Consider the following 72,089-nt stretch of genomic DNA (forward strand, 5'->3'; position numbering starts at 1 on the left):
ATATCTCATACCACTGCACACTGATCTGGTACTGGTACTCCCTGTATATAGCTCCACGTTGTTCTGGTACTGGTACTTCCTGTATATAGCTCCACATTGATCTTGTACTGGTACTTCCTGTATATAGCTCCATTCTTGTGTATTTTATTTAATTCCTCTTATATTACTATTTGTATTTATTTTTTGAATGATTTTTTTTTACTCTGCTTCATTGGGAAGTGCTCGTAAGCAAGCATTTCACAGTAAAGTGGCCTCACCAATCAGAGCGCTGATGTTACACCAGTTGTATTCGGCACATGTGACAAATAAGATTTGATTTGGGTGAATGGAAAGCGAATCAGCTAATTGGGCAAATTTGTTACCACTCAAGACCGTTTTGCGTGGCTCATTAGGCTGCACGATGAGTCGATTGTTGACAACTAGCATTTTAGCTAGTGTTTTTTAGACTGCATATGTCAAGGTGTAGGTAGGGCATTCAAGGAGTTGGTATGATGGGAATCATTGATGTCATCAGCTTCTCCCCTTGCTTGAGGAACAATAGAGGAGCAATAGAGAAGAAAAGAGGAAAGGCACACCCCTCCCATGACATACCTGGACCACCTATTGATATGTGCCTTTTGTTAAGTAAATGAGGTGAAAAGGATAATGGGATGCCACTTTAAGCTGACCCATGGTGCACTGGGCTATGGCCAATCTAATGCCTGAGATAAGCCTTTTTTATATGGAGGCAGGGCTAGCTCGAGCCTTTTGGGGGCCCAAAGCGAGATGTTAGAGGGCCCCCTACCTCATGGCAAAACATTTTAGTGGACCCCCTCTTGATGGTGGAGATTTTTGTTTTAAATAGTTAATTTCCTGCAATTCCGCAATTCAAATGTTGCAATTTTATAAAAATGATTTATTAAACTATACTAATTTTGCCATGGGCAGAGATTTTTTTGTGTTGCAGGTTTACACCTAATTTCCTGCAATTCTACCCATTTATCCATGGGGTGGAGAGACATTTTTTCAGTTTTAAATTTAATTTCCTACAATTCTACATATTTTGCCATGACTTATGCCATGTTTATATCACATCTGAGTGAGAATGAGTAACAAAATCAATTGGGAACCATTGGAGGTCAGGGCCCCTGGGCACGTGCTCGGTCGGTATTTGCGCATGATCACCACAAGTTTAGATAGCTGGCTAGACTAACTACAAATCAAGAAATTGACATGGCTAATTGTCAGCTAATTGAAAGACTGACAAAACAAGAGAAAAACTGCTGACGCACAACCAGATTTGGTCCCACCTGATCTCACCTGTTTTCAATTATTGGGCTTGTTCGACATTGCAGGTGACTGCCGACTGACAGGTCTACAAATCACCTTGCACCATAAATAACTATTCCTTATTAATTGTAGATCAGTCAGCCACCATATACCCACAATGCATCATGGATTTGATGCTGTCGAACATGGCCATTGAGGACATGTATTTCCATTGTTAGAGCGGTCACTCTGCTATCTTGTCAATATAATAGATTATCTATGGTCTAACCAAACAGAGTGCTGATGTTACACCCATCACTGCTGATCCACCCACTGTTTTTGCAACGCCCACTTTCAGACACTTCTAGAAGAGTGAATTTAGAGCAGCCAAATTATTAAAGACGACGTTACACATGCCGTAGCACGAGCGTAGCCGGTTTGTCTTCTACCAAAACCATTGGGCGCGTTCGAGCGGATCACTTTTTTGTCAAGACGTTGACCAACGTTGGTTACAGCCTTTCAAAGTGTGCTGTATTATGGGTATCCAAATTGTCCGACTTGTGACTACATGTTGACTGCGTGACCTTTACAACAAATCAAAGTTTATTTGTCACGTGTGCTGAATACAACAGGTGTAGACTTTACAGTGAAATGATTACTTACAGGCTTTAACCAACAGTGCAAAAAAGGTATTAGGTGGACAATAGCCATGTGATCAACAACCACGTGATCAAAGGTCATGAACTTTTGACTGCAGTCGATTGGACATTCCTGCAGTTGCTCTTCACCAACTGCAACTTGAAGTCATGACCATAGAGATGGAAAGAGGCCTCATCGTTGTATCCGTGCCATTATGGCATCTGTGATAGCATGGGCAGCACCATTGAGGCTATCTCCATTTTGAAGAAGTTTGGCTAATCCCTCCTGATGACCCGGTTGGACATGACTCCAACAGTTGGAAGTTGATTACATTAAAATGGTGGAAGCCCTCAATGGCGATGCCCATGCCAATATGGCCTTTTGGCCACTAGAGGCCTCTATTATTCTCTATGGTCGGAACCAAAGCATTGTGGGAGACAACCTTCTGTTCTTTTGGAAGTGAAAGGCACTACATGTTCATAAATGGTTGATGTCCCACCTATCATTGGTTATTATCAATGCATGTGTACTATATTTATCCTTATATCCTTACAATCTAATTACATTCTGTATACATCTAGCTCTTCTTTGGACACTGTAACAAACCTCCAAACGAGCTTCAATGCCATACAACTCTTATTCCGTGGCCTCCAACTGCTCTTAAATGCTAGTAAAACTAAATACATGCTCTTCAACCGATCGCTGCCCGCACCCGCCTGCTCGACTAGCATCACTACTCTGGACGGTTCTGACTTAGAATATGTGGACAACTACAAATACCTAGGTGTCTGGTTAGACACTAAAGTCTCCTTCCAGACTCACATTAAGCAACTCCAATCCAAAATTAAATCAAGAATTGGCTTCCTATTTCACAACAAAGCCTCCTTCACTCATGCTGCCAAACATACCCTTGTAAAACTGACTATCCTACTGATCCTTGACTCGGCGATGTCATTTACAAAATAGCCTCCAACACTCTACTCAGCAAATTGGATGAAGTCTATCACAGTGCCATCCGTTTTGTCACCAAAGCCCCATATACTACCCACCACTGCGACCTGTATGCTCTCGTTGGCTGACCCTCGCTACATATTAGTCGCCAAATCCACTGGCTCCAGGTCATCTATAAGTCTTTGCTAGGTAAAGCCCCGCCTTATCTCAGCTCACTGGTCACCATAGCAACACCCACCCGTAGCACGCGCTCCAGCAGGTATATTTCATTGGTCATCCCCAAAGTCAACATTTTCTTTGGCCGCCTTTCCTTCCAGTTCTTTGCTGCCAATGACTGTGTTGGGGTAGGTTCCTTGTTCCTTGTCAATCATTGGCTTATTGGTGAAATTAGCGATCAGCTGTTAGAGCAGCTAACCGATCACTGCACCTGTACACAGCCCATCTGTAAATAGCCCACCCAACTCCCTCATCCCCATATTGTTATTTATGTTTGCTCTTTTGCACCTCAGTATCTCTACTTGCACATCATAATCTGCACGTCTATCACTCCAGTGTTAATGCTAAATTTTAATTATTTCGCCACTATGGCATATTTATTGCTTTACCTCCCTAATCTTACTACATTTGCACACACTGTATATAGATTTTTATATTGTGTTATTGACTCTACGTCTGTTTATTTCATGTGTAACTCTGTGTTGTTTTTATCGCACTGCTTTGCTTTATCTTGGCCAGGTRGCAGTTGTAAATGAGAACTTGTTTTCAACTGACCTACCTGGTTAAATAACGGTGAAATAAAATAAAATAGGCCTACATGTGGTGACACAGTAGGCTACAACCCCACAGGTTGAAACTCCTGGACAGCAGTTGTGGGTATCCTAATTGTCCATTCCATTTTGTCCTGTCTTGATTTTAGGATATATTGTTTGTTAAAAAAAACTATTTGATTGGGCGCCATTTAAGTTACGCCATTTGATCAAAAACCAGCATGATGTAAAACGTGTCGGGCTCATTATATTGTCATACATTTTATCTCAAGCCTACAGAAGGCTACAGAAAAGGCCACATTACTATTTCTACCATATGCTATATCCAGGGGTGAAATAAGAATGTATTTCTTCCCGGTACGGGACCAAGCGTGTTCACCGGCATTTGTTATGGTCCTAATCATAGAATTATATATACATTCCCTATTAATTCAATAGGATCTATGTAGGCCTAGGTTTACAGATTTAAAAAATATATGACCTTTTATTGTTGCATAAACACAACCAGTCAAGAAGTTTTCATCTGATTATCAAACAATCACTTCCAGGGGCTCCTTCATAGGCTACCTGCACATTTCCAGCCTCAGAACAGTGGTGAATGGAAAGAGACACAAAACACCAAAAAGTGTAATGACAAATTTGGCTATCGTTATTAGGGCATACTTTATGCGTCCACTGGCGCGTTTTGGTGTCCGCCACTCATCTCTACCTTGGCAAAATGTCACAGTTCGTATAACCACATCGCATTTGAGTGTAGGCTACACCACCCGTTTTCAAGTCCATTAGCTCATTTTCATGTCTCTGCCATGCGGTAACCGGTAATGATAAAAAGTGATGTAATGGCCTAAAGTTTTCTTGACATGTTGCTTCAATTATTGTGAATGGCTCATGTTTTACCCTAGCTATATCTGCTACATGTTAGATTTTTTTGGGACGGAACGTTGGTGGAGCGACGCAGCGATTCATCGCTCCAACAGAACCCTGGAGAGGAGCGCTGCTGCGCTGGGAATGTACAAGCGAAATATTTTGCTCACCTACCTTTGACAAAGTGCGCACTGCTTATCACAGGGCGGCATCAGCGATCACATATATTGAACAAAAATATAAACGCAACATACAACAATTTCCAAGATGTTACTGCGTTACAGTTCATATAAGGAATTCAGTCAATTGAAATCAATGTATCTATGGATTTCACATGACTGGGAATACAGAAATGCATCTGTTGGTCAGATAACTTTTAAAGAAAATGGGCCTCACAATGGGCCTCAGGATCTCTTCACAGTATCTCTGCATTCAAATTGCCATCGATGAAATGCAATTGTGTTCGTTGTCTGTAGTTTATGCCTGCACATACCATAACCCCACTGCAACCATAGGGAAGCAAACCGCTCACCCACATGACGCCATTCACGTGGTCTGCAATTGTGATGCCAGTTGGAGTACTGCTAAATTCTCTAAAATGACTTTGGAGGCAACTTATGGTAGAGAAATTAACATTCAATTATCTGGCAACAGCTCTGGTGGACATTCCTGCAGTCAGCATGCCAATTGCAGGCTCTCTCAAAACTTGAGACATTTGTGGCATTGTGTTGTGACAAAACTGCACATTTTAGAGTTGCCTTTTATACCCAGCAGAAGGTGCACCTGTGTAATGAACATGCTGAATCAGCTTCTTGATATACCACACCTGTCAGGTGGATGGATTATCTTGGCAAAAGAGAAACGCTCACTAACAGGGATGTAAACAAAATTGTGCACAAAATTCAAGAGAAATAAGCTTTTTGTGCACATGGAACATTTCTGGGATCTTTTATTTAAATTCATGAAACCAATACTTTACAAGTTGCGTTTATATTTTTGTTGTGTAAAAAGCACATATGTTCACTGGTTGAGATAAATTGTTATTGTTTTTGGGCAGAATTTTGTGAGGTTTTGTGTGTTGTTGGAGATGTGTCTTGGTCAGTTCAGCTCAGCAAATTCTTCCCTCATCAATCTGCAGGTTGCATGAGTCTCTGGCCCTGAGGGTGGGGGATCTTGAGTAGTAGATCTGTGCCAGCACAGAGGGATAGGTCAATGAGTGACATACTTCAGTAAGGTTGGCTTCTTAGCAATGCTTATCATTGATCAACTTATCAACTGTACCTCACAGAAAATATATGTTGTGGTGGCAGCTGCAGAGAAGTACTTGGGTGTATGAGATTTGACTTCAGAAGAGTTACAGGGTGTGTTGAGTAGTAGTGTCTGGTCTTTCCAGGCCGTTGGCATGGTGCAGGAGCCGATAGGGTTAAAGTAGTGGAGTGGGGTAGTGTTTTTTTAACGAGTGTAGGGTTAGTTGGAATGGTTTACCCCACCCCCATTTTGTATCACAAAGTATAATGGAGTTATACTATAGTCCAGTTGGCGGCGATAATGCAACATATTGGAAGCCAACCGCCGTTAAACCCCACCGAAGAAAAATAAGAAACTGCTTAGCGATTTCGACGCATGCCTCGGAGCTCGATATCAAACGCAACATCACTAATCAAATGTAGCGAAAAGCTTAAATTGCTAGCAGCAAAATAAGACAACCCTGTTGTGTATAGAATAGCACAAAATACTTCGTTGGTTTTACCCGCAACCCTTCTGGTGCGATACAAAACACACAGAGAAAATGGCGGAACTTCAGAAGGAGGCAGGACTGCCCGAAACCATTCGGGAGAACCGAGATGAAGAGGAGCCGGCTAATTCAAAGGTATCATAATGGCTCTGAGACTCCGATTTTCACTTTGAAAGAACAGAGTTGCTGGATCAGACTTTTTTCTGGATCTTTAGTCCGGTAATGGCTAGAAGGAATCCAACTTTTGTAAAATGAACGTCAGATTTGACTTTTCGTAGTAGGTTAGGATAATTAACGTAACAGATTAGGGTTAGCTAAAATGCCAAAAATTATACTTTTGATGTTCATTTGACTAGTCCCTTTAGTCCGGAAAATAACAGATCKGAAGCTTCTGCGCATGTTGTATCACTTTCTACGCAGGTGTATATTTTCTATGCACAGTTAACAGGCTACTCAGGCGAATGGTGCTCGTTTAATAAAGTTAGATCAAAGCTGAACGTCTGCAAGATTACATAATGATCACAGTATTCTACAGAACCGAATATAATAGGATAGAACAAAGTTACTGGTCTTACATTAACATTACACTATGCTATTATTTGGTTGTGTTATGTAGAATTCCTGATTTATAATGTGATCTTGCAGACATTGATTGAGCTTTGATCTAACTTTTATTAACGGAGTACCATTCGCTTGAGTAGCCTGTTGTCTATGGGTGAAGGAGAATAATACACATGCGCAGACGAGCGGATATAGTGATTTGGAGGCCCCAGTCAGAGGCCAGTCTAAAGAAATGCGTATTGTATTCCCCTAGAGTCTAAGGTTCCAGGGCTGGATTTCTACTAAGCTAACATATGGAATTGTTTTACGATGGTCATACCAAGGATCATTTAGCAATTTGATTTAGAATTTTAGGACCCCAGTAGGTATAAAAAAAAGTATTTGACAAAACATTGATTTTGGCCTTACTGCTACTAGACCATAGAAATGCATTGAATAACAGATTCATACATGTAAAAACAGATATTAAAAAATGTAATCAAAAGGAAGTATGTTTTGGTGTCTGTCCTATATCTGAGAGATATAAGAAAAGAGAGATATAAAAAAATTCCATTAGAATTGCCTGTATACCTTTTTACATGGAAATGCCCTATTCTCTTCCATTCAACTTTTGGCCCGGTACTGGGTTACCTTCAGACGAGTCCTGTGACAACGTTGGGACGCTACAGAAGCTTTCGTGAAAATACAGATTTTTCAGGATGTCTCTTGGTCTGACAAACTCCGCTGTATCTCGGCGTCCTTCCACCGCAGATGCGGAAGGCTGACATCGGCAGATTTGGTGGATTGAGATGCAGCCCATGTTAAAAATAGGTATCTTTAGCTTATGCCCAGCTCATGAGGCCCCTTGATGACATGAGGCCTGGGGAAATTGCCTCTTCTGCCTGATGGTAAGTCTGCCAGTGTGTACAGAATGTGATCTGCACATGTGCAGAAGCTTCTGCAAGCTCCGGATCTGTTCCTTTTCAGACTAAAGATCCCGAAAAAGTCGGATCCGCAGCCACAGCCTTAAAAGTATGCCAAACAAAAGCCATTGATTGCAAAGTTAAACAAACCATACAACTCCATGCACATCACAATGATTACTTTCAACAATTTCCACAGAAAATTTGACAAAAACACATTTACTCAAAGACAGTGCAGATGTAAAGTTTCAAAACAGAATGACGGTAAAATTGTACTTTTTCCAAAAACTCTAAAATATCTTCTCCGAATTAAGATCAAAAAATTTCTGCAGAAAGAATTGGTTGTTGGCTATGATATTACGCCTCGAGTTTCATTTATTTTATTTTAGTTATTGAATTACAGTAAGTAATTAACATCCGGTAACATAATGATGGTAACAGAATGACATCATGGGTCCCTGATCTGTACTATACAGAAATCCATAATTATGAATGTCATTTTCTTCATGTTGATGTATCCTGAATAGACACAAAGGTAGAAAAATGTAATATCTTCCTTTGTATGTTTGGGTATTATGCCTATTCTACAGACTGGCTATTATTCTAATGAGGTCGCCAAACAAGACCACATTTCGTTTGTCCGGACCTAACCTAATATGTACCAATCACAGACGTCTGTTTCACAAGTTTGGACATCACTGTACAGCACAGTAGAGTACACTTCAGTACATCATAAACATACAGTACAGTGTCGGTCGTTCCTCAGTGGGTGAAAGGGCTGGTTACAGTAAATGGAAAGAGGGGGCTTATGGGTAGGTGTCAGTAAGAGCCAGGAGAGGTGACATTAACTGGAGAGAGAGAGAAGAGACTGGGAAAGAGAGGGCGGGTTTGTCCAGACGGTTTTCACACTTGCACCATGTGACAGAAAGTGAATGAAAAACAGTATTCTGGTGGAAGGGAGGACAGTAGCAGGTGACCTAACTGTGGTTTGTGACTACTATAAATTCCCATTGCAGCCAGTTAAGTTGCAGTCATTCTGTTATAATTTTGGGGTCATTCTGTGCCTTAATTTAAAACAAATATAGGCTCTTAGCTTTCATTTGACACCAAATTCAATGTGCTCCTGTGAAATTAACATGCTAGTGCACATGGGGCTTCAATATGATATAGCAATCAATATGCTATATCATGGGGATCTCTAGGCCTAATGACAAACAAATCATCATTATCATGTTGGTACTGCTAGGTATTTCAAATTAGAACTACCTTCTACTGTAAAAATGACTGTAAAAATGACTTAATTTATTTGTTTAGCTATTTAATTTATTTGTTTAGCTATTTATTGTAAGGTGAATGCACCAATTTGTAAGTCGCTCTGGATAAGAGCGTCTGCTAAATGACTTAAATGTAAATGTAAATTGTATATGCTATCTATTCTAATTTGGACTTTAATCATAATGAAACGTAGGCTATATTATCTATTACAAAATTATGTTGTTTTAGAAAACAGAGATGATAGGCGTACTAGTAATTATGCTATTTTAAATGTATTTCCAGGCAGAGGAGATGGTCACCTCAGAAGACCTGCAAGATGACAACCTGATCGAGCAGGAACACTTCCACAGTTCTAATAATGAACAGCAAGATGGACATTTGGCAGTTAGGAGGAATGTAATATTAGAACGAACAAAATTCAACCAAAGACAACAGGAAGCAGGAGAGACAGCTGATGATTTTATCTCTGCACTTCATTGTTTGTCACAACATTGCGGTTATGGAGATCTGCTCAGTGAGAAAATAAGAAACAGGCTTGTCATGGGCTTACGTGACAAAAAACTTGCCGAGCAATTACAAATGGACCCAGAAATAACACTGGACAAAGCTGTCACACGCATTCGTCAAAAGCAACAGGACCTGCCAGAGAATACCAGAGCTACCAGTAATGCGGCAAATGTAGACAGTGTGCTTTCACATAGCAAACATCAATGCCCAGCCAATACCCAGTGCCAATCAGAGAAGAATCAAAACTCAGAAAGACCACAACAACCCCAAACAACGCAGGAGAATGGAGAGGAGCCCCAAGATACTGATGACTTCATTGAGGGTTTCAGACCTGGAGGAGAGAAGTCTCACTACTGCGCCTACTGCGGTCAGAACTTTCAAAAAGTAAGGGATCTTATAAGACACCATCGAACACATACAGGAGTGAAAGAAATGTTCTGCCCTGATTGTGGGAAAGGCTTTACCCGCTCTGATAATCTGAAAAGGCATCAGAGGACACATAAGAAAGGGGGTGATTGTCTTTACTGTGATAAAAGCTTTTCTGAACCGGGAGAACTAAAAATACACATGGAAGTACATAGTCAAGAAAGGCCATATCTTTGCCCTGACTGTGGGAAGCAATTCAAACAGTTATGGGTGTTGAAAAATCACCAGCGAAAACATACAGAGAAGATCTCACCACAGGAAAGGCATCACTACTGCTCCGACTGTGGAAAGAGCTTTACACGAAGGCATAGTCTTAGAAGACATCAGCAAGAAACGCATACAGATGAAAAGCCGTACCACTGCTCTAATTGCGACAAAAGTTTTGCGGGACGTGAGAGACTTAAGAAACATCAACTAACACACAAGGAAAAGAAACATAAACATTACCGCTGTTCAAGGTGTGATAAAAGATTTCCTGACATGGCAAAACTAAGATCACACCTTCCAGTACATTCTGTAGACCTGGCACTCCACTGCTCGGACTGTGGAAAGTGTTTCTTAAACAAGACAAAGTTTGAAAGACACCTAAGAATACACACTGCAAGTGGAAAAAAGCCATTCCTCTGCACTGACTGCGGGGATGGTTTTACAACTTTACGACGGTTGGAAGAGCACCAGCGAACACACACCGGAGAGAAACCGTACCACTGCACTGAATGCGGGAAGCGTTTTGCACGTGAATGGACATTAAAGAGTCACAAGCAAGTGCACAAGTTAAAACACTCTGGAGAAAGAGCAGCCTATCCTTGCTCTGAATGTGGAAAGTCCTTCTCCCGTTCACGTGATGTGATGACTCATGTGAGAAGGGTGCATAACAAAGAGAGACCTTTCCAGTGCTTCTGCTGTGAAAAACGTTTCTTCCAAAAGAACTTCCTTACAGTACACATGAGAATTCACACTGGAGAGAAACCCTACCAGTGCTCAGATTGTGGACAAAGCTTCTCCCAAATTGGTGACCGAAAACGCCACCAGAAGAGGCAACACTCTAAAGAGGAGACTTGACCTCTATACAACAGTGTGGAAGTCCCCCTAATTTGGGAAAAAGTCAATGACTCCGCCCTCCTCGTGAACTGGAAACCGATGAGTGGTCGCCATATGTAGAAGATTGCCTCCTTTGTCAGAGGAACATCAGGGAAGAATCTCAATTGCATACTCCTCGCATCCCCTCGCCTCCTTCTCAAAACCCATTGGAGGAGAAGGTCATAGGGGAGGGACCTCTGGCTTTCTCATCCAATGGGTTTTGAGAAGGAGTCGATGAGAGGGAACGCGAGGAGTATGCAATTGAGATTCTCCCACTGTGTATCCTACAGGCTCCCGATCACAAAACTAATATTTTATCTATAAAATGTCTGGAACAACCAGCTAAATTTGTTTTTACCACTTTACATATATTTTGGGATTCGTCCTCTGTAAGCATCATTTGTTTGATGACGTGCAAGTGGAGTAGGATAGTAATTTCATACATGCTATGGTTTGTTTTCACATTTCCTTTCACTGATTACTTTTGACCTTTTTCAAAAGGAGGCGAGGAGAGTTTGCGAAACCAATTGAGAATCTCCCACAGAGACCCTCAATAAGAAAGGACTACAACAGTAAAACAAACATACAATATTGTCATAGCATCAGTCTTTATTGTTGTTTTTTTTGGTCAACTTTGTCAAACAATTATTTGAATATTTTGTATCAAAAGTAAACTCTTTTTATTAATTTTTATTTGATCACACTTGTAGTTTCCACCCGGCAAATTTGTATTTGTTAATCCAAAATGATTTGTTGTGGGTGCAGCATGTAATAACCGCAGTCTGCAGATATACATTATTGAGGCGTTTGGGTAGCCAGGCAATCCATATCAAAGATGATCTATTATATTGACAAGAAAACTGAGTTGACTGTTCTAACAATGATTGAGGCAGGTGAGATCAGGTGGGACCATTCCAATGAGACAGGGGGGGTCACCATTGAGACCAGGGTCTCATTCTCAAGGGATCCCTGTGAACATGAACACACAATTCAGTACAACATAAAGCAAAATAATAACATCAACACAATACAACAAATACAACAAGATTAATCAAAACAAACACTGATCACAATTGATCTAAACTGTCCAATGGTGACCAGCGAGTCCAGCTTCAAGGTGGCCTGAAGGCTAATCCGCCCTATGGGACTCCCAATCACGGCCGGTTGTGATACAGCCTGGAATCGAACCAGGGTCTGTAATGACGCCTCTTGCACTGAGATGCAGTGCCTTAGACCGCTGCGCCATTCGGGAGCCCTCTGCTGCATAAATAATGTAATAGGCCAGGAAGATATGTATACTGTAGCTAAGAAAGTAATACTAAGTGTATGTTTTGTAGTAAGCTGTTAGTAGCCCATGTGCCTCAGCCTAATAATTTGGTCTTTTTTCACATCTTGATTTCGCCTACTGTTCTGATTTGGTGATGCACATGTAGCCTATAGCCTATTTTTGCGAAATGTAATCATTGAATATTGTAAGAGCTTTCATTGTCTGCTTATATAGCCCCTTTATTTATCCTACGGCTCTGACTTGATGTACAGGGAGAACGCTGTAAGAACGGCCCATGTTCTGAATTCTGTCGCTGTACATTTCAAAAGTGCTGAACAAATAGTTACATTGACAACGTCCGTCTTAGCTCGCTCATTAACGTCTTAATCGAAATTACGGATTGCCTCTTATCCGCTTGTCTTCCCCTTATGCCATAGTTTCTACATCTCAATTGTCAGTAGAAACCACATTTGTTAAAGCAAGTCAGCCATATCACCTATGTTTTTTTTAAAGGCAGTAAATGAGACTGAATGAACTGTTTCCCTGCCAGACAAGGCTCCGCTGATAGCCAGGTGTAGCAGTGGTATAGTGCAATTCATGTATTGTTTAATGTTGTGTAGTGGTTTAGCTGGCATGCATCCCACATTTTTTATATTTCTTGGCCACACCAAGATTCACATGCTAAAATCGCCACTGCCCATATCAATAAAGCCACACTGCGGTTTTCCTGCTGTTCAATTGTTTTTTTCAACCCAAATAAATGCCTGTATTATTCAATCATAACTCAAAGTATAATACTGTATCAGTCCATTGTTTTTATTTTTATATTTAAGTATTTCTAGACAAACAATATAAACCACCATAGACATCCTTGTATCCACAGCCTTGTCCATGTGTGAGTGGGTGCATGTTCCAGCCCTGTGTTTATCAGACAGGGGCAGGCTATAGAAAGTGAAACATATGTAGCTACAATCCTTAATTAAAACAATAACAAGGGGCTCACTCCGCTATTATTTTACTTATACTGTGGTGTTATAGTTAAGTAATTACATTTAGCTTTTTCAGAGGATGCGTAACAATCAATGGAAGACACTGAGCAGAAAAAGTCAGCCAGACGACATGAAGGAGTGCAGAGATGCACAGCCATCTATAGATGGCCAAAAAGGGACATCTTGTACACCATTGAAACAAGCAAAACTACAACCAGGAGGACCACACACCTCACAAAGCCGGCTTAATCACCTTGTATTTGACTTCATAGAGGATGTGCAACCCTTTTCACTAGTAGAGGTGCCTTCATTCCGCAAGCTAGTAGAAGGAATCAATGGGGAGAAAGGTCATGTGTAGAAAGTCCTTCCTAGCTCGCTCATAAATTTCTTAATCGAAATTACGGATAGCCTCTTATCCGCTCGTCATTCCCTTATGCCATACTTTCTACATCTCAATTATCAGTAGAAACCACATTTGTTTAATAACCTCTACAGGAACTGTATCCACCCCACGGGACGGTGAAGCTAACGTAGGCTAATGTGATTAGCATGAGGTTGTAAGTAACATGACAATTTCCCAGGTTATAGATATATCTGATATGGGCAGAAAGCTTAAATTCTTGTTAATCTAACGGCACTGTCCAATTTACAGTAGCTATTACAGTAGAATAATACCATGCTATTGTTTGAGGAGAGTGCACAATTATGAACTTAAAAATATGTTAATAAACCAATTAGGCACATTTTGGCAGTCTTGCGACAACATTTTGAACAGATATGCAATGCTTCATTGGATTAGTCTAAAACTTTGCACATACACTGCTGCCATCTAGTGTCCAAAATCTAAATTGCGCCTGGGTTGTAATAATACATTATGGCCTTTCTCTTGCGTTTCAAAGATGATGATACAAAAAAAAAAGTTTTTATTTTTATTATCTTTTACCAGATCTAATGTGTTATTCTCCTACATTAATTTCACATTTCCACAAAGTTCAAAGTGTTTCCTTTCAAATGGTATCAGGAATATCCATATCCTTGCGGGGGGGGAAGGGTCGGATCCTTCTATCTATATACAGTATATATATATTACAATTATTTAACTAGGCAAGTCAGTTAAGAACAAATTATATCAGCAATGTTTTTTAAAAAGGCGATAAATGAGGCTGAATGAACTGTTTCGCTGTCAGACAAGGCTCCGCTGATAGACAGGTGTAGTGGTGGTAATGATTCACTCCATGGTGCTGAAAAGAAAGCTCTGCTGTTGGGACAGATTTATGTAGGCCCTAACAGTTTGTGGGCACCTTTTGTCACCATTATAATGCAATGAATGTATTGCTTGGTGTTGTGTAGTGGCTTTGGTGGCATGCATCAAAAACATTTTTGGGGGGTTTGCCTCACCAAAATGTACAAGCTAAAATCAACACCGTCTCTCATTGACTTCTCTAAACCCAACAAACCCCGGCCTTGTCAGCCTCGTTTGCTTCACAAGCTTTCCTGGAAGTCTCGCGATGTTTCGCATCTGGTTTTAGAAAATCAATACTCTGCATTCAGACGTAAAGTGAAACGTATGCAAGCATTTTACGACACTTTGTTCTCAGTCGGTAGTTAGGCTTGCTGCGTTTTCTTGTTCTTTTTAAACCGTAACACGTTCTGACGTGAGAGAGGAATACCAGACAGTGGATAGACGTGCAGCAGCACAACAACGGTCGTGTGAGAATTTTTTTCTCCCACTTTGAATCAATTCTAACCAAAAGCTTCAATTTGCTACCTGCAAAAGCAGACAAAAATATTGTGTATAGAATAGAACAGCAGACTTGGTTGGTTTGCAGCCTCTGGTTTTACCCGCAAACCTTCTGTTTGGTTACAAAACACACCATAGAAAATGGCGGAACTTGAGAACGCAGGACTGCCCCAAACAATGCAGGAGACCCGAGATGAAGAGGAGCCGGGCAATTCAAAGGTAACATAATGACGCTGAGACTCCAATTTTTCACTTCAAAAGTATGCCAAACAAAAACCATCGATTGCAAAGTTAAACAAACCATACAACTCTTTGCACAATAACCACTTTTAACAATTTCCACTGAAGATTTTACAAAAACACATTTACTCGGAACACTACAGATAACGTTTGTTAACAGAATGACAGTATAATCTCCATCAGTTTGTGACCACGTTTTCCAATATATATATATATATTTCGCTTATTGAACTACAGTAAGTGAATTGGATTAACACCCAGTAACATAATGATGGTAACAGAATGACATCCCTGATCTGTATTATACAGAAATCCATAATTATGAATGTCATTCTCTTCATGTTGATGCATCCTGAGTACACAAAAGGTAGAAAAATGTAATTTCTTCCTTTGCATGTTTGGATATTCTACACACTGGCTATTATTCTGAGTTCCGTCCCCAAACAAGACCACGTTTGGTTGGTCTGGACCTATCATAAACATCTATGTTTCACAAGTTTGGACATTAAAGTACAGTACAGTAGTGTAGAGTACAGTATAGTTCAGGAGAGTACACAGTAAATTATACTGAACTTTAGTGTACTAAACTCTACTGTACAGTACTCTATTGTACCCGACTATACTCTGCCCTACTTTTATTTTACTGTACTGTCCAAACTTGTGAAACAGACATCTGATTAGTTCAGATTTGGACTGACCAAATCTCAAGTCCAGGGTCTGTTGGTGCTCAGTGGGTGAGGATGCTGATTACAGTAAATGGAAAGAGAGGGGGCTAATCTGTAGGTTTCAGTAAGTGCAGGGGTAGTTAACATTATCTGGAGAGAGAGACGGGGAGAGGGAGGGGTTGTCCAGATGTCACAATCTTGCTTTGACCACCACCTGACAGAAAGAAAGTAGGTCTAGCTTTACTTCTGTGAGCTTAGAAAATATCTTAAAGATATGTGGGTTTTTGGTGACAGACTTACTTGCATTTACAGAAGGCAAATAATTTATGCAAAACTACATTTAAATGTTGATATTAGTTGGCAGGTGTCTTTACACATGATTGTGTTTTTATGTATTTCTAATACATTTGATGACTTTCTGCTAGATGTTTTCTAAGACCCCTTTTCCATCTGTTTGACCAGTGTCTGAACAAACAGAGTAGAAACTAAAATGGACGACTAGAAAAAGCTCAAACCAAGTTTATTCCACCCTCTGGGTGCTTTAGCTGCAGACACAACATACAGGTCACACAAGCATATATTTATACCTTCCGACTAGGCAAGTCATCTCCTTGCATGTCTAAGATAAACAATCCTTCTCTGTTAGGCAGAAACACAGTAGGTTCCTCTTACTGGTATTGGCATTGCCTGCCTAATTCTATGATCCTCATGGAAGTGAGGTGTGTGTGTGTGTGTGTGGGGGGACTGTAATCAGGTGGTCTTCGGGGTGGGCCCCTGTGGCCCCCCTCCCAGCCAGTGTCTTCTCTCTTCAACTGTTGACCTTATCTCGAGTGGAGTTCCACATCCCCCATGGTCCTAGTTCCAAAGCAACTGGCCTTCCTTATCATGAACTGAAACAAGACTGTTTGTCTTTGCCTCCTTGCTCAGGAATATTCATATTCAGCAACAAGTTTGAACAGAATATTAACTTTCTGAATATGAACTTTCTGCACTTCCCCTTTTCACACTGTAACTTTCCATACACAACGTTCCTATTCACACTTCATTGACTCCCAACATATTCGAATCCAAGTTCGAATCCAACAGTCTCTCCTTTTTGAATAGTATCTCCATACTGTTTACATTTTATATAAACGTTGACATTACTTATAAATGAACATAAAATAAAACATTCTTATTCCCACATTTGTTTTATATGTTCACACCTCAGATTTATGGCCTCTGGTTATATAATCTGATTCCATGGCATAAGGCCCTGGCCTCAAAATTCTAATCACACTCTTACTTCCCCCCTATCTGCCACTACCCCTACTATTGTACAGCTGATAATGACATTTCAGCTGGAGCTTTTGATTTCTCTTCTTCCTTTGGGTTCCTAAGAGAGTGATGGCAAAAGACCTGAAAAGAAAACACACAATGAGCTGCATTAGTAATGCTTTAAGCTATGCATAATCATATATGGCAAAAACCGACATTAGATTACATGATGTTTCCCACTCTCCCATAGCCTGTGCCTATACCTTCGGGAAACTGTTCTGCTTGGGACTACAAAAATGAAGGCTTTATACACCTCCTCATGCTTGTACCCAGACATTCCCCTCAGGCTGCAGGTTTACAGGAGGTGTTCCCATGCCTGGCTGTTTGGAATGGTGGAACGTTAAGTGGTGTTGGGAGAGTGTCCAACTGTACAAAACTCTGAGTGACATGTTTCTTAATCACACCCTGCAGGAGATGTGTTGCTACTAACACAGATAACTTCCCTTCTGGTGAGGTGGCTTCCTGTATGCAGGGATCTGTGGCTAGTCTTTCAAGAATTTGCCTTCCTCGATGAACCCCTCACTAAAAGTTGATAATAGCGTCTGAAATGACAACATTATCTCTGCTACTACAGTGGTTGCTCCACTAAAAGTTTTGCGATTATGCTGCGGTACTTCGTGGTAATTTGTGGTTTAGTACGGTACCCTGCGTCACCACTTCATTGCTCCAGACCAGCGCAAGGGGGAGTTAGAGCACTGATTATGCTTTTGGGTCCTACTGTGTCTGACAATGCATGGGTGACATAAACCTAAATAGAAACTGATAATTGTGCACGACTAAAACTGTTGTTACACTAAGGTTTTATTTTGTTAGGATTATTTTGCTCTTACTGTAGTACTGTAGGGCACTCCCGACCGGTCAAGTTGTACAGTGCCTGAGTGGCGCTACGGTCTAAGACACTGCATAGCAGGGCAAGCTGTGTTGCTACAGATGTTGGTTCAATACCCATGCCGGCCTCAACTGGGAGACCCATGAGATGACTGAAGGTTTTTGGTTTTTCTCCCTCTAAAAAACATAAATAAATAATTCTAAATAACAAACTGGCTTTATTTAAAAATGAGTAACAATGTCTCACCCCATGTTCAAGAATAGCCTTTTTCTAACTTCTTTTACGTTATTTGAAAACAAAATAATTTCCGAAATATAATTTTTTAAGTAAAGCGATTATTAATTTAGAATGATATAAAAGCCCCTCGGATATTCTCACAGATATTAACCCTGTTATTAGCAGGTGAACGTTTATTGGTCATGGATCCCAAGTCGAGCAAAATGGGATTGCCTTGCAGTTCTCCAGCTGTATCAACTGAATTACAGAAATATTGGAACAAAGTTGTCTAATGAAGGTAAACAAATTGTTGCTTTCTGGAAAATACTCTTTTAACTTTTTTGGGATAGGGGGCAGTATTTTCACGTCCGGATGAAAAGCGTGCCCAAAGTAAACTGCCTGTTTCTCAGGCCCAGAAGCTAGGATATGCATATAATTTGTAGATTTAGATGGAAAACACTCTAAAGTTTCTAAAACGGTTAAAATCATGTCTGTGAGTATAACAGAACTGATATGGCAGGCGAACCCCGGGTACAAACCATCCCCCCAATTTTTTTCTTCAGCTTACCACTGTTTTCAATAGCTTGAACTTGAATTATAAGCCCAAGTCCTCCCAAATTGGAGTTCCTAGGGCTTCCATTAGATGTCAACAGTCTTTATAAAGAGTTTCAGGCTGGTTTTTAGAAAAATGACCTGGAAATTTGAGTTTTTCTAGGTGGCTCCCATTTTGGCTTTAGTGATTCCAAGCGCGTGGAGGAAAGCGCGTTCTTTGTTATTTATCTCCGGTAAATACAATAACGATTCTCCATCTGAAATGTTATTGTTTATTTGCGTATTAGGATTCCTTAAGGATTGATTCTAAACGTTGTTTGACTTGTTTGGAAAAGTTTATTAGTAACGTTTGGGATTCATTTTGTATGCATTTTGGATGGAGGGAAACTGTTAAGAACAAATTATTATTTACAAGGACAGCCTACTCCTTCCTCCCCGTCGGGGAATTGAACCCCGGTCTCCCGTGTGCCCGCACAACACAGGGATTCTTTAGCTAAATGGCCCAGTACTGTAGCCTATTCCCGACCGTCACGTTGTACAGCGCCATATTTTCCGTTCCATCCTAACGGAAACCCAGAGGGTATTAATCAACTGAATTCAGCAAAATTTCTTAAAATCAGTCCCATATACTTACAATTTTTTAAATTTTATTCTCTAATAAAGACACTATTGAAGGCTATCAAATGCTTCTCAAAGATGGTGGTCAAACTAGTACTAACTAGCATTAATGGTACCAGTGGTTGGCACTTAAATAACGTGCCATAGTATTCTGTGGCACCACGCAAGCTGTGCTGCAGTACGCTGCAACTTTTAAAGGACGAACCCCTGTACCACCATGTGAAGAGAGATGAACACAGGCGCATACACACACACACACACACACACACGATAACATGAGCGCTATACACACATGTGCACATGGATTTTGTGTTTTAGAGTAGTGGCCTGAGGGCGCACACTTAATGTGTTATGAAATCTGTTGTGAATGTAATGTTTTTAAAATGGTATAACACACTTAATTTTGCTGGACCCCATAATAAATACAAATGGTCCTGGTATGCATGACATTCAACTTATCCTCATAGTAGTCTCAATATTGTGCTCAGTTAGTTATCTTTCCTTTACTATGAGCTCTCCCCTGTACCACTACACAAAGAGGAGTGGTATCATTCCCCAGAGACTTTATTACCTACTAACTTAATCTATGAGCCATGCAGATCTTTGTCATTGTCACATTCAATTATTCTTTCCCAATAACATTAATGCCTTGGTTTTTGGGGACTCCATAGATTGCACTGATATCGGTCCTGACAGAATATGCCACTAACACCTGACCCGTGACTCCCCCATCATATAATTTGCGCTGATTAAATTCTATCTCTGTCACTAGTTCAGCCCCTAAACAAGTTTATAAATATGCCTTCATCTGCTCATATACCTCTTCCCCCTGACGCTTGACCATGAGAATAGTTTGGTTCCCATATTCATTCCTCGTGGTCTGCTGGTGTCTAAAACTTCCCTGACCACTTCACTCCTTTAGGGCATCACTGGTGAATATAACCTCTTCTTACGTGATGGCAATTCCCAAATCAAAGTCAAATCAAATGTTATTGGTCACATACACATGGTTAGCAGATGTTATTTCGAGTGTAGTGAAATGCTTGTGCAGTGTAGCAATATCAACAAGTAATCTAACAATTCCACAACAACCACCTAATACACACAAATGTAAGTAAAGGGATGGAATAAGAATATGTACATAAATATATGGATGTGCAATGACCGAGCGGCATAGGCAAGATGGTATAGAATACAGTATATACATATGGGATGAGTAATGCAAGATATGTGAACATCATTATTAAAGTTGCGTTAATAAAGTGACTAGTGATCCATTTGTTAGAGTGGCCAATGATTTCAAGTCTATGTAGGCAGCAGCCTCTCTGTTAGTGATGGCTGTTTAACAGTCTGATGGCCTTGAGATAGAAGCTGTTTTTCCGTCTCTCGGGCACAGCTTTGATGCACCTGTTCTGACCTCGCCTTCTGGATGGTAGCGGGGTGAACAGGCAGTAGCCCGGGTGGTTGTAGGCTGTGATTTATCTTTTGGGCCTTGCTGTGACATTGGGTGCTGTAGGTGTCTTGGAGGCAGGTCATTTTACCCCGGTGATCCCTCTGGAGAGCCCTGCGGTTGTGGGCGGTGCAGTTGCCGTACTAGGCGGTGATACAGCCCGACAGGATGCTCTCATTTGTGCATCTGTAAAAGTTTGAGGGATTTAGGTGACAAATCAAATATCTTCAACGTTGAAGAGGCGATGTTGCGCCTTCTTCACCACACTCTGTGTGGGTGGACCATTTCAGTTTGTCCGTGATGTGTACGCCTAGGAATTTATAACTTTCCACCTTCTCCACTACTGTCCCGTCAATGTGGATAGGGGGGGTGCTCCCTCCGCTCTTTCCTGAAGTCCACGATCATCTCCTTTGTTTTGTTGACGTTGAGTGAAAGGTTGTTTTCCTGACACCACCGCCCACAACCGCAGGGCTCTCCAGAGGGATCACCGGGGTAATCTCTCTGTGGGTATAACAGAACTGATATGGCAGGCGAAAACCTGAGGAAAATCCATCCAGGAAGTGGGATATTTTTGATGTGTGTAGTTTTCAATTGAATGCCTATAGAGTATCTAATTGGTTAGGCCCCAGATTGCAGTTCCTATGGCTTCCACTAGATGTCAATAGTCTTTAGACATTGTTTCAGGCTTGTTTTCTGAAAAATGAGGAAGAATGAGACCATTCTTGCAGTGGACTAGAATGAAGCAGAGCTCCTTTGCGTGTGTGACCGATTGCGCGCCCTTCGTTTTGAAATCTGACACAGCGGCTGGATTAACAAGAAGTTCATCTTTAAGCCGATGTATAACACTTGTATCTTTTATGAATGTTTATTATGAGTATATCTGTATTTTGAATTTGGCGCTCTGCAATTTCACCGGATGTTGTCGAGGTGGGTCGCTAGCGGAACGCCTGCGCCAGAGAGGTTAAAACCTCTAACGAGTCACAAACCCGGATCCGGGATCCCCCCCATCAAAAAAGCTGACTAGCATAGCCTAGCCTAAAGCCACAGGGATATCATATAATAAAATGTTCATGAAATCACAAGTCCAAGACACCAAATGAAAGATACACATCTTGTGAATCCAGCCATCATTTCTGATTTTTAAAATGTTTTACAGGGAAGACACAATATGTATTTCTATTAGCTAACCACCATAGCAAAAGACACAACTTTTTTTTCCCACCATTTTTTTCCTGCATAGGTAGCTATCACAAATTCGGCCAAATAAAGATATAAATAGTCACTAACCAAGAAACAACTTCATCAGATGACAGTCTGATAACATATTTATTGTATAGCATATGTTTTTTTCGAAAAATGTGCATATTTCAGGTATAAATCATAGTTTTACATTGCAGCCACCATCACAACTCTCACCAAAGCAGCTAGAATAACTACAGAGAGCAAACGTGAATTACCTAAATACTCATCATAAAACATTTATGAAAAATACACAGCGTACAGCAAATGAAAGACAAAGATCTTGTGAATCCAGCCAATATTTCAGATTCTTTAAGTGTTTTACAGCGAAAACACAATTTAGCATTATATTAGCTTACTACAATGGCCAACCACACAACAGCATTGATTCAAGCCAACAGTAGCGATAACGAATAAACCAGCAAAAGATTCATTTTTTCACTAACCTTCTCAAACTTCTTCAGATGACAGTCCTATAACATCATATTACACAATACATATATTGTTTGTTCGAAAATGTGCATATTTAGCGGCACAAATCGTGGTTATACAATGAGAATAGTAGCCAAGCTGCCAACAAAATGTCGGGAGAAATCTTGGGAGAGGCACCTAATCTAATCAATAACTAATCATAAACTTGACTAAAAAATACAGGTTGGACAGCAAATGAAAGATACATTAGTTCTTAATGCAACCGCTGTGTTAGATTTTTAAAATTAACGTTACTACGACATACAGCGTGCGCTAAAGCGAGACCGCACCGAAATTAATGGCCGAATAATAGTTTTACATTTTTCAACAGAACAACGAATTAACATCATAAATAGTTCTTACTTTTTGATGAGCTTCCATCAGAATCTTGTGCAAGTGGTCCTTTGTCCAGAATCATCGTTGGTCGGTTGTAGATTGCCGTCTTCAACTTAGGAATTAGCAGCAAACATTAGCCATGTGGCGAAGACGTGTCCAACTCACCATAACACAGCACAAATAAAATACCGAAAATCGCAATATACTGATATAAACTGATATAACTCGGTTTAAAATAACTACATTATGATGTCTTTAACACCTATATCGAATAAAATCAGAGCCGGATATATCTAAGGCCTATAACGAGAGCTTTTCAGAATGCCATCCTGAGGTCCTCCTTTGCGCCATGACGAACGTTGAAAAGAGTGCACCCCCGGTTCCATGAGCCTTTATATGGCCTCAGATCTGCCTAGCAACACAATTCCAATTCTCACTGCTTACTGACATCTAGGGGAAATCGTATGCAGTGCATGTCGACTCATGGATCACATGCAATTTAATAAAATGACCCTGGAACAGAGCATCGATTTCAGATTTCTCACTTCCTGACAGGAAGTTAGCTGCAACTTGAGTTCTGTTTTACTCACAGATATAATTCAAACGGTTTTAGAAACTAGAGTGTTTTCTATCCAATAGTAATAATAATATGCATATTGTACGAGCAAGAATTGAGTACGAGGCAGTTTAATTTGGGAACGAATTTTTACAAAGTCGAAATGGTGCCCCCCTATTGACAAGAAGTTTTAACCTGTTTGGGATAGGGGACAGCATTTTCATGTTTGGATGAAAAGCGTGCCCAAAGTAAACTGCCTGCTACTCAGTCCCAGTTGCTAATATATGCATATTATGAGGAGATTTGGACAGTAAACATTCTGAAGTTTCTAAAACTGTTTGAATGATGTCTGTGAGTATAACAGAACTCATATGGCAGGCGAAAACCTGAGAAAAATCCAACCAGGAAGTGGGGAATCTGAGGTTTGTAGTTTTTCAACTCTTGGCCTATCGAATACACAGTGTCTATGGGGTCATATTGCACTTCCTAAGGCTTCCACTAGATGTCAACACACTTTAGAACCTTGTTTGATGCTTCTACTGTGAAGTGGGGGCGAATGAGAGGGGATTGAGTAAGGTCTCTCCCAGAGTGCCATGAGCTGACTATGCGCGTTCACGTGAGAGTTAGCTTGAGTTCCATTGCATTTCTGAAGACAAAGGAATTTTCCGGTTGGAACATTACTGAAGATTTATGTTAAAAACATCCTAAAGATTGATTCTATACTTCGTTTGACATGTTTCTACGGACTGTAACGGAACTTTTTGACTTTTCGTCTGCACCTAGTGATCGCGTGTCATGAATTTGGATTACTGGGCTAAATGCGCGAACAAAAAGGAGGTATTTGGACATAAAGATGAACTTTATCGAACAAATCAAACATTTATTATGGAACTGGGATTCCTGGGGAGTGCATTCTGATGAAGATCATCAAAGGTAAGTGAATATTTATAATGCTATTTCTGACTTCTGTTGACTCCAACATGGCGGATATCTGTTTGGCTTGATTTGTTGTCTGAGTGCCGTACTCAGATTATTGCATGGTTTGCTTTTTCCGTAAAGTTTTTTTGAAATCTGACACAGGGGTTGCATTAAGGAGAAGTATATCTTTAATTCTGTGAATAACACTTGTATCTTTTATCAATGTTTATTATGAGTATTTCTGTAAATTGATGTGGCTCTGTGCAAATTCACGGGATGTTTTGGAGGCAAAGCCAAATGTAAACTGAAGTTTTTGGATATAAATATGACCTTGATCGAACAAAACATACATGTATTGTGTAACATGTTGTCCCGGGAGTGTCATCTGATGAAGAATATCAAAGGTTAGTGATTCATTTTATCTCTATTTCTGCTTTTTGTGACTCCTCTCTTTGGTTGGAAAATCGCTGTATGCTTTCTGTGACTAGTTGCTGACCTAACATAATGATATGTTCTGCTTTCGCCGAAAAGCTTTTTTGAAATCGGACACTGTGGTTGGATTAACGAGCAGTTTATCTTTAAAATGGTGTCTAATACTTGTATGTTTGAGAAATTTGAATTATGAGATTTCTGTTGATTGAATTTGGCGCCCTGCAATTTCATTGGCTGTTGGCGAGGGGTTCCCAGACAGGTTAAAGAGCAGTGTGCGGGTTTCTTCTTTTTTCAAATTTTATTCAACTGTTACCATGCACCTACAAAAAGGAGAGCTCAGATGTGCGAATGCCTTTTTGAATTTAGAATATGACGGAATAAAATGTCTCACAAAATTGAAAAGGCCTAGTGTTTTCCTGAGTGTGCTATGAGTGTTTGGTCGGTCCAGAGAATTCATTGTCTCTACTCGATCGCGTGTAATGTGCTTTGTGCCTTTTGAAATCGAAACCCCCAGATATGTTACCTCCTGTTTTGCCAATTGGGCTTTCTTATATGATGCTTTGTGACCCTGCTCTGCCAAACAGTTTACTATTGTTGTAAGGTCTTGCATATGAGTTTCTTTGTCTTTCGACGCCAACAACAAATCATCTATGTACAGTACCAGACGGAACCCTCAAATGTACACAATTTTTTTTAGAGAGATTTTTTGTTGTTGTTGTTGCTGTGTGTTACAAAGTTGGGCTGTTTGTAAATCCCATTGGTGCCCTTGCCCACATAAACTGCTCCCTCTGACATCAAAATCCGGACCAGTGTCGTGACTCCTACACAGCCAACTGCACTGACCAAAATCAGTTTTTCATGTCAAGCACGTTGTACTAGGGCTGGGCGGTATACCGTATTTTACTATATACCAGTATTGATGCACAGATCGATTTGGGTTTTTACTTTACCTTCTATAATGGTATTTGAATGTTTTGGTTTTTTAAATGTGATACACCGTGTCCATTTTTATAGTTTACTCCGCTACTTGAGTCATCCCTCTCCGCTCTCTCTCCACACCGCTTTCCACCCAGACCTAGTCCCACCCTGTTACTCAAGGAGAACATTTGTTGTTGCTTGACCACGAGACACTTTCGTTCAGTCTGCATGGTCAATGCAGCACATGCAACAATGTTGATGACAACAATGTTTCCACTGATCTCAATATAAATCCACAAGTGTTCTATAATTACAATATCAGTTTGTGTTTCTTACATCTGCAAACAGCTAGTTAGTATTATCTTAGCAAGTTAAGCTAAATCGTGTCAGCCACTAATGCTAATCTCTAGTTAGCTGGCTAACTAGCTAATAAAAGTACTGAGTCAGAGCAACCGTAGCTAGCTAATACAGCCTGTTACCAGTGCTGGTGGAGGCCTAAATCAGCATGTTGTTTATGCAACATTATCTTATAAATCAAAGAGGAATAGGCAAAGCATGAATATGTTGGCTATATGAATAAAGATTTTAATGTAGCCAAATATTATAGGGTCCCCAAGCAAACACGGAACATCACTTTGGTTCCTATCCTGTCACAAGAACTCGTCCATGGCATTTTCATTCGTTGTCATGTCAAACAACACTGTATTCAAAGTACCCACTATAATTTATATTTTAACTATATAATTATAATAAACATTCTATTTCCATGATTCCAAAAGTTCACCCAAGTGTTTATATAAATCGCAGTTGCAACATTTGGTTAAAAATAAGGCCTAGTATTTTTGCCCATATCGTGGCAGTGTGGAAATGATCTCACACGAGTGCAGGAAATGCAGAAATTGATGGAAATGCAGGAAATTATTTTAGGTTGATGTTGAATTGAACAGTAAAACAACTTGAATGGAGAAAGACCCATTGAAATCATTTAGAATTTATGTGTTGCCATCCTAGGATCACTCACTACTCATAAAGCAAATTTAGCACTTTTATTAATCAAAAACATAAAATACCGTCAAAAATTTCTAAAGTGCCATGCTATTTTGGCCATATCACCCAGCACTACGCTGTACCATTCTGAGTCTGAGGGAATAGATGCCAAAAGGTCTGCCAAATCTGCTACTGCTGTTGTGATTTTCACTGCATGTTTGTTTATGCCGTGAAAACTCACTTTAAACGCAATTTTAGTCCTTTCTTTACTGGAAATAAAGGGCTGTTGCATCTGGCTGATCCTCGTACCGCTATTTCTTATCTAACTAGGCAAGTCAGTTAAGGACAAATTCTTATTTACAATGACGGTTATGCCTCGCTCTAGTAATATTGCCACCAATTTCTCAGCCTCCGGTTTAATAGGATATTGCTTTATCGGTGGCAGTGGATGTACCTCGACCACAACAGGCTTGCAGCCTTCAATCAGACCGCAATCTAATGCATCCTGAAACAACTATTGCTCGGCTTTCACCGTCTGTACCAATTTTAATTTGGTATCTTTTGAGAATCCACTCCCCTGGCTTTTCGCAGAGATTATCCAACCCCAACATTGGTTCCACACCCGTTGCCATGTAAAATTAGCATGGTATTGTTACTGGTCCTATGATATAGGACATGGATAATAGTTGTATCGCTTTCGATTCCGCCCGTTACCCCGCTGAATGTGCTACTTTTTCCCCCCCTGTCGCAAATGTAGCTAATTTCTCATCGTAAGGAATCAGTGATATTTGAGCGCCTGTATCTACTAGGAAGTTGTGTGAGACGTGGCCTCCTACATCTCCTTCCACATAGAAACCGTTATCTTGCTGAACCACAATTGACTGCACAGAGGCCTGATATACAGTACCAGTAAAAAGTTTGGACACCTACTCATTACAGGTTTTTTTCTTCATTTTCCCCCTATTTTCTACATTGTAGAATAATTGTGGTGTGTCAACTTTTGACTGGTACTTTATATAACAAAATATTCCTAACTGCTGTTAACTTCTTGTGAATAGGGGGGCGCTGTTTTCACTTTGGAAAAAATCGTGCCCAAATTAAACGGCCTCGTACTCTGTTCTATCTATGAAACATAGATAATATAGCCTATTACAAAATGTTGTTTTAGAGAACAGTGACTATAGGCCTACTAGTAATTATGCTATTTTAAATGTATTTCCAGGAAGAGGAGATGGTCACCTCAGAAGACCTGCAAGATGACAACCTGATCAAGCAGGAACACTTCCACAGTTCTAATAATGAACAGCAAGATGGACATTTGGCAGTTAGGAGGAATGTAATATTAGAACGAACAAAATTCAACCAAAGACAACAGGAAGCAGGAGAGACAGCTGATGATTTTATCTCTGCACTTCATTGTTTGTCAGAACATTGTGGTTATGGAGGTCTGCTCAGTGAGATGATAAGAGACAGACTAGTCATGGGCTTACGTGACAGAAGACTGTCCGAGCAATTACAAATGGACCCAGAAATAACACTGGATGAAGCTGTCACATGCATTCGTCAAACTGAACTTTTGGAAAAGCAACAGGACCTGCCAGAGAATAACTTCAAAGCTGCCAGCAGTGCCGCAAATGTAGACAGTGTGCTTTCACATAGCAAACATCAATGCCCAGCCAATGTCCAGTGCCAATCGGAGAAGAATAGAAACTCAGAAAGACCACAACAACACCAAACAACGCAGGAGAATGGAGAGGAGCCCCAAGATACTGGTGGCACTGATGAGTGGATTGAGGGTTTCAGTCCTGGAGGAGAGAAGCCACACTACTGCTCCGACTGCAGTAAGAGCTTTAGAAAAGTGAGGGATCTTATAAGACACCAGCGAACACATACAGGAGAGAAGCCTCACCACTGCCCTGATTGTGAACAAAGTTTTGCTCGATTAGATCGTCTTAAGTCACACCAACTAACACATACAGGAGTGAAGGCTCACCAATGCCCTGATTGTGACAAAAGTTATTCTCAATCGTATCATTTGAAAAGACACCACCAGCGGAAGCATATGAAAGAGAAATACTTCCACTGCAATCATTGTGAGGAACTTTTCTCCAGACCTAAAGATCTAAAAACACACATGCATGTACATGCTGGAGAAAAGGCATACCTTCAGCAAGAAACTCATACAGGTAAGAAGCCTTACCACTGCTCCGAAATTAACCAGTGCTCCGACTGTGGGAAGAGCTTTCGACAAGTGGGGGATCTTAAAAGACACCAACGAACGCATACTGGAGAGAAGCCTTACCACTGCCCTGATTGCGACAGAGGTTTCGGTCGATTAGATCGCCTTAAGTCACACCAGCTAACACATACAGGAGTGAAGGCTCACCAATGCCCTGACTGTGACAAAAGTTATTCTCAATCGTATCATTTGAAAAGACACCACCAGCGGAAGCATATGAAAGGGAAATACTTCCACTGCAATGTTTGTGAGGAACTTTTCTCCAAACCAGAAGATCTAAAAACACACATGTATGTACATGCTGGAGAAAATGCATACCTTCCACAAGACACTCATGCAGGAAAGAAACCTTACCACTGTTCAAGGTGTGATAAAAGATTTCCTGACATGGCAAAACTAAGATCACACCTTCCAGTACATACTGGAGACCTTGCACTCCACTGTTCTGACTGTGGAAAGTGTTTCCTAAACAAGGCAAAGTTTGAAAGACATCAAAGAACACACACTGGAAGTGTACTATACCTTTGCACTGACTGTGGGGAGGGTTTTACAAATATGCAACAGTTGGAAAGGCACCAGCGAATGCACACTGGAGAGAAACCATACCACTGCACTGATTGTGGGAAGAGTTTTGCTCTTGAAAAAACATTTAAGTGTCACAAGCAAGCACACAAGTTCAAACTCTCTGGAGAAAGAGCAGCCTATCCTTGCTCAGAATGTGGAAATACTTTTTCTCGTTCATGTGACGTGATGACTCATGTGAGACGGGTGCATAATAAAGAGAGACCTTTCCAGTGCTCCTGCTGTGGAAAAAGATTTTTCCAAAAGAACTCTCTTACAATACACATGAGAAGTCACACTGGAGAGAAACCGTACCACTGCTCAGACTGTGGACAAAGCTTCTCCCAAATTAACGACAGAAAACGTCACCAGAAGAGGCAACACTCTGGAGAGGAGACGACCTCTATTCTGCAGTCTGAAAAGAAAAGTCTCAGAGACACTCAATAAGAAAGGACTACTACAACAAAGACACAAAAATGCAATATAGTAACAGTATCACTGTGTTATTGCTGATTTTCTTTTAATTTATATTTTTACTTTTGTCAAACACAATTTTTTTTAAATTAATAGTCAACTTTATTTTTTAAATCACTGTTTTTAAATGTTCTTATCACTCTAGTTTACTCCCTGCATAAATGGTATTTATCATCCTCCCATTTATCAATCCTCCCCTGTACCTAAAGCATTCCATAAGGCCAAACAACCAAATGGGTAATTATTTGCCCAGTTGAACTACCCAAAATACTATAAACAAAGATTACAACTGTTGTAAATATGGGCTATTAGAACTAAGGTGAATATCAGCAATGTGATCATCAGAGTATAAATAATTTACAAGCCAAGATGTATTGAATAATTTGGGAAATCAAATCTAAAAACAACAATTTGTCAGTATTCAAACTGGAGAACAGTTATTAGATGTCCATGTTATTCAGGTTGGCATGTACTCTCTTATTTCTTACCTCTGAAACAGCGGTCAGATGATAACGGTAGCTACTGATAGTTTTTTGTTTGTTTTTTTTGTTCAATTTTTTAAGTGTCTTTAATCGCAAAAGCCTTTTCCACATCTCTTGCATGAGTATGGTCTGACTCCTGTGTGCACTTGCATGTTGGCTGCGACATGAATGGCTTGGCTGAATCTTCTCCCGCTGACATCACAGCTGAAAGGCTTCTCTCATGGACTCGCCTTTTGAGATCACTGATGAGTTGAAAGTCTCCCACAGCCACTCCGCTTGTGTGGTTTTCTCACCTGTATTGATCAGCTCATGTATTTTAAGAGATTAATTTGTAATAAGTCTCTTTCCACAACAGTCCTAAGCATTGGGCTTCACTCCAGTGTGTAATTTCTGGTGATATTCAGAAGTAGCTTTATGGAGAAGTTTTTCCGCATGTGAAACAAATGTATATGTTTTTCCTGTGTGAATTCATCCATGTGTTTTTAGAGAACTGATGGAGCTGAAGCCCTTCAAACATATCTCACAGCTGAAAGGTTTTGGTTGTCTCATTCCTTGAGTGTGTTAACCATTACATGTGTGTGAGAGCTTGTATATTCTCAGTTGATAATTGTAATAAATTCTTTACACATACAGTGGGGTCTGTAATAACTGTATAAAATAAATAACTCAAATACTGAGCTATATTCTATGCAAAAAAAGTGTGAAATTATTTTATACTAATACAATTGCTTAGAGAAAGATTTTGTTTAACAAGTAATACTTTCTCTCAAAGGTAGGGGTCAACATTTTTTACACCCCTAAACATACTTAAAAATATAGTAGTTAAAATGTTGTAGTTGGCCCCATATTCCAAGCATGCAATGATCAAAGCTTGTGACTACAAACTTGTAGGATAGATTTGCAGTTTGTTTTATGACATGTTTTATGTAACCTTTATTTAACTAGGCAAGTCAGTTAAGAACAAATTCTTATTTACAATGACGGCCTACCAAAGGGGAAAAGGCCTCCTGCTGGGACGGTGGCTGGGATAAAAAAATTATAAATATTGGACAAAATGCACATCACAACAAGAGAGACAACACTACATAAAGAGAGACCTAAGACGACAACATAGCAAGGCAACAACGTTTTAGTTGTTTCAGATTATTTTGTGTCCAATAGAATTGAATGGTAAATGATGTAATGACAATCACGGATGACAAAGGGAAAACCAGCCACGTCGCGGACACGTCTCGCTTCCGGACAAGCTAAACACCTTCGCCCGCTTTGAGGATAACACAGTGCCACCGATGCGGCCCGCTACCAAGGACTGCGGGCTCTCCTTCTCTGTGGCTGACATGAGTAAGACATTTAAGTGTGTTAACRCTCGCAAGGCTGCCGGCTCAGAAAGTTCTTTGTTTCTGGCCATTTTGAGCCTCTAATCGAACCCACAAATGCTGATGCTTCAGATACTCAACTAGTCTAAAGAAGGCCAGTTTTATTGCTTCTTTAATCAGAACAACAGTTTTCAGCTGTGCTAACACAATTGCAAAAGTGTTTTCTAATGATAAATTAGCCTTTCTAAAATGATAAACTTGGATTAGCTAACACAATGTGCCATTGGAACACAGGAGTGATGGTTGCTGATAATGGGCCTCTGTACGCCTATGTAGATATTCTATTCAAAATCAGCCGTTTCCAGCTACAATAGTKATTTACAACATTAACAATGTCTACACTGTATTTCTGACTAATTTGATGTGTTTTAATCGGCAAGAAATGTGCTTTTCTTTCAAAAACAAGGACATTTCTAAGTGGCCCCAAACTTTTGAACGGTAGTGTGTTCTATTCTAATGTATTTTAGTCAATTCCACTCCAACATTGCTCAATCTAATATTTATATATTTCTTAATTCCATTCTTTTACTTTTAGATTTGTGTGCATTGTTGTGAATTGTTAGATATTACTGCACTGTTGGAGCTAGGAACTCAAGCATTTCGCTACACCCGCAATAACATCTGCTAAATATGTGACCAATAAAATTTGTTTTGATGATTACGGATAATCCTGAATGAATTGTGAGTAATTATGAGTTATAGGGTCAAAGATCATACGCCCCAAGACATGCTAACCTCCCCTGTTATTGGTAATGGTGAGAGGTTAGCATGTCACACCTCACAACAGTACAGCCTCTTATTTGTGTGAATTTGATGGTGTCTTGCAAGGCTTTCCTTAAAGCTGAAATTAGCTCCACAAGTCTCACGTTAATTGCGTCTCCCGTGTGAACTATCTGGTGCTCATTCAACTTGGCTGGCTGCAGAAATGTCTTGCCACACTGGGAGCATCAGTGTGTGCGTTCTGTACATTTGGCATCTGTATGTACAGCTCTAATATGTGTTTTCAGGTTGAGATGTACTGAAATTCTTTCCACACATTCCACTGGGCAAAGACCAGTGGAGGCTCCTCAGAGGAAGAAGGGGAGGACCATCGTCAGTGAATTTAATAAAAATGTATTTTGGGAAACATAAGTTGTCCGTTTTAGATAAAACTAAACTAAATATATTCACATCACCAATTAATTAAAACACACTGTTTTCCAATGGAAGATCTACAGTAGCCTCAGCAGCACTCTGTAGGGTAGCACCATGGTGTAGGCGGAGGACAGCTCGTTTCTATCCTCCTCTGGGTACATTGACTTTAATACATAACCTAGGAGGCTCATGGTTCTCACCCCCTTCCATAGACTTACACAGTAATTATGACAATATCCAGAGGACATCCTCCATGCTCTTGCAGCATGAACTGACATGTTGTCCCCTCAAAGGATCAGAGAACAAATCTAGTGCTGAAAGCATAAGATATAGCTAGCTAGCACTGCAGTGCATAAATTGTGGTGAGTAGTTGACTCTCACCACTACAGTTTTGAACAAATTCATTTCTTCCAAAATCAAGGAGAAGCGAGAGAACTATATTTGGTTGTACTTTTTTTACTTTTTTTTTTTACTTTCACTTTCACTAACAAATGCAGCCAGCTAGTTCAGCCTACTCAAACAGAGGGGGATGCTATGTTACCTAGCCATAGCCAGCTATCAAACACTGGAACTCTTCCAAGTCAAGGTAAACTTTTGGTTTTATTAATTTATTCCCACGGGCCCGCCGGTGTAACTGCTAAACTGCTTTCTGACTGTACACTGTACTGCATCATTGTAGCGGGTTTACTAACGTGTTAGTTCTAGTTGACTATGATGTGACAAAGATGTAGGCTGTGTGTAACGTTCATGATATGGTTTGGCTTGGAAACTTTTTTTTTGCCTGGTCACGACAGCTTGTGTGTTGTGCAAGGAAGTCCACGAGAAGGGAAAATGTGAGAGGAGAGCATGTAGATAGTTGCAAGAAGCAATTCAATCAACAACGAGCAAAGTGATCATGCTGTTTTTATTTGGCTGCTATGAAAGTGAACTGTTTGTTTGTGATCAGGGGTGTATTTATTCCGCAGATTCTGTTAAAAAGTTTCTAAAATGGAAGCAAATMAAACATCGATAAACATACCTGAATTTGTCCAACTGAATCTCTCATTTGAAACTGTTGTACTAATGATTACACCCTAGATCAGCTAGATGCAGGCAAGAGTGCAAGGCGGTATTGAATGTGTTACTCACTGTCTGTCACCTTGATTACACAAAATTCTCTCTACCAGTTGTACCTACGTTGGCAACTTTAAATCATAGACTAGGTTGTAACAACCTCATGATGGGTACAGGGAAAATTCAAGTACCATGTAGTAGCCTAAAACTATCAATGTTACACTGAACTGGGTGAATGGAATATGAATGAGAGTCATCCAATATGCTGTAATAGAAATAAGGCCATGCTCATAATAAATGTATTATCCTCCCTCATCTTAAACGGCACCGACCGCCACTGGCACAGACTTCAATGTCTAGTTTTGATTTACATTAGTTGAGTTGTCAACTAATGTAAATTCAATGTGAAATCAACAAAACATTTCACCATGTCATTGGATTTAGGTTCAAAACCAGCAGCATACCACCCTGCATCCCACTGCTGGCTTGCTTCTGAAGCTAAGCAGGGTTGGTCCTGGTCAGTCCCTGGATGGGAGACCAGATGCTGCTGGAAGTGGTGTTGGAGGGACAGTAGGAGGCACTCTTTCCTCTGGTCTAAATAAATATCCCAATGCCCCAGGGCAGTGATTGGGGACACTGCCCTGTGTAGGGTGCCGTCTTTCGGATGGGATGTTAAACGGGTGTCCTGACTCTCTGAGGTCATTAACGATCCCATGGCACTTATCGTAAGAGTAGGGGTGTTACCTGGCTAAATTCCCAAGCTGTCCCTCATACCATCATGGCCACCTAATCATCCACAGTTTACAATTGGCTCATTCATCCCCCTCCTCTCCCCTGTAACTATTCCCCAGGTCGTTGTTGTAAATGAGAATGTGTTCTCAGTCAACCTACCTGGTAAAATAATGGTGAAATATGACCAAATTGCCTTTTAAGTTGATTTACTTTTTTCAAATGCAGTCAGTTTTCTTCAACGGTGAGTCAATGTCATCACATTTTTGGGGTTGAAATTATGTGGAAACAAAGTTGATTCAACCAGTTTGTGCCCAGTGGAATACTACAGCTGGTGTACTTTAATAATGTACTTTGGCAAGAAACCCTGTCCACAAGTGAGGCAGTTTCAGGGTTGATGGCTGACCCATTCTATTTTTATGGGTGGCTGACCCAGGTAAAAACCAGGGAGTAGCCTGGTGTAGGCTCCTTGGGAAAGTTAGACCCACACAGACGCTAAACGGGTGTCCCATGGCGCTTTTCATAAGAGTAGGTGTGTTAACCCCGGTGTCCTGGCTAAATTCCCAATCTGGCCCTAACACCATCATGGCCACCTAATCACCCCCAGCTTCCAATTCCCCCTTCCTCTCTCCTGTAACTATTCCCTGTTTTGTTTAGACAGGTGGGGTCACCATTGAGACCAGGGTCTCCTTCAAGGGAGCCCTGTGAGCCTGAACACACAACTCAGTACAATATAAACCAAAATAATAACATCAATAAGATTAATCAAAACAAACACAATGATCACATCTCCCTCAAAATTGATCTAAACTGTCCAATGGTGACCAGCGACTCCAGCTTCAAGGTGACCTGAAGTCTATTCCATGAGCTGGGGGCATAAAAACTCAAAGCATTTCCCCCCAGCTCAGTGGAGACCCGCAGAACCAGCCAGTCCAGAGAACGGGTCTGAACATTTCTGGATCTCCAATTAATGTGAGCTGAGGAAGTAGGGGAGTCTGAAGAACTGCTTTATATACAAAAAGTAGCCAATGCTGGCCCCTTCTGGTAGTCAGAGACTCCCAGCCAACAGAACTATACAAAATGCCGTGATATGTATGAAAATTGTCCCCAGTGATAAAACACAGTGCTGAGTCATTGACTGAGTCTAAAGGTTTTAAAACGGAGGCTGCCGCATGCATGTAGAATATAATCACRATAATCAAGTACTGGGAGAAGCGTTGCTTGAACAATCTTCCTTCTACTTTCCAAAGTGAGGCAGGATGTATTTCTATAAAAGAAACCAATATTAATTATCAGCATTTTTTCCTCAGTTTTTCAATGTGTGTTTGAAAAGAGAGTTTATCGTCAATCAAAAACCCAAGTACTTATAATGGGGAACATGCTCAATTTGGGCTCCCTTTAAATAAATCAGATTTGACCTTTCAGACAAGTCACATGATTTGTATCTGATTTCAAACCACCTWWYWAGGTGGTTTGAAATAGCCGATTCGAATCGGATATGCAAAAAWWWTTGGATTTGAGTCACTTCAAACTGCCAATGTGAACAAGGTTTGAGTCGTTTGAGGAATGCCATCTGCGTCCACATATAAATTAATTTGTAATAGACTAACGAATGATCAAATAAGCCTCACGTAATTGAGCACTCTCTTAGACCTCCATACAAAAAAAGYCTTTCGTGGACATATTTAGGACGAAGTAAATCCTCTCGCTTTGCCTCTTTCTCTCTGTCCATACTCCGCATTCAGACGTAAAGTGAAAAGTGTGCATGTGATTTGTATCCGGTCATGTAAAATTGTAATTCTAGAGTGGCTATGACTGCAGAAAATAGTCAACCAGATTCGTTCTCAATCAGTAGTTTAYCTAGCTAACCAGTTAAGCTTGTTTTATTTTGTTTTAAAAACCTCAACACACTGCGTCTGGGTTCGAATAGCTAATCATACAGTGGGATAGCTGTGCCACAGCAACAAGGATCGTGTGAGATGGGCTTTAAATAAATAACATTATTTAACTTTYAATCAAATCTAAGTGAAAGACGAGCAGACAAACGGATGTGTATACAATASCACAGTAGCCTTCGTTGGTTTTCAGCTTCTGGTTTTACCCGCACCCSTTTCGTTRGGGATACAAAACACAGAGAAAATGGCAGAATTTGAGGACCAAGCACTGCCCCAAACAATGCAGTAGAACTGAGATGAAGAGCAGCTCCAAGATACTGATGACTACGCCAATCAAAATGCAAGACAACGCACGTTTCGAGGAAAAGCTAATTGAAGAGGTAAGAAGGTACAAAAAGAAAACTACTTCTACGAGGAACGTTAAGGCTGCTGCACACTGGTAGTAGTGGGGAGTCGACTCAAATAATCGATTATTTGACTCCTAGCCTGTCSACTTCAATTTCTGCGTGTCAAGCTTTGATTCCGACTATTTTACTTATTCTACTATGAGAACACAATTTCGTATCTTTCACAGCAAATAAATAAAGAGCTGGTGGAGAGAGAGATGGGAGGGGCATAAGTAGGCACGTTGGCCACCAGGCAGTCAGAACTGTAATCAAAAGAAGTAGGCTATCGCAATGCTGTATTTCGCTGAGCTATTCAACACGCTACAGACCGAAGACCCAAACACACACTAGAGAGTGGCTCAATGAGTACGGCTAAGCTATTCTTCATAGTGCCAGTGAATTGAAGTTGAACATTACCAAATGCATCAGTTTAATTAAGTCTAAATGTGCAATAAAAAGTATTGCCTAAAGCTTATGTAATGAAACCCTGGCTGGTGGTTGATGCTCTATGTCAGAGATCTTCAACCCTGGAGAGTTACCTTCCTGTAGGTTTTCGCTCCAACCCCAGGTGTAATTAACCGGACTTCAGTTTATCAACCAGCTATACTGAACTAAAATATAAAAAGTAAAGTGCAACAATTTCAAAGATTTTGCAGAGTTAGTTCATATAAGGAATTTAGTCAATTGAAATAAATAAATTAGACCCTAATCTATGGATTTTACCGTGGCACCGCCACAGGTGAGCCTGGGAGGGCATAGGCCCAATCACTTGGGAGCCAGGCCCAGTCAATGATAATTAGTTCTCCCCCACAAAAGGGCTTTATTACAGACAAAATACTCCTCAACACCCCGCTCCCCCTACCCTCAGACATTCCCGCATGTGAAGAAGCCGGATGTGGAGGTCTTGGGCTGACGTGGTTACACGTGGTCTGCGGTTGTTAGATTACTTGTGGAATTGTTAGATTACTTGTTACATATTACTGCACTGTCGGAACTAGCTACACTCGCATTAACATCTGCTCACCATGTGTATGTGACCAATAAAATGTGATTTGATTTGAGGCTGGTTGGACGTACTGCAAAATTGTCTAAAATGACATTGTAGGTGGCTTATGGTAGAGAAATGAACATTGAATTCTCTAACAGCTCTGGTGGACATTCCTGCAGTCATCATTTCTCGCTCTGTGGGTCTAACCCCAAGAAGTTCTGGAAAATGGTTAAAGACCTGGAGAATAAATCCTCTTCCTCACAGCTGCCCATGTCCCTTAATATTGATGATGTGGTTGTTACTGACAAGAGCTCTTTAATCACCACTTCATTAAGTCAGGATTCCTATTTGACTCAGCCATGCCTCCTTGCCCGTCCAACATTTCCCCATCTCCCACCTTTAAACTTTTTTATATTTCACCTTTATTTAACCAGGTAGYCCAGTTGAGATGTGACTATCCCCGATCTTCTAATGTGACTATCCCCGAAGCTTCTCCCTCTTTTTCCCCTGCTACAAAGTTTCTCCCTGCAGGCAGTCACTGAGTCTGAGGTGCTAAAGGAGCTCCTGAAACTTAACCCCCAAAAAACATCTGGGTCAGATGGTTTAGACCCTTCTTTAAGGTTGCTGCCCCTATCATCGCCAAGCCTATCTCTGACCTTTTTAACTGGTCTCTCCTTTTTGTGGAGGTTCCCATTGCTTGGAAGACAGCCACAGTTCATCCTTTATTTAAAGGGGGAGATCAAGCTGATCCTATTTTTATTTTGCCCTGTTTATCAAATGTGTTGGAAAAACTTGTCAATAATCTACTGAATGGCTTTCTTGATGTCTATTATATTCTTACTGGTATGCAATCTGGTTTCTGCTCAGGTTATGAATGTGTCACTGCAACCTTAAAGGTCCTCAATGATGTCACCATTGCCTTTGATTCTAAGCAATGTTGTGCTGCTATTTTTATTGACTTGGCCAAAGCTTTTGACACGGTAGACCATTCCATTCTTGTGGGCCGGCTAAGGAGTATTGGTGTCTCTGAGGGGTCTTTGGCCTGGTTTGCTAACTACCTCTCRCAAAGAGTACAGTGTATAAAGTCAGAACATCTGTTGTCTCAGCCACTGCCTGTCACCAAGGGAGTACCCCAAGGCTCGATCCTAGGCGCCACGCTCTTCTCAATTTACATCAACAACATAGCTCAGGCAGTAGGAAACTCTCTCATTCATGTATATGCAGATGATAGTCTTATACTCAGCTGGCCCCTCCCCAGACGTTGTGTTAAATGCTCTACAACAAAGCTTTCTTAGTGTCCAACAAGCTTTCTCTACCCTTAACCTTGTTCTGAACACCTCCAAAACAAAGGTCATGGGGTTTGGTAAGAAGAATGCCCTTCTCCCCACAGGTGTGATTACTACCTCTGAGTGGTTAGAGCTTGAGGTTGTCACTGGAACGAGCTGCAACAAACACTCAAACTGGACAGTTTTATCTCAATCTCTTCCTTCAAAGACAAACATGGACACTCTTTCTGACAATTGTGGCTGCTTTGCGTGATGTATTGTTGTCTGTGCACAATAATGTTTGTACCATGTTTTGTGCTGCTACCATATTGTTGTCATGTTGTGTTACTACCATGCTGTGTTGTCATGTGTTGCTGCCTTGCTATGTTGTTGTCTTAGGTCTCTTTTTATGTGGTGTTGTCTTTTTTGTCATAATGTGTGTTTTTTCTATATTTCTATATTTATTTGTATTAAAAAGAAATATGCCAGCCCCCGTCCCCGCAGTAGGCCTTTTGGTAGGCCGTCATTGTAAATAAGAATTTGTTCTTAACTGACTTGCCTAGTTAAATAAAACTAAATAAATAAAAAATCATGACAATTGCACGCACTCTCAATTTGAGACATCTGTGGAAATGTGTTATGCTACAAAACTGCACATTTTAGTGGCCTTTTATTGTCCCCAACACAAGGTGGACCTGTGTAATAATCATGCTGTTTAATCAGCRTTTTGATATGCCACACCTGTCAGGTGGATGGATTATCTTGACAAAGGATAAAATGCTCAGTAACAGGGATGTAAACAAATTTTAGTTCAGCTCATGAAACATGGGACCATCACTTTACATGTTGCTTTTTATATTTGTGTTCAGTGTAATTATTGAATCAGATGTGCTAGATTAGGGTTGGAGTGAAAACCTACAGGATGGTAGCTCTCTACAAACAGGGTTGGAGAGCCCTGTCCTAGGCAATAGATCGCAAAGCAGCATCCCCGRTAAACTTTTTGGAAATGGCAAGTTCACTTTCTCCTCCATAAACACAGTCATACGGTTCAGCAGCCCAAATCAGCAGAATGTATGGCATTGTTATTAGGAAGGAGGATGTCTGCCATGGATGGATCACTAAAATAATAATTATGACCACACTTCCTCAATAAAAATTGTGTAGGGAGACCTATAGATTTGGCAGCCGAGCACAAGTTATCAGTGTAGCCTATTATTGTCGAGACATGACGTTGAAATATCTTCACGCCTACGATAAAAACCTCCAGGCTTCCGCCATAAGTCAATTAAATAAATAAATATATAAGAATTACAGGGGCCAGTTTGGAAAAACTAATCCTGTGTGAATCGTCCTCTGGAATAATACACATGCTTGGATAATAATTACAAAACCAACATCTCTAATAATACCTGTCTGAATAGGGCTATAACACGGTGCAACGGTTTGAGTGTGTCAAGAACTGCAACACTGCTGGACATCCAGCCAACGACAGAGCAGTGGTCGAAAACGGGTAATTGATGAAAGAGGACAAAGGAGCCTGATACGGATGCATGCAGAGCAACCGAAAGGCTACATTTAGTCAACTGGCAGTCCAGTAGCCATAAAAGAATGCACAACTCAAAGGTACGTTGACACGAATGGGATATGGCAGCCGACAACCTTAGTTCCACTTCTTTCAGTAAAAAAACATTGGGCCCCTTGATTAAAACACATTGGGACCCTTGATAAAAAATAGAGCTATGTTTGAATGCCACAGGATATCTGAACATCATTGCCAACCAGGTGCATCCCTTCATGGCAGCATTGTATCCATCTGCAAATAGATTTTTTTCCTGTGGGATAATGCCCCATGCCACAAGGCTAGGATTGTCCAGGAATGGTTCCACGAACATGAGTGATTCAAGCTTACTGCAATGGCCTGCCCGGTCACCAGATCTCAATCCAATTGAGCATCTGTGGGATGAGATGGAATGAGCTATTCGGAGTAGAGATCCACTACCAGCCATCTTGACACAACTGTGGGAAGCATTGGAGTCAACACGGGCCATCATCCCTGTAGAAAACTTTCGACAACTTGTAGAGTCCATGCCCCGATGAATTAAGGCGTGCAACTCAATATTAGGATGGCGTTCCTAATGTTTTGTACCCTCTGTGTGTATGTATATGATGGTGTATAAACATTATGGAAATTATTTGAATAGATAAGGTGTTTACAGCAGTAGTTATAGAAGATGAGCCTTGACTAGAATACGCATGCTATTGATTTCAGTAGAACAAGCTAATCATTTCCAGTTTAGAGTAGCCCCTTGGTAAATGTTATGTGTGTCATTTATAAGGTACTAATTTATCAAAATATTAGCAACCAAGAGGGTGCACAATGTCAAAACTCTTGGTTGCATCGAAGCTAGCAAAATATAAGTAATCTGAACACGAGTGTGACATGTATGTGGAGGGAGTAATTTTTATGTTTGGTCTTTAAAATATCACAACTTATTTCCGCATGATTGTTTATGTTTATAACCAGTGTTTTGACACTGGGCTATAAATCTAAAATCGATGACAACCGGAAGTGGCAACAGTATCATTTTCAACTTATGTTTTAGGAATATAAATGATACTTTCAACATTATTTTCAATATGATTCTACTTAATGATGTAAAACCTACTGAATGAGCCCCAAAACGTGCTTTGATTTATGATAACTGAAATCGTGAAAATACATTTGTCAACTTATACTGTCAATGAACTTTCTCTAACCTAGATCACTAGTGATCTCTAGGCCCAATGACAAACAAATCAGTATTATCATGTTGATACTGCTAGGTATTTCAAATTATTAGACATAGCTTCTACTCTAAAGATGTGTAAACCTACGTTATTTGTTTAGCTATTTATTGTATATGCTATCAATTCTAATTTGGACTTTAACTGTATCGAAAAGTAGGCTATTTTATGTATTACAAAAGGAATGTTGTTTTAGAGAACAGATGATTGGCGTACTAGTAATTATGCAATTTTAAATGTATTTCCAGGCAGAGGAGATGGACACCTCAGAAGACCTGCAAAATGACAACCTGATTGAGCGGGAACACTTCCACAGTTCTAATAATGAGCAGCAAGATGGACATTTGGCAGTTAGGAGGAATGTAATATTAGAACGAACTAAATTCAACCAAAGAGAACAGGAAGCAGGAGAGACAGCTGATGATTTTATCACTGCACTTCATTGTTTGTCAGAACATTGTGGTTATGGAGCTCTGCTCAGTGAGATGATAAGAGACAGACTAGTCAAGGGATTACTTGACAGAAGACTGTCTGAGCAATTGCAAATGGACCCAGAAATAACACTGGATAAAGTTGTCACATGCATTCTCAAACTGAACTTGTGAAAAAGCAACAGGACCTGCCAGAGAATAACTTCAAAGCTGCCAGTAATGCGGCAACTCTAGACAGTGTGCTTTCACATAGCAAACAGCAATGCCAAACAGAAAAGAAGAAGCAAAACTCAGAAAGACCACATAAACCCCAAACAACACAGGAGAATGGAGAAGAGCCCCTAGATACTGATGACTCTGATGAGTGGATTGAGGGTTTCAGTCCTGGAGGAGAGAAGCCACACTACTGCTCCGACTGCAGTAAGAGCTTTAGAAAAGTGAGGGATCTTATAAGACACCAGCGATCACATACTGGAGAGAAGCCTCACCACTGCCCTGCTTGCGACAGAAGTTTTGCTCAATTAGATAAGCTTAAATTACACCAAAAAAATGCATATGAAAGAGAAACATGTCACACGGACGGAAGAAACTAAACTGAAGATAGACCGTGTACACACACAGCAAAGTACCGCCAGCAGAGCCAGGCAGAAGAGTAAAATGCGAGCGGGAAAAATAGGCCAATCACAGCCAGGAAAAGAATTGTCTTGCAAAAGTTCAATAAGAAAGAATCAACACTCAGAAAAACTGCAACAACCCCAAACAACGCAGGAGAATGAAGAGGATTTTGAAGATACTCCTGATGACTGGACCGAGAGTTTCAGTACTGTAGAGAAGCCATACATCTGCTCCGACTGCGGTAAGAGCTTCAAACAAGAGAATCGTCTTATAAGACATCAGCGAACACATACAGGAGAGAAGCCTTACGACTGCCCTGACTGTGAAAAAAGGTTTGCTCGATTAGATAATCTTAAAATACACCAAAAAACACATATGAAGGAGGAATGTAATTTCCGCTGCTCTGACTGTTTGAAAAGCTTTGTCCGATTGAAGCAGCTTGATAAACATCAGCTAACACACAAACATTTTGAAAGACACAAAACACATTTGAACAAAAMAAAACAATTTCTCTGCACAATTTGCGGGAAGGAGTGTCGCAACATGAAAATACACATGCGAATACACACTGGAGAGACACCGTATCACTGCACTGAGTGTGGGAAGAGTTTTCCATATACAAAATCATACCAAAGACATATACTAACACATAATACCTCTGGAGAAAGAGCAACCTATCCTTGTTTGGAATGTGGAAAGTATTTTACTCGCAGAGATGGCATGTTGAGACACGTGAGGAGGATTCATACTGGAGAGAGAAATCATCAGTGCAGAGACTGTGGAAAGCGATTCTTTCGAAAAGAGACACTGAAGAGACACATGCTAGTTCACACTGGAGAGAAGCCATACCAATGCTCTATCTGTGGTCAACCCTTCTCCCAAGATGGAGACAGAAAACGCCACGAGAAGAGGCACTACTCTGGTGTCTCAGATTTCCTCGATCTATAATGCAGAAGTGGTGGAGGTACAGTAGCCTAGCGGTTAAGATCATTGGGCCAGTAACCGAAAGGTTGCTGGTTCAAATCCCCAAACTTACTAGGTGAAGAATTTGTCAGTGCCCTTGAGTAATGCACTTAGTCCTAATTGCTCCTGTAAGTCACCTTGAATAAGAGTGTCTGCTAAATGACTAAAATGTCATGTAAAATGTGTTTGGCATTGCAGGAAGTGGGAACCTACCTAATCACTGTGATTTGATCATCTATTAATATGTTAACTACAATGTTGGTGGCCTGGAATTGCCACCACAGACTGTTGAAGAGACTCACAGACAGACTGTTGCTGATACAAGACTGAGTATTACTGTCTTCATAGCAGTATTTATTATTTTCAAAAGTTGGTTTTAAATCAAGGGTAGGAACCGGTTCAGGGAACCGGACTTAAAATATGGAAAATTACCATATTATTTGAGGAACACTAACCCGAAAACGAAAGTGATCTATACTGTTCCGGAACAGAACAATTATTTTAAAAGCATGGGAACCAGTTAATATCATTATTTAACGTTTTCCAGTCCCACAAAAATTGCAAACAACGCGCATATGCAAAGCCCTCACTCTGTCACTCAGAAACTTATTCCAGCGTCTGCCTGCCAGCTGGAAATCTTTGCCAGTGGGTGTGCGTGTGTTTTGGATACCTGCCCCTCCCCTCTGAAGCATAGGTTACTGTAGCCTACTAATGACGTTACAAGCGTAATTCAGAAAATAGGGAGAGCTGTTTAATTGAATTATGTATTGACTTATTAAATTGGTCGGAACAGTGGAGGAAAAAAGTTATTTTCAGAACAAAACGATTGGAAAATAATTTCAGTTCCAACCCATGTTTTTAAATATATATATATATATAAAAAAAGGTATTTCAATATTTTGTTTTAACAAAGCATATTACAGTATACTACCAATAGCAGTCATTGTTGAACGATGGTAATTCCCCATTGGTGGTTCAGTTAGTTCATATTGTAATAATGTTTATATATTGTTTTGATTATCAAGTGGGCCATAAGCTAGTTTAAAAACATGTCAATGAAAGGTTCACAGCTACAACCTTCAGTGAGTTTATACATTTGTCTGAAATTTGCTGAATTCAGGGTGTCATCAGGCAACCCAATACCATTGTTAGGCTTTTAAACGTCACTAGATGGGGAAGATGTTCACATTTTGTGTTTTTATTAAGGAACCACTGAACACACCGATTGGCACGTTTGTTTTTCTGTTGTGCATTAGAACATTTTGATTTTAGTCTTGGACGTGCGTTTCCTGACTGATTCCACGTTTGTTTAATGTTTGTCTCCCATGATACACTGTAGACGCAGAAACCTATTTCACTTCCTCAAAATCCCCAGAATMAATTGAAGTTAACTCCAGAAATCTGTAATTCATTTAGACATTTTTGCAGAGGATATTTGCTKAATTTTCTKAATTTTACATCTAATTAAGGTGTTTGGTGCAGTATTTCTCAAGTTAAATGTGRGATGATTTGTCTTATGAAAACAAAGTTGGAGATGCTTGGCAGGTCTGTCTCCCTGTCTATGCTATTGGTTAGAGAGTAATCACCCCATGTTAGTTGGCAAATGGACATCCTCAAATCAAAACCCAACCTTCAATTACCCSTTGTGATGCACGGATGTTCCAAACTCCGTTTTAGACAAGACTGACTTTATTACCAAAACGATRTTATTTGCACTTTTTAGTCAGTTTTGACAGTAGAATAACTGTTTCTGACTAATATTGATGCCACACAGGCTGTTTTCAAAGGAATTAGTTGCTATTTAAAGYCAGTCGCTCTTTAATGAACATCTACCGTATCTAGTGTCTGTTAAAAAAGCCTAACTAATTATGGTACATTTTCTAAATTTGACATACTATAAAGTTTTTTTCTCGCATACCCAAAATGCCTACTATTTAGAACGCAAMWATAGGTATTCGGACACTTCRTGAATCTTAAGTGGAAAGCCGACCGGGGTACTGCAGGCTGGTGGTAGCAACTAAATTAACCTCAATTTCTTTTGTGCGATTTTTAAATAATCTGTTCAAGGACATAACGTTACATCTGATATAATAGAAGCAATTTTGGTACCATGATTACCATTTTCCCATTCACTATAATGGGGGATCCTGCTTTCTGGAAACAACAGCCTGCAGTAATGCTGTCGGCCTTGAACTTCCTGAGCAGGGTGCAATTGCAGCCTGCAATTAGGGGCGTTCGAACRCCTTTMRATACTTCTATTGGTAAATMAAGTTACGGGAGGCRGGGGKGCTCCAGTACAYTAGATGGCGTTAATGCACAATAACGTTGGATGCAGCCGCCGATATCAGAAGAAGGGGAYGMGGCGACAAAGGTAGCCAGCTAACAATACACCCGTAGAKAGTGTCCTTCGCCCCACGCCTGTCGGGCACCATTTRCCTGCAGTTCTGTTAACGACAGCGAGGGCAGATGTTCGGCAGGCGGGAGCAAAGGGATACTCAAGGGTGGCGTTCATGAAGGAACCAATGGGATGCTCGGGGGGGCTTTTGGACTTTCTATACTCGGCGTTCAGACTAAGTGAAAACGTCTGCAAGCACTTTACGACATTTCAACGTGCATGAGATTTGCATATCCGATAATGTTGATTTTACCTTGGTCACCACCACACAGTTGCGCACACACACCATAGAAGTATTTTTGTGCATAGGATYGACTTGTGGTTCTGAAAGGTAAGAACAAATAAACAATGTAAGCTATGCAATAGGAATATCTACACAGGAAAGAATGACATAGCATCTATACAAGGATATTCACATAACAGCATACATACAGTATTTACAGCAGTATGTATATAAACATCTCGCAGAGAGCAAGAGAACTAATTACTTCGACAGGTGAGATTTGTGGCACACTGGTGGAGCTCTGATCTGTGTCTGGTGCCATCGAGTAATACATTTTACTGTGCATGTGGGAGCGCTGAGGACAGTCTGAAACTTCTGGAATCTCTGGCCATTGCTTAAAACCTTTTACGGCTAGGGGTTCAGCTAGCGGAACATTCCGACAACATCCGGTGAAATTGCAGAGCGCMAAATTCAAAATAAATTATTAGAAATATTTAACTTTCATACAATCACAAGTGCAATACACCAAAATACAGCTTAACTTCTTGTTAATCCAGCCACCGTGTCAGATTTCAAAAAGGCTTTACGGCGAAAGCAAACCATGCGATTATCTGAGGACAGCACCCCATCAAACAAACACATGACAATCATATTTCAACCCGCCAGGCGCGACACAAAACTCAGAAATAACAATATAATTCATGCCAAAAGATCTTCTTCTTTTGGCACTCCAATATTTCCATAAACATCACAAATGGTCCTTTTGTTCGATTCATTCTGTCGTCATATCCCCAAAATGTCCATTTATTTGGCGCGTTTGATTCAGAAAAACACCGGTTCCAACTCGCCCAACATGACTACACATTATCTAATAAGTTACCTGTAATCTTGMTCCAAACATTTCAAACAACTTTCCTAATCCAACTTTAGGTATTTTAAAACGTAAATAATCGATAAAATTTAAGACGGAATAAACTGTATTCAATAGAGGAAAAAATGAAAGTGGAGCAAGCGCGAGGTCGCGCGCCCCAAACACAACAGTACACTAGACTCGACACTCAGTCTGAACAGCCATACTTCTTTATTACTCAAAAGAAAAACATCAACCAATTTCTAAAGACTGTTGACATCTAGTGGAAGCCCTAGGAACTGCAACCAGATGCCTCAGAAAAAAGATTTCCTGGATGGTTTGTCCTCGGGGTTTCACCTGCCAAATAAGTTCTGTTTATATTCACAGACATAATTTTAACAGTTTTAGAAACTTTAGAGTGTTTTCTATCAAAATCTACCAATTATATGCATATCCTAGCTTCTGGGCCTGAGTAGCAGGCAGTTTACTTTGGCCACGCTTTTCATCCGGATGTGAAAATACCGCCCCCTATCCCAAACAGGTTCAGTAGTGTGAACTATGAAAACGCAGCAGTAAAGTGCGCATACAGCCTATAGGAATTAACCATCTCTTAACAACATCTACTGCAAAACACATGCAATCAATGAAATATAGGCACTTATAAATGACATGGAGTATCTGAAGTGTACATAAGCTGCAGCAGTACTATACAGCTACAAATGTAACAATGTAATTACACAGAAGGTTGGTGGCAACTTAATTGTAGAGGACGGGCTTTTGGTAATGGCTGGAGCGGAATGGTATCAAATAAGTCAAACACCCYAGCTGTGTRCGAATACCCATACTAACATACTGTACACTACATACTTAATGAGTATATACTACATACTATATACTATTAGTTCATTTTAGTATACTGTAAAGGAACGGTATCGTTTCAGTTGAGCGTACTAGAACTTTGCCTGTCTACCGGAAGTTGATGCTGTTGCTATGCAACCTCTTGCTAGCTTGTTAGCATAACAAATGATTAGCTAACATTTTAGGAATCGGAGTAGATAGCCAGAATGGACAATGTCCATTGAAACGCACGACGACTATACCACTTAGCTAAGAATGATGTGAATAATCAAGTCAATAAACGTTGGGTAGTTAGTTAGATAGCAGATAGTTAATAATACTGCCTAGCAAGCCCGATGTATTAGTAGCCAACTAATGTTAGGTTGCTAGCTAACATACCTACTGCTGTAATCCTATGCGATTCGTAAGGATAGCGTAGCTAACAAATTGTCAGCCCAAATAATGTGCAACGTAACTTATTTGAAAAGTCATTATTTTATTACATTGCTCAACATTTTTTTTTTTTTTTCATAATTAGTTAAAGCAATGAATTTGTATCTGCTTTCGTCAGACTTCGGCTGCATATTTTCCACCATTTTCTTCAAATCTGAAAACTTTGTGAAGCCACTCCCATTTTCGAAAGAATTGCATTGCATGTARACTTCATATTTTGGCGTATTTAGCACGACATCCGGGCATACTAAATATATCCATACTATGACCAATAAGCATACTAAACTCAGCAAAAAAAGAAACGTCCTCTCACTGTTAAGTGTTTGTGTAAATATTTGTATGAACATATCAAGATTCAACAACTGAGACATAAACTGAACAAGTTCCACAGACACGTGACTAACAGAAATMGAATAATGTGTCCCTGAACAAAGGGGGGGTCAAAATCGAAAGTAATAGTCAGTCTCTGGTGTGGCCACCAGCTGCATTAAGTACTGCAGTGCATCTCCTCATGGACTGCACCACATTTGCCAGTTCTTGCTGTGAGATGTTACCCTACTCTTTCCAAGGCACCTGTAAGTTCACGGACATTTCTGGGGGGAATGGCCCTAGCCCTCACCCTCCGATCCAACAGGTCCCAGACATGCTCAATGGGATTGAGATCCGGGCTCTTCGCTGGCCATGGCAGAACACTGACATTCCTGTCTTGCAGGAAATCACGCACAGAATGAGCAGTATGGCTGAGTGCATTGTCATGCTGGAGGGTCATGTCAGGATGGCCTGCAGGAAGGGTACCACAAGAGGGAGGAGGATGTTCTCCCTGTAACGCACAGCATTGAGATTGCCTGCAATGACAACAAGGTCAGTCCGATGATGCTGTGACACCACGCCCCAGACCATGACGGACCCTCCACCTCCAAGTCGATCCCGCTCCAGAGTATAGGCCTCGGTGTAACGCTCATTCCTTCGACGATAAACGTGAATCCGACCATCACCCCTGGTGAGACACAAACCGCGACTCGTCAGTGAAGAGCACTTTTTACCAGTCCTCTGGTCCAGCGACGGTGGGTTTGTGCCCATAGGCGACGTTGTTGCCGTGATGTCTGGTGAGGACCTGCTTTACAACAGGCCTACAAGCCCTCAGTCAGCCTCTCTCAGCCTATTGAGGACAGGCTTAACACTGATGGAGGGATTGTGCGTTCCTGGGTAACTCGGGCAGTTGTTGTTGCCATCCTGTACCTGTCCCGCAGGTGTGATGTTTGGATGTACCGATCCTGTGCAGGTGTTGTTACACGTGGTCTGCCACTGCGAGGGCGATCAGCTGTCTGTCCTGTCTCCCTGTAGCGCTGTCTCACAGTACGGACATTGCAATTTATTGCCCTGGCCACATCTGCAGTCCTCATGCCTCCTTGCAGCCATCCTAAGGCACGTTCACGCAGATGAGCAGGGACCCTGGGCATCTTTCTTTTGGTGTTTTTCAGAGCCAGTAGAAAGGCCTCTTTAGTGTCCTTAGTTTTCATAACTGTGACCTTAATTGCCTACCGTCTGTAAGCTGTTAGTGTCTTAACGACCGTTCCACAGGTGCATGTTCAATAATTGTTTATGGTTCATTGAACAAGCATGGGAAACAGTGTTTATTAAACCCTTTACAATGAAGATCTGTGAAATTATTTGGATTTTTACGATTTATCTTTGAAAGACAGGGTCCTGAAAAAGGGACATTTCTTTTTTTGCTGAGTTTAGTTAATGTACTAGCAAGTTTTATGTATTAGTAGCCAAGTAACGTTATACTACCGGTACATACTGCTGCAATGATATGCTGTGTGGTTCATAAGGATAGCGTAACTAACAAATTGTCAGCCAACATAATGTATAACGTAACCTATTTGAAAAGTAGCAWTTTTTTTTTGAAATGGGTAAAGTCTACRTAACTTAGTCCACTCTATTTATAACAGATGCTATTTTTTGGAACAGAAAAGAGTATTGAGATCAAATATTTAATTGATGAGAACATTTGCAGAATGTCGGCCAAAATCCATCTTGTTCCATCTTCTCCCACTGCCCGGCACTGGGCTTCCACTCACTACCATAAATGTCAGGGGAATGCTAAAAAAAAACATTAGCCAAATCAACAACTGAAAATCATTTAGCCGACGTTGGCACAGCAGATAGAATGGTAATGGGGTTCGGCACAACAGCAGTCCTTGCATAAACTGCATCGTTAACACCAATCATCTGAGGCTTGTCGGACAGGAAGAATGAAGGTATTACAGGGAGTCTGGACAAGGCACAATAGCATCTCTTTCTACATCTGTCTTGCTACCGAAACATGTGGCAACCTCAACTAAATAAATTCAACAAACTGTTCTTTAGTCAATTTAACACTGAGTGCAAAATTTGTGGAGGCATATCAGTTCCCAGCTTGGATTGGAATTTGTGACTTGCAAGCAGTAATAGATCTCTGCATGCAGGCAGCCTGCTTGCTGGAGTGCATCAGTGAACATTCCATACAGCAGTTGGAACAGATCGCAGGTAGTCTACACAACAAAACAGCTGGAAAACAAAGACAGTTTCTCAAAATGTACACAAAAAACTAAGAAAAGATTTGACTGCTGTGGTAGTCCCTGTTCTCCTGCAATCTTGTTTTACATTTGTAAGTAAAGCAGCGGCATGTTGGGGAGAAGAACATCWAGGAAAGATATTCTAAACAGATATCAAAATGGTTTATGGTCATTGTAGTTTATWACCARGTTTGAGTTAGACTAGGTTGAATATTTGCTTAATAAAAACTACAACTCAGCGTCCCACAGTTCCTGACTTGATTTCTGACTTGAATTATTTGATTTCTTTAGAGAAACAGTGCGTTGGGCTCACATACACAAAAAAAGTAAATGTGTGTAGTGTATATCCATTAGGTGGCTTGGTGAGCCAGAGTAGCTTACAGAGCAAGAGGGGACGAAGCWCTATGTTTTTACTCTAGCTAGCGACGATATTTGAACTTCTGGATCCGGTGTTAWATGCCCTTTTTTTATACAACGGGTGGTTCTAATCCTGAATGCTGATAGGTTAAAACCACATTCCAGCCAGTGTCTATTCCACAAAATGATTATCTTCACTGCAGATCTGACCATCACATGACTCTTCAAGAGGACCACTACGCTCCAGATCGCCTTCTGTGCTCAGAGGTCCTTGATGACGATCTACCCCATCACACCACTCCTATTAATCATTAATCAACTAAAACAATGGGCCTTTATATACTGTGTCCCAGTATTTCTATGCATGTAATGTCTGTGAGTGAATTATGAAACAATTACTGTATGCAGATGTGCAAAAAATGGTGATGTAGATTTGTTCTTGCCATTGTTTGATCTATTTTAAATAAGAATATGTTGCAGATTATGGTTGCTATGGAAACAGATAGAAATGTAACGAACAATGTTGTCAATATCCAAATATCATCTGCAATACTTTTTACAGTACACTCTTAGAAAAAAAGGTGTCATCTGGAACCTAAAGGGGTTATTTGGCTGTCCCCATAGGAGAACCCTTTGAAGAACCATTTTTGGTTCCAGCTAGAATCCTTTCCACAGAGATTTCTACATGGAACACAAAAGGGTTGTACGTGGAACCGAAAAGGGTTCTCTTATGAGGACAGCCGAAGAACCCTTTTGGAACCTTTTTTTCTAAGAATGTTGATAATAGGTTGTAGTCAGGTGGTCATTACCAGATTATGATGATGTCTTAACTATGACCAGTAAACTACATAATATAGTGGTCAGAATTATGACCAGCTGGTCAAATAGGTCACAATTATCACAAACTGGTGGTCGTAAAAAATTAAACGTAATTTTCAACCAGAATAAGACATAGTAAAAAACATCATACTGAGGTCTTTTTAACCAGTTTTTACCCACTGGGGTCGTTRTCCCCTGTTTTCTCTTCTGCACACTTTTTGGGTTGCCACTAGTTACCACAGCCACAAAGTCAAAATTGTCTAGAGTAAAAATTCATAAAACAAAAATGTACTTTTTGGTCCTAATTTAAGGTTAGGGTTAGGCAAAAGGTTATACYTGTYGTTAAGGTTAGGTTTAAAATRWGATTTTAAAAATATAAATGTTTTAAGTAGGCGGGGTTTAGACATCATTTTGACTTTGTGGCTGTGGTAACTAGTGATGACCCCACTTATTGGCCCCTTTGACTTTCCATACTCGGCATTGAGAAGTAAAGTGAAACGTCTGCATCCATTTTACGACATTTCGCCGTGCATGTGATTTGCATATCGGATCATGTAAAATGCCAACTCTCAAGTGCCAATMATTGCAGAAAATAGCTAGAGTCGTTATCAATCGTTTATTTTTTATTTTTTAGGTTGCTGTGTTTGTCCTGTTCCTTTCTAAACCTGATCACACTGCGTCTGGTGTGGAGAGAGGAATAGCAGACCGTAGACAGTGGGATAGGTGTGCAGTAGGAACAACAAGCCTTGGATCGTGTGAGATGTTTTTTTAAATTCTTTGAATCAAATCAAACCAACAGCTTCAATTGCTACCTGCAGAAGCAAACAAAACGGCTTTTCATAGAATAACATAGCAGACTTCGTTGGTTTGCATCCTCTGGTTTTACCCGCACCCTTTCTGTTCAGATACAAAACACATCAGAGAAAATGGCGGAACTTGAGAAGGAAGGACTGAACCAAACAATGCATGAGAACCAAGATGAAGATGAGCCCCATTATACTGATGACTCTAAGACAAGCAAGATTCAGGACGACGCAATTTTCGAGGAAAAGCTAATTGAAGAGGTCAGAAGGTACAKCAATTTGTACAACACCTCATTGAAAGACTATAAAGACTTCACAATAACCAGCAACAGCTGGAAGGAGATAGCCCAAACTCTGAGAGTAGAAGAACAGATTTGCAGGACMAAATGGAAGAAATTGAGAGACAGATATGTCCGACTGAGGAGGAAAATTAAGGGGAAGAGTGGGGATACAGCATCAGGAATACAAACACAAATACTCACCACACTGTCCTGGCTGTCTGGCTTCATAAAACACAAGGAGACGAAGTCAGACTATCCACAGGTAAAAAATACTACTTCTACTGTCAATGAACCTTTTCTAGCCTTGGGTCAAACCTGGATGAAAAGACTATGACGTCTTATTCTGGTCGCAAATTGAATGTTTTTTTGTTGTGTCTTTTTACTGACCATAGTATGACTTTATTTTACTGACCACCATAGGACCCGTTGGTCATAATTCTGATCACTATATGTGCTATGTTATGTACTGGTCATAGTTAAAACCATCATAACCTGGTAATGACCACTTGACTACAGTTTATTACCTACTGTAAAAAGTATTTCTGAGGATAAAGTTGGATATTTCATATTTTTTGTTCATTACATTTCTATTTGTTTCCATAGGCACCAATTAGTTTAATTCTGCAACATATTCTTGCATTTTAAAATAGATCAAGAAATGGCAAAAACAAATCTATTTTTTGCAAATCTGCATACAGTAGTTGTATCATAATTCACCCACAGACATGCGTAGAACGACTGGGACACAGTATATAAAGGCCCATTGTTTTAGTTGATTAATGATTAACAGGAGTGGTGTGATGGGGTAGATCGTCATCAAGGACCTCTGAGCACAGAAGGTGATCTGGAGCGTAATGGTCCTCTTGAAGAGTCATGTGATGGGTCAGATCTGSAGTGAAGGGAATCAGCGCATTACAACTTTTATCAATGTGAGATTTAAAAATAACTAGAAAAGGACCTTTCTGAATAAACTTTGTCAACTCAGCTGGCTAAAACTATTTCCATGGTACTAGTTAAAGACGTTTGTGGCTGTTTATAGCTTAGTGAGAGAAAAAAGAGCAACTTTGCGTCATACTCCACCACGGAGATCAGGGGCATATTTGAGGACTTTCCAGAGGGCCTGCAACACATCAACCTTGTTAGTTTTCTGGCTTTTCATGACACTTACTGTAAGCATAAAACGAGATGAAAATAAATGAACGATTGGCATAATGTGGGCATGCAGGACACAACAGAACAGTAACACACAGTAAAATATCTTTAACAGGCAGAATCTGCTAAACCTGTCTTGTTGTCTATGTCAATGTCTCAACTGCTAACATTGTCTTACCAACTACAATGGAACACAKACAAGTGGTAGCAAAGGCTTGTTTTCTCCTCTGTCCATTCATATTGAAGTGGGACGTTCATTCATTGGTCATCAGTCTGAAACATTTTAAGAGAGGATATCAAAATTAGACAGTAGTTGGATAATGAAAATGTTTAACTCATCTCTAAATGGTCAAGTTTAGCTTAATCCTCCTCATACATGTTATAATATTCAAACAACTTTTTATAAACACCGCTCCATAATCCTGAGGACCTTGTCCCGGACAGAGGTTCCCCCAATTGAGGACAGCTTGGCAGTCTTAAAAAAAAAAAAAAGAAGGGTAAATGCAAAACTTTAAGTATGTGTAAAGAGATGATAAAATATAGTTTTTTTTTATTTTATTTTTTTACTTTCTGCAGAACTCCGTGAAGTTTAATCTCACACAGTGTCAATACAAACACATCCGCAGACATTCATTCTCACTGAGGGATCCACACAAACAAAACACTAATGAAAACAATGAATCCAAAACAAACTGATATTCAGAAACAACACAAAAACAAAACACCCACTATGCAGCACATTTTGTAAGATGGTCAACATACGGTTTCCAAATTCTGCCATATGTCTGGTTTATGTTTTGATGTTATATATAGCCTAGTCTAATGGGATGTAGCTAGATAGTTCCGTTCTCCAGTTTGTTACTGAGGGTGGATATGAGGCTTTCTAATTGATGGCTCTAAATTTTCAGACCTAGATTACAAAACTTTCTGATATTGATCACCAATATTAAAATTTACCAACAGACTTAATGGAGATGTGAYACCTGATGCAGAGAGAACACGTTAATGATCATCAACATAGCTAGTACAAGAGGTGGGACCAAGTCACAATTTTTCAAGTCACAAGCAAGTGACAAGGTCCAAGTCCCAAGTTGAACAGGTTTTTTCAAGTCAAGTAGAAAAATAAAAGTCGTAAGTTTACATACACCTTAGCCAAATACATTTAAACTCAGTTTTTCACAATTCCTGAAATTTAATCATAGAAAACGTTCCCTGTCTTAGGTCAGTTAGGATCACCACTTTATTTTAAGAATGTGAAATGTCAGAATAATAGTAGAGAAAATTATTTATTTCAGCTTTAATTTTTTTGATCACATTCCCAGTGGGTCAGAAGTTTATATACACTTAATTAGTATTTGGTAGCATTTCCTTTAAATTGTTTAACTTGGGTCAAACGTTTCGGGTAGCCTTCCACAAGCTTCCCACAATAAGTTGGGTGAATTTTGGCCCATTCCTCCTGACAGAGCTGGTGTAACTGAGTCAGGTTTGTAGGCCTCCTTGCTCGCACAAGCTTTTTCAGTTCTGCCCACACATTTTCTATAGGATTGAGGTCAGAGCTTTGTGATGGCCACTCCAATACCTTGACTTTGTTGTCCTTAAGCCCTTTTGCCACAACTTTGGAAGTATGCTTGGGGTCATTGTCCATTTGGAAGACCCATTTGCGACCAAGCTTTAACTTCCTGACTGATGTCTTGAGATGTTGCTTCAATATATCCACATAATTGTCCTGCTACATGATGCCATCTATTTTGTGAAGTGCACCAGTCCCTCCTGCAGGAAAGCACCTCCACAACATGATGCTGCCACCCTCGTGCTTCACGGTTGGGATGATGTTCTTCGGCTTGCAAGCCTCCCCCTTTTTCCTCCAAACATAGCAATGGTCATTATAGCCACACAGTTCTATTTTTTTTTCATCAGACTAGAGGACATTTCTCCAAAAAGTAGGATCTTTGTCCCCATGTGCAGTTGCAAACCGTAGTCTGGCTTTTTTTATGGCGGTTTTGGAGCAGTGGCTTCTTCCTTGCTGAGCGACCTTTCAGGTTATGTCGATATAGGACTCGTTTTATTGTGGATATAGATACTTTTGTACCTGTTTCCTCCAGCATCTTCACAATGTCCTTTGCTGTTGTTCTGGGATTGATTTGCACATTTCGCACCAAAGTACGTTCGTCTCTAGGAGACAGAATGCGTCTCCTTCCTGAGCGGTATGACGACTGCGTGGTCCCATGGTGTTTATACTTGCGTACTATTGTTTGTACAGATGAACGTGGTACCTTCAGGCGTTTGGAAATTGCTCCCAAGGATGAACRAGACTTGTGGAGGTCTACAATTTTTTCTGAGGTCTTGGCTGATTTGATTTCCCCATGATGTCAAGCAAAGAGGCACTGAGTTTGAAGGGAGGCCTTGAGATACATCCATAGGTCCACCTCCAATTGACTCAAATTATGTCAATTAGCCTATCAGAAGCTTCTAAAGCCATGAAATCATTTTCTGAAATATTCCAAGCTGTTTAAAAGCACAGTCAACTTAGTGTATGTAAACTTCTGACCCACTGGAATTGTGATACAGTGAATTATAAGTGAAATGATCGTTGTGTAAACAATTGTTGGAAAAATTACTTGTCAAGCACAAAGTAGATGTCCTAACCAACTTTCCAAAACTATAGTTTGTTAACAAGAAATTTGTGGAGTGGTTGAAAAACGAGTTTCAATGACTCCAACCTACGTGTATGTAAACTTCCAACTTCAACTGTATGCAATGACTTGTTCAACGACAAATCCTTGTCTATTTATTGAGGCTATCTGACAGCCCTTTTTATTATTTTGTCTACAACACATTTTGATTATGTAATTGTAAAGAAAATAATAATATGGACCATGTACCAGTCTTAAGGGGCATGAAATCAGCATGGCAGGTTGATGGGCTCAGTGTACATTTATTTACAGGTGAAAGCACCATATTATACAAAATATACAAGTAGATTTATCAAACATACACGCCACGGGCAATAGCCCAAAAGAAATAGGACCGGTTAAGCTTGATACAGAGGCTATGTGAACGGACACTGGTAGAGGGCAAGACTGCTCAGCCTTTCCTTGAGAAACCAAATAGAATCTTTCTAACAGAAGCTCAGAGGTACATACAGTGCATTCGGAAAGTATTCAGACCGCATGTCTTTTTCCACATTTTCTTACGTTACAGCCTTATTCTAAAATGGATTAAATCATTTTTTCCCCACTCATCAAACTACACACTACCTCATAATGACAAAGCAAAAACAGGTTTTTAGTTTTTACATAAGTATTCAGACCCTTTACTCAGTACTTTGTTGTAGCTCCTTTGGGAGCGATTACAGCCTTGAGTCGTCTTGGGTATGACTCTACAAGCTTGGCCCACTTGAATTTGGTTCGTTTCTCCCATTCTTCTTTGCAGATCCTCTCACGCTCTGTCTGGTTGGATGGGGAGRGTCGCTGCACAGCTTTTTTCAGGTCTTTCCAGAGATGTTCGATCGGGCTGGGCCATTCAAGGACATTCAGAGACTTGTTCCCGAAGCCACCCCTGTGTTGTCTTGGCTGTGTGCTTAGGGTCGTTGTCCTGTTGGAAGGTGAACCTTCGCCCCAGTCTAAGGTCCTGAGCGCTCTGGAGCAGGTTATCATCAAGGATCTCTGTACTTTGCTCCATTCATCTTTCCCTCGATCCTGACCAGTCTCCTAGTCCCTGCCGCTGAAAAACATCCCCACAGCATGATGCTGCCACCACCATGCTTCACCGTAGGAATGGTGCCAGGTTTCCTCCAGATGTGACGCTTGGCATTCAGGCCAAAGAGTTCAATCTTGGTTTCATCAGACCAGAATCTTGTTTTTCATGGTCTGAGAGTCCTTTAGAGTTCATGTGCCTTTACTGAGGAGTGGCTGCTGACTGGCCACTCACCATAAAGGCCTGATTGGTGGAGTGCTGCGGAGTTGGTTGTACTTCTGGAAGGTTCTCTCATCTCCACAGAGGAACTCTGGAGCTCTGTCAGGGTGACCATTGGGTTCTTGGTCACCTCCCTGACCAAGGCCCTTCTCCCCCACGATTGCCCAGCCAGCTCTTGGAAGAGTCTTGGTGATTCCAAACCACTGTGTTCTTGGGGACCTTCAATCCTGCATAATTTTTTTGGTACCCTTCTCCAGATCTGTGCCTCAACAAAATCCTGTCTCGGAGCTCAACGTACAATTCCTTCAACCTCATGGCTTGGTTTTTGTTCTGACATGCACTGTCAACTGTGGGACCTTATATAGACCGGTGTGTGCCTTTCCAAATCATGTCCAATCAATTGAATTTACCACAGGTGGACTCCAATCAAGTTGTAGAAACACCTCAAGGATGATCAATGGAACAGGATGCACCTGAGCTCAATTTCAAGTCTCATAGCAAAGGGTTTGAATACTGTTTTTTATAAATTTGCAAACATTTCTAAAAATCTGTTTTTTGCTTTGTCATTATGGGCTATTGTGTGTAGATTGAATGAATAAGGCTGTAATGTAACAGAATGTGGAAAAAGTCAAGGGGTCTGAATACTTTCTGAATGCACTGTATATGCACTTCCCAGCAAACATGACCCCATTCGGTGGGCAAGGTGGCCACGGGCTAGCCCACACCAAGCCCACCCGACACAGGCTAGCCCACAACAAGCCCAACTCCGGTTATCCCGCACCAAGCAGAACGCGGGCCAGCCCGCACCAAGCCCGCCGCGGCCCGGCCCACACCAAGTCCAGCATGGGCTAAAGGCGTCCGCATGCTTCCCAGGCGATACAGCTCAGTAGAGTTTGTGCATATATTATTTTGTGATGTTTTGGACTTCGGTGAGTTTTTTCGGCTGTTTGGGCACACAAGTGTTTTTCTAGAGGCAAGCTGAAGTTCTGAGCCGACGTCTATGCCCTTTCGTCTGCGATTGGTCAACAGTAGGGATTCTTCAATAAAGTCTTTGTCATTCAACGAGAGATGACTCGTTTTCATGCTCATTTTTTTATTGAAAAATACTGCACCAAACATCTTAGATGTAAAATTGTGCGACTAAGATCTCTTTGGAAAAACGTCAAAATTAATGACAGATTTGAGTTTATCTTCACTTTTTTAATTTGGACTATTTTTGGGCGTCTCAAAATGGACAAACAGTACTATTGTTGCTTTTTTTCTTGTTTTTCAAGCGAATGTCTTTTTACACTTTTTACACTGGTTCGGCTAGCCGAACTGAAGCATGCTGACGTCTTAGCCCACACCAAGCCCAGCTAGAGGCGGGGGCTCATTATAATATTTGGGGACAGGGTTTGCACACAGTTATTTTTGTGCAACTGTTACTGAGGGTTGTTCCAGTTGAAGTATTATGTTGTGTGATAGCCCAACATTTGGTATCTTGTACACTGCAAATGATAGTCTTTAAAAATACTTAAATAAGTGCATGTGACACATGAGAAACCTTAGTTTCTCACTTAAAAATATATGTAAGATAGTAAAAACTTGGTTGTCTTTCTGATGCAATGTATCATGTTCCCTAAATACCTATAAGGGTTTATGCATTTAATTAAGTTGTAATAAATATATTCCTATTAAAGAGCAAAGGTGCACCTCCCGATTGATGCTGCGGTCTAAGGTACTGCATCGCAGAGTTGTGGTATCACTACAGCCTGGGGTTGGATCCCAGGCGGTGTCACAACCGGCTGTGACCGGGAGTCCCATAGGGCGGCGCACAATGTAGAAAATAGTAAAAAATAAAGAAAAACCCTTGAATGAGTAGGTGTGTCCAAACTTTGTGTGTGTGTGGGGCTCTGCCAAAACAGGTGGGGCTCTGCCAAAAGCAAAACCTAATAATGGGAAGCATGGAAATGGCGCGCACAGAACATATCTACCTCTTCTTTAGACTTGTTTGAATGAGAATTACAGATCTATAACTCTCATTTCTGTGAATTTGGTTGGGTTGACCAAAAAGTGACATATAGCAGCTTTAACAAAAAATTCAAAATGAAAGCTTCATAAGTAAATAATCAATTTCAAGCAATTTTCACCTACCATGCTAGTAGGTCTAACTGTTGCTTGATGCCCCATTGCTGGTGAGCTTGCAAAGTAAACAGTTAATATTCTTGATCACCAAACCATTTATGGAGCTGCATATTTATTTATGGCAATCCTCTCTCCCTACAAATTGACGTTTGACTGCCCCCGATCCAATAGCTGTACAGCAAATCAGCAATATGTTCGCTAGCTCACCTGACGTGTGCTAAGTTTGCTGGTCCAATCAGAGGGCCAAGTGTGCGTTTCAATAGCCAATCTGTTGCACTTTTTGTTGCTAGGGGAATCCGTGGAGACTCTGTTACAAAACATGGCCAGATAATTTCAAGTCATCAGTCTCAAGTCAAAGTCCCTTGTCTTGAGCCTCCAAGTCTAGTTATTTTATATCAAGTTGAGTCTCAAGTCATGAAATTTGTGACCTCAAGTCAGACTCGAGTCCAAGTCATGTCACTAGAGTCCACAACTCTGGCTAGTACAAGCCTAGCTCTTACCAAGCTGGTTAGTAGGAATCATTACACATTGAAAATCAGAGTATCAAAGAGAAAAAAACATTTGAAACTTACTGTCAATGACTATGGATTTAAGGAGGGGTGGTTCTGTTCTCTCCTTTCGGTGGGATGTGGCTGTAAAGGTCACCGGTAACTGAGTGGGTGGCCAAGCACTGGAAAGCATCTCCACTTCGCTGACCCTCAACACTAGGGCCCCACAAGGGTGCGTGCTCAGCCCCCTCCTATACTCCTTGTTCACCCACGACTGCGTGGCCATGCACGCCTCCAACTCAATCGTCAAGTTTGCAGATGACACAACAGTAGTGGGCTTGATTACCAACAATGACGAGACGGCCTACAGGGAGGAGGTGAGGGCACTCGGGGCGTGGTGTCAGGAAAAAAAACCTCTCACTCAACGTCAACAAAATGAGATGATCGTGGACTTCAGGAAACTGCAGAGGGAGCACACCCCCCTATCCACATCGAAGGGACAGAAGTGGAGAAGGTGGAAAGTTATATATTTTTTTAAATTCCTCGGCATACACACATCACAAACAAACTGAAATGGTCCACTCACACAGACAGTGTGGTGAAAAAGGCCTCAACCTCAGGAGCCTGAATAAATTTGGCTTGTCACCCAAAACCCTGACAAACTTTTACAGATGCACAATCGAGAGCATCCTGTCGGGCTGTATCACAGCCTGGTATGGCAACTGCACTGCCCTCAACCGCAAAGCTCTCCAGAGGGTGGGGTGGTCTGCACAACGCATCACCGGGGCAAACTACCTGCCCTCCATGACACCTACAGCACCCGATGTCACAGGAAGGACAAAAAGATCAACAACATCAACCACCCGAACCGCTGCCTGTTCACACCACTACCATCCAGAAGGCGAGGTCAGTACAGGTGTATCAAAGCTAGGACCGAGGGACTGAAAAACAGCTTCTATCTCAAGGCCATCAGACTGCTAAACAGCAATCTCTAACTCAGGGGCTGCTGCCTACATTGAGACCCAATCATTGGCCACTTTAGTAAATGGATCACTAGTCACTTTATACAATGCACTCTAAATAATGCCACTTTAATGTTTACATATCTTACATTACTCATATCACATGTATATATTTTGTACCGTCTATTGTACATGCCTATGCCACTCGACCATTGCTCATCCATATACTTACATGTACATACTCTCATTCACCCCTTTTAGATTTGTGTATTAGGTAGTTGTTGGGGAATTGTTAGATTACTTGTTAGATATTACTGCACTGTCGGAACTAGAAGCACAAGCATTTCGCTACACTCGCATTAACATCTGATAACCATGTGTATATGGCAAATAATATTCGATTTGATGTTTAACATACAATTTATATCTAATCGGATCCACAGATTGCGAGTTGAAAATAAATACTTTTACTAAGAGTATTAGTAATTGACTGACCCGGTCTCTCCAAATCTCCCAACAGTACTATTTCTATGGTCAATTTTAGAACAATGTTATGCATTTTAGCCATTCCTGAACCTGAGACGAGAAACAGGCTCCCGAAGGGCAGAGCTTCAATGATTGTATGCCCCAAATATTCAACATTTTGTTGGTGGCAAGAATACTATATAATAATTTTAGCTGGAAAGCACGAAGTCTTGAATCTTGCATGGTTTTATATATCAACTCATACACCCTGTACCATGGAATCGGTACCTCAAACATCTCTTCCAAACTATTTTGTCATCTGTATGGCACAGCCGTCAACATCCTGGTCCTCAAATGAAATGGGTATACTTTCCTATTTATGCTATTTTTATTCCTCCGCCAGTTTTGGTCCTTTTATATTGGGCAGACAAACCAGTTCCCTACCTCTTCCCTCAGCCATCGGCCTCCTCCATTTTTGGGGTAGTGCTGTAATCAATTGGTTGTACTCTTGGATTGAGCAGACGTTCCCGTACTATTCTGATAACTCCATGAAAGACACAATTCTACCATTCCAATGTACAATATAATTTAAGAACAAAATATCCTTTTCAAACATCTTTCCCATAAATACAGGTATTTTATCAACCAGCACATTTGAGTTCAGCTATAATATTTGTTCTATCTTTTCAGGCCATTTTTAAACAATGGATGAGCTTTTCTTAGTAATCTACTTGAGAACCATAGGGTTCAGGTAAAACTTTATAATAAGTGAAGCTTTTAGAGAAGTTTAGGTCTTTTATAATTAATAATCTCAACCCACCCAATTCATATTCATTATATAGATAGGCATGCTTTGTCTGGTTTAGCATCCCAGATAAAGCTAAATATTTTTTGCTCATATGATTTGAAAAACAAATCATCAGGAATAGGCAGTGCCATAAGTGAGTAAACTGAGATATGACTAAGGAGTAAATCAGGGCAATTTGTCCATAAATAGACAGGTATTTACCTCTCCATGGTTGCAGGATCTAGTCTATTTTTAAAATTTTTCTATTGAAATTCATTGTGGAGAGCACATTTATATATTTTGTGATATGAATACCAAGTATGTCTACTTCACCGTCAGACCATTTTATAGGTAAACTGCAGGGTAATGTAAAAGTTGTATTTTTTAAAGATCCAATACGTAATATTGTACACATCATAATTAGGTTTTAGTCCAGAGAGTCCAGAAAAGTTATCTACATCTTCAATGAGACATTGCAGGGATCTAGCTTGCGGACTTCATCTAAAACTTGAGTCGTCGGCATACGTGAACACCTTTTGTTTTTAAGCCTTGGATTTCTAATCCTCTTATTGGATCTGATTTTAATAGCTAGCATTTCGATGACCATAATGAATAGATATGGTGACAGCGGACACCCTTGTTTAACTCCTCCTGACAATTCAAAACTCTGAGAAGTAGCCGCAATTTACTGTTTTACACCTGGGGTTGCAATACATTACTTTTATCCATTTTTATAAGAGAATAACCTACATTTTTAAAGTAAAATCCAGTCTGACTTTATCAAAGGCCTTTCAAAAGCCGCTATAAATACCAGGCCTGGCTTCTTAGATGTTTCATGATGTTCTATTTATTTCTAGTTGTCGTATATTATCTCCAATGTATCGTCCATGTAAAAAACCTGTCTGATCAGGATGAACAATACCTGGTAAAACCTTTTTAAATTCTGAGTGCTATGCATTTCGATAGTATTTTTGCATCACAACATTGAAGTGTAAGAGGCCTCCAGTTTTTTAGATAGACTGGATCTTTTATATTTGCCATCTGGGTCTTGTTTTAGTAATAGTGAAATCAGACCTTCCTGCTGAGTACCTGACAGATTATAACTTCTATAGGAGTAGTTAAAACAAGCTGACAATGGCGCTTTGAGTATATCAAAAAAGGCTTGATATACCTCTACCGGTATGACATCAAGCCCTGGGTTTTTCCAGACTGAAAGGATTTAAAAGCCTCAAAGTTCTTCTTCGGCAATTTGGCCTTCGCACTGATCTTTCTGTACATTTTGTAAATGTAAAAAAAAAAGTTATTTGGTAGGTATTCCTTACCGTAATCGTCATTAAGTGGATGAGGATGAGACGGAAAAGAGAACATCTGCTTAAAATATTTAGCTTGTAGAGTGAGTTACCTGTAAACAGTATGTTATATTCCTTTTCTTTTAGCCACGTAGACTGATCATCTTTTTTAATAATCTGCTAAACTGTTAGTTATAACTGGCTATACTTATTTCACCCCTTACCATAACTAGATACTATTCTCAGTCTAAATTGACCATAATTAGTGCTTGTACTGCCATAAGAGGTATTATGACGGAGATTTCAAATGTCTGATATTTAGAATTCAAGAAACAGGTTCTAGCAATATTTGTTTTATTCCCTTGCCGGTGAGCTAATGCCACAGATGTTAGAACATTGAGTCAAGATATTGTGTGTCTAGTCAATCGGAGTAGGTTGATGTGAATGATATTGGATGTGATGTAGTGTGAGTGTATGATGTCTGAATAAATAATAACCCAGCCAATTTGCATGGTTGAGTGTCTGAGTACTTTTTCCACCACTGCATGTTACACAATGTCATACTTGAGTAAAAGTAAAGATGCCTTAACAGAAAATGACCCAAGTAAAAGTGAAAGTTACCCAGTAAAATACTACTTGAGTAAAAGTATCTGGTTTTAAATGTACTTAAGTAGTGGTAGAATTACTCAAGTATGACAATTTAGTAAAGTAAATGCTATTCATCAAATTCCTTATATTAGCCAAACCCGACAGCACTATTTTCGTATTATATTTTAATTACGGACAGAAATGGGCACACTCCAACACTCAGACATAATTTACAAACACAGTAGTTGTGTTTTGTGAGTCTGCCAGATCAGAGGCAGTAGGGATGACAAAGCATTATATTGATAGGTGCCATAATTCTGTTCTGCCTGAGCATTCTAAATGTAACGTGTACTTTTGTGTGTCGGGGAAAATGTAAGGAGTAAAAAGTACATTATTTTCTTTAGGAATGTAGTGGAGTAAAAGTTGTCAAACATAAATGGTAAAGTACAGATACCCCCAAAAATACTTTTAAGTACTACTTAAGTACTTTACACCACTGGTAACATGAAGTGAGAATAGCCTTAATATTCAGGATGATAATTGTAATCCATATTGTATCACCAACATAGTTGCATCATAATTATCTTTAACATCATTTTCATAGAAAAACACATCCCAGCATTTCCATAGCAAATGACGTTTCACATGATCATGACCGACACCTTGCATTACTATATAGACGGCTTCACTACAAATGTATCCCGTACAATATATTATTCCCCAATGTACCTGTTCTGATATCTTCCCCTTTCTTGTTGTAAACGTAGATAAAAATGTAGACAGACATAGACAAACATTAAATTATAGAAAAGTTATTGACGAGAGAGAGAGATCAAGTGTGTGTGTAAGCGAGCATGTAATTGAGTGCGTGTGTTCATATCAACTTCATAGTTTTCAGATATTTTTCCAGTTCCCATACTTTTTTTTCCATAACCTGATGTCCCCGTAGAATTTAGTACAGCCATGGTGTTATGGAGCTGTCTCGGAATAGCTGTCCATCTATAAAGAGTTTGTCCACAATGAGAAAGGCACGCTTACCCCTCTCCCTCTGTTGCCTCTGTACAGGATACAGCCTCTTGCGACGTTCATTTATCTTCCGTGGAAATTGGTCATTGAGACTGAATTTGGTCTGGGACCCTTGGTCTTGTCGCTCTGAGCTCCAAGTCTGTGTACTTGGTGGAAAGCCACCTTGTTTAGTCTCTAGAGGAAGTTTCAAGGCGGATTGCATGAATTCCCTTTATTGCGCCCGCTGGATTATTGGTTGCGTCATCAGGAATCCCAGAAAATATTAGATTTTCACGCATGCTACGGCTTTGTATGTCTAGTAGCGACTCCCTCATCACCCTGTTTTCCCTGAGTAGACAATCCATGTTGGAATCAAGAGTTTTTACCTTGGCTGTGAGTGCCTTGTTCTCTCCTTAATATCACTCTGGCTAAACTCCCCCTCAGCCCTGCTACCTCCTCACACAACTTTTAAAGTGCATGGATTCCAGCAAGAGCACTAGCCTCTACTTCAACGGTAAGTAAATCGTCCGTGTCTGTAGATGAATTTTTTCGGGTTAGTTATTTTGTGAGGTAGCCGGATCTTTCTATGATGGAGTATGTTGTTCCTCCATAGCATAAAGCTGTTGATACTCGTCGATTTCCTTCAGGATCTCCTTAGTATCCAGGTTGGCTCTGAACTGCAACCAGTTGTTTACAAATGTTTTTAACGATGCATCTTTCCCACGATGACCGTGCTTTCACTGTTTGTTTAATTAACGGGCTGCTACGTGAACACTCGCGTCAACGAAGCTTTGGTTTTCTATAGTATGTAAAGTTGGCTAGTTAGCTGATAAGCAGCTCATTCTACTCAGCACCTACTGGACCGCTGCATCAGAGAGTCAGACGATGACAACTCTATTCTTGCTAACACACTGTTCTTTCTAAACAAGTCTGCTTTGGGCTTGATAGATACTGACCACGAATAGGAGAGTTGATGTGTAATGTAATAAGCAGTAAATATTCAATGTTGTCTGTGCACTTAGCTAGCTACCATCCCATAGCATACATTGCATTTGAAGTGTGAATGGCTCATCCGTTAATATACGGAGACAATTTCCTATTTTTCTTCCATTTTTGTTGTCACTCCTGTTGGTCCCCCAAGTGGGGATTCATGCTCTCCGATTGGGTTAAACTCAAGTTGTTGGCCACTGACAAGTATTGCGATTCTACAAGACGATAGGTTTGTCGCTACCGGGTTGGCACGCAGCAGGTGCCGCATTTGTTCTTGCAAGAGAAGGCCTCCCTCAGTGATAAATATCTATCGGCAGTGAGATTCTCAGTGTGTTTCATGCTTTAGATAACTGGTCAGTAGATCAATCAGATATCAACCCAAATAGGAATCATTTTTCATGATGTCGAAAAGATGTCATGAAAAATACGTCCTGACCAAATTTCAACCAGGAAAAAGACGTYTTTATCATGTCATATGCCTACTGGGTAGCCTATGCTATGGTGATCTCTAGACCTAATGAAAAACAATACATTATCATGTTGATACTGCTAGGTATTTCAAATGATTAGAACTAGCTACTACTGTAAAAATGTATAGACCTAAGTTATTTGTTTAGCTATTTATTGAATGCTATCTATTCTAATTTGGACTTTAACGTATTGAAAAGTAGACTATATCTATTACAAAATTATGTTTTAGAGAACAGCGATGATAGGCCTACTAGTAATTATGCTATTTTAAATGTTTTTCCAGGCAGAGGAGATGGACACCTCAGAAGACCTGCAAGATGACAACCTGATTGAGCAGGAACACTTCCACAGTTCTAATAATGAACAGCAAGATGGACATTTGGCAGTTAGGAGGAATGTAATATTAGAACGAACAAAATTCAACCAAAGACAACAAGAAGCAGGAGAGACAGCTGATGAATTTATCACTGCACTTCATTGTTTGTCASAACATTGTGGTTATGGAGGTCTGCTCAGTGAGATGATAAGAGACAGACTAGTTGCAGGCTTACTTGACAGGAGACTGTCCAAGCAATTACAAATGGACCCAGAACTCACACTGGATAAAGCTGTCACACGCATTCGTCAAACTGAAATTGTGGAAAAGCAACAGGACCTGCAGGAGAATACCTTCAAAGCTGCCAGCAGCACAGAAAATGAAGACCGCGTGCTTTCATGTAGAAAACATCAATGCCCAGCCAATGTCCAGTGCCAATCAGAGAAGAATCAAAACTCAGAAAGACCACAACAACCCCAAACAACGCAGAAGAATGCAGAAGATCCCCTGGATACTGATGACACTGATGGCTTCAGTACTGGAGGAGAGAAGCCTCACTACTGCGCCTACTGCGGTAGGAGCTTTCAAAAAGTGAGGGATCTTATAAGACACCAGCGAACGCATACTGGAGAGAAACCTCACCACTGCCCTGATTGCGACAGAAGTTTTGCTCGATTAGATAAGCTTAAATTACACCAGCGAACACATACTGGAGAAAAGCCTCACCACTGCCCTGATTGCGACAGAAGTTTTGCTCGATTAGATAAGCTAAAGATCCACCAAGAAATACATATAGGAGTGAAGCCTCACAACTGCCCTGATTGCAACAGAAAATTTGCTCGATTAGATAAGCTTAAGTCACACCAAAAAATACATGCAAAAGACAAAAATATTTTTCATTCCTCTGACTGTGTGAAAAGCTTTGTCTTATTGGAGAAGCTTGAAAAACACCAGCTGGACAATACCTTCAAAGCTTCCAGCAGTGCATCCAATGTAGATCGTGTGCGCACACAGCAGAGAACATTCAGCAAAGTCAGAGAGAGTAAAAGGCAGCAGAGTAAAATACGAGCTAGAGCTCCAGGAAAGAGAACACCAACACATAGCAAAGAAATGCAGGAGAAGGAAGAGGAGCCCCTAGATACTGATGACTCTGATGATTGGATCGAGGGTTTCGGTCCTGGAGGAGAGAAGCCTCACTACTGCTTTGACTGCGGTAAGAGCTTTAGAAAAGTGAGGGATCTTATAAGACACCAGCGAACACATACAGGAGAGAAGCCTCACCACTGCCCTGTTTGTGACAGAACRTTCGCTAGATTAGARAAACTTAAATTACACCAAGAAATACATACAGGAGTGAAGCCTCACCACTGCCCTGATTGTGAGAGAAGTTTTGCTCGATTAGATAATCTTAAATTACACCAAAAAATACATATAAAAGAGGAACATAATATCACACTGAACCATCAAACTGAAATGAATGTAGATTGTGTGCGCACACAACAGAGAACAGCCAGCAGAGGCCGGCAGAAGAGTAAAATGCGAGCTAGTGCACCAGGGGGAAAAATGGGCCAGGCACAGCCAGGCAAAGACTCCCCTTACAAAAGTTCAGTTCGAAAGAATCAACACTCAGAAAAACTGCGACTACCCCAAACAACGCAGGAGAATGAAGAGGATCCTGAAGATACTTCTGATAACTGGACAGAGAGTTTCAGTACTGTAGAGAAGCCATACATCTGCTCCGACTGCGGTAAGAGCTTCAGACTAGAGAATCGTCTTATAAGACATCAGCGAACACATACAGGAGAGAAGCCTTACGACTGCCCTGACTGTGACAAAAGTTTTGCCCGATTAGATCATGTTAAGTCACACCAAAAAACACATATGAAGGAGGAACGTAATTTCCGCTGCTCTGACTGTGTGAAAAGCTTTGTCCGATTGGAACAGCTTGAAAAACATCAGTTAACACACAAGAAAAGTTACCGCTGTTCAAAGTGTGATGAAAGGTTTTCAGACCTGGTTAACTGGAAAGCACACTTTTTAGTACACAGAGAGATCCTCCACTGTCCTGACTGTGACAAGCAGTTCTTGTACAAGGGACTTTTTGAAAGACACAGGAGAACACATTTGAGAAAAAGAGAGAAATTTCTCTGCACAATATGTGGAAAGGAGATTCACAACTTTAAAATACACATGCGAGTACACACTGGAGAGAAACCATATCACTGCACTGAATGTGGGAAGAGTTTTGCATATACAAAATCGTACAAAACACATATATTAACACATACCTCTGGTGAAAGAGCAACCTATCCTTGTTTGGAATGTGGAAAGACTTTTACTCGCATAGATGGCATGGTGAGACACGTGAGGAGGGTTCATACTGGAGAGAGAAATCATCAGTGCGGAGACTGTGGAAAACGATTCTTTCGAAAAGAGTCACTGAAGAGACACAGTCTTGTTCACACTGGAGAGAAACCATACCAATGCTCTGTCTGTGGGCAACGCTTCTCCCAAGATGGCGACAGAAAACGCCACGAGAAGAGGCACTACTCTGGTGTCTCAGAGTTCCTCGATCTATAATGCAGAAGTGGTGTTTGGTATTGCAGGAACCCACCCAATCAATGTGATTTCTAACCAGGTGGCCTGGAATTGCCACCACAGACTGTAGAAAATACACACAGACAGACTGTTGCTGATACACAAGTCTGAGTATTACTGTTTTTATTGAAGTATATATATTTTTTCAAAAGTCTTATTTTAAATGTGTTTTAATATTTTGTTTCAACAAAAGCATAGTATATTATCAATAGCGTTCATTGTTAAATAATGGGCCTTCCCCATTGGTGGTTTGCAGTCAGCTATATTGTATTAAAGATGCACAATGCAGAAATCTCTCCACCATTTTCCTGGTTGCTAAAATTTGAATAGTTGGCCTATTTTCAATTTGTGACAAAACAAGCAAGTATAGTGTACAATGGTACCATCTATACCGTTGTGAAATATATTTTCCAGAACAAAAAATATTGTACTTTCAGCTGGTGTACAAAACCAAAAGTGAAAGACAGAACGGGAAGCATAGAAATGGTGCACATAGAACATATCTACCGCTTCTTAGACTTGCTTTTGATGAGTGACAGATCTATAACACACATTTATATGTGAATTTGGTCAGGTCGCCCAAAAAGTTATATATTGCAGCTTTATTGTTGATATTTTGATTATCAGGTGGGCCACAAGCTACTTTGAAAAGATGCCAATGAAAGGTTCCCAACTACAACCTTCGAGTGTATACATTTGGCTGAAATTTGCTCTTAAGCTGCAGAGGTCAAACAAATTCTCCAGCTGGCTGCCACCTATGAGGGATCAGCGACCTAGAGTTAGGACAAGGCAGGGTGGGCATCTACAGATCAGATATACCACTGAACTCTACAGACAAAGCCCAATACCTTGCCTGGCTAACCATTTACATCGATCCAGCCAACTGACGTTTCTTCTCCACATGAGTCTGGATTTGCCTTAGAATGTGAACACATTCTGACCTTTCTGATTGGTCCCAGAAATAGATAGGTTGGGCCAGCGCCGGCCTGCATGATGACGTTATCAACTTTGATACTTTCCGTGGTTAAGATTTGTTAGACTATCCAATCACTGATGAATTAGTTTTGTACAATGCTTCTCATTTTGAAGTCACACAAATAACTTCTAGGATGGCAACGCCTTCAGAAAGTTCATACCCCTTGACTTATTCCATAATCTGTTGTTACAACCTGAATTCTAAATAGATTTTTTTTCTCACCCATCTACACACCCATTACCCCATAATGACAATGTGAAAACAACATGTTTTTTGAAATGTTATCAAATTTATAGAAAATGAAATATAAAAT

At 40.4% G+C, this 72,089-nt stretch overlaps 3 protein-coding genes across 4 annotated transcripts in view; all 3 read left to right on the plus strand.

Moving 5' to 3' along the window:
* The first annotated feature begins 6,007 nt into the window (after positions 1–6,007).
* On the plus strand, positions 6,008–13,005 carry LOC111953528 (zinc finger protein 436). Of its 2 annotated transcripts, XM_070435567.1 has the most exons (3): positions 6,251–6,339; positions 7,402–7,652; positions 9,225–13,005. In XM_070435567.1, the coding sequence occupies exons 2-3, from the start codon at positions 7,650–7,652 to the stop codon at positions 10,935–10,937; spliced, it is 1,716 nt and encodes a 571-aa protein (XP_070291668.1). In that variant the 5' UTR covers positions 6,251–6,339; positions 7,402–7,649; the 3' UTR covers positions 10,938–13,005. The 2 variants fall into 2 exon arrangements, with proteins under 2 accessions (XP_023828645.2, XP_070291668.1); XM_023972877.3 differs by lacking the exon at positions 7,402–7,652 and having other exon boundaries at positions 6,008–6,339.
* A 1,776-nt stretch (positions 13,006–14,781) lies between these two features.
* LOC139022629 (zinc finger protein 271-like) lies at positions 14,782–31,135 on the plus strand. The gene is made up of 2 exons (XM_070435566.1): positions 14,782–15,171; positions 27,919–31,135. The coding sequence occupies exons 1-2, from the start codon at positions 15,094–15,096 to the stop codon at positions 29,941–29,943; spliced, it is 2,103 nt and encodes a 700-aa protein (XP_070291667.1). The 5' UTR covers positions 14,782–15,093; the 3' UTR covers positions 29,944–31,135.
* A 21,946-nt stretch (positions 31,136–53,081) lies between these two features.
* Positions 53,082–72,089, plus strand: part of LOC111953526 (zinc finger protein 271-like) — a 22,195-nt gene continuing 3,187 nt past the window's right edge. Inside the window, exons 1-2 of the mRNA XM_023972875.2 lie at positions 53,082–53,912; positions 68,170–72,089. The exon at positions 68,170–72,089 is cut by the window's right edge and continues 3,187 nt beyond it. Of these exons, the coding sequence (XP_023828643.1) occupies positions 53,493–53,912; positions 68,170–70,782 (3,033 nt within the window). The 5' untranslated portion in view covers positions 53,082–53,492 and the 3' untranslated portion in view covers positions 70,783–72,089. The remainder of the gene's footprint in view (positions 53,913–68,169) is intronic.

Source organism: Salvelinus sp. IW2-2015, linkage group LG27 (assembly GCF_002910315.2).
Source record: "Salvelinus sp. IW2-2015 linkage group LG27, ASM291031v2, whole genome shotgun sequence".
Lineage (NCBI taxonomy): Eukaryota > Metazoa > Chordata > Actinopteri > Salmoniformes > Salmonidae > Salvelinus > Salvelinus sp. IW2-2015.

Coding starts and splice junctions, on each gene's coding strand:
- LOC139022629 (XM_070435566.1), top strand. CDS start 15,094: ATGGCGGAACTTGAGAACGCAGGACTGCCCCAAACAATGCAGGAGACC. Junction 15,172..27,918: donor AGGAGCCGGGCAATTCAAAG/GTAACATAATGA, acceptor ATGTATTTCCAG/GAAGAGGAGATGGTCACCTC.
- LOC111953528 (XM_023972877.3), top strand. CDS start 6,259: ATGGCGGAACTTCAGAAGGAGGCAGGACTGCCCGAAACCATTCGGGAG. Junction 6,340..9,224: donor AGGAGCCGGCTAATTCAAAG/GTATCATAATGG, acceptor ATGTATTTCCAG/GCAGAGGAGATGGTCACCTC.